Genomic DNA, 72,089 nt, shown 5'->3' on the forward strand with positions numbered 1-72,089 from the left:
AGCAATACCACCGGAAACCACGGGGGCAGTACTGAGCAGAGTAGCTGACATGCGACCAGCAAAAGAACCAAACCAGCGAAGAAGAGGATCAGGAAGGGAACAAAAAAGCAGACGAAGAATGAAGACAAGGACAAAAGCTGTAGAAAATTGAAGAAAGACGCAAGTGTTTAGGGCATGCTGGGTGGTTGGAAACAACTTTCTAGCAACGCATTCCTGCTGCTAAGCTGTCTGCAACCAAGGCTGTGGGAGTGAACACAGCACTGCCCTCTGGTGGAGGAACCGATTAAACAACCATGGCAACGTTGCCTTCTGTCTGTGATCTTTTTGTCTCATTTCTTCTTTCCCTTTTGCTCTTTTTGCCATTTTCCATCTTTTTCTGTCCCCTCCGGTCAGGTCCAGCAAGATTACATAGATTCTGTGATTCAAAGTAAATAAATAAATAAATAAATCAGATTATCAAGAGGAGCCTTACCCATAGGCCTCCCCTTGGCAGAGCAAATTTGTTCAGCACGATACAGCAACCAGATTATCATTTTGCTGCTGTGATGCTGGACAGGACAAGTAAAAAAAAAACAAAAAAAAAACAACCATGGCAACGTAAAACACGCATGGACGGCGCCGTATGACAACATTTGAAACGGACGCCGCTGTTTCGTACGTAAAGGAGCATAAACAGCCTTTACTGTAAAAGATTTTCTGTTGTACTCTGAAAACTCTGCTAATAACTCACTGGAACTTTTTTTTACTTTGCAAGCTAATTTACAACAAAACAAGAAAGAAAAATCATAGCTTAAATTTGGGCCAATCAGTTACAGTTTTAATAGTTTTTTTGTTTAAAGAATGTTTAATGGAGCAAATATATTGACTAAGTTCATCTTGGAACACCAAGGGTTTTCTACCAGCAAATTTACGTTTATGTACATGGAATTTCGCCATAATGATAATAAGATTAATTACGAATCTTTTAGAATTATCAAACTTTTTGTCATTCTCTAGAAGATCAAACAACACATTCCTCCAGTATAATTTGAAGTTGGAATTAATGTTAAAACAAATGGACAGTGGTTTCTGGGTAGCTAACACAAAAACTACAGTTTATCTCAGCGTCTTTCTTAAATCTAGACTTTATATCATTTTTAGCTGGGTAAAATCTGTGAATAGTTTGACTATTGATTGCATGAGGCCGATTTTAAAATATTTAAAAATTTTAAAATATTAATAGCCAGTAGTTCACAATTACTTCCATATAAAGAAAGACCCGAGGCCTTGGAGGAACATTTCACTACATCAGTAGCTATGGGGATTTGCTTTTCATCCTGTAAAAATAGTGTCGTATCATCTGCCAACTGAGCGATGATTACTTCTCTTCCCAACAAAGAGAAACCTTTAAAGTTACTTGTTTTAATGTGGCTTGACAAAAGTTGAGCTGCTAGTAAAGAGAGATCGGGTCAGGCTGGGCAGCCTTGTCTGATTCTCCTTTGAATAGAAAATCTTGGTGATGTAAACTTTGGGAGTTTGATGCAACTGTTGCCAAACTTATATAAAGTTTTTATTGCATTAGAGAAATAATCCTCCGGATGAGCTGGTGAATGTGGCCGGGGAGAGGGAAGTCTGGGTTTCCCTGCGTAGGCAGCTACCCCCACGACCCGACTCCGGATAAGCGGCAGAAAATGGATGGATGGATGGATGGATGTATGATGGATGGATGGATGGATGGATGGATGGATGGATGGATGGATGAATGGATGGATGGATGGTTGGATGTATGATGGATGGATGGATGGATGGATGGATGGATGGATGGATTGATGGATGGATGGATGGATGTATGATGGATGGATGGATGGATGGATGGTTGGATGTATGATGGATGGATGGATGGATGGATGGATGGATTGATGGATGGATGGATGGATGGATGTATGATGGATGGATGGATGGATGGATGGATGGATGGATGTATGATGGATGGATGGATGGATGGATGGATGGATGGATGGATGGATGGATGATGGATGGATGGATGGATGGATGGATGGATTGATGGATGGATGGATGGATGGATGGATGGATGTATGATGGATGGATGGATGGATGGATGGATGGATGGATGGATGGATGTATGATGGATGGATGGATGGATGGATGGATGGTTGGATGTATGATGGATGGATGGATGGATGGATGGATGGATGGATGGATGGATGGATGGATGGGTGGATGGATGGATGGATGGATGGATGGATGGATGGATGGATGGATGGATGGATGGTTGGATGTATGATGGATGGATGGATGGATGGATGGATGGATGGATGGATGGATGGATAGACAGACAAACAGACAGATAGATAGATGGATAGATAGATAGATAGATGGATAGATAGATGGATAGATGGATAGATGGATAGATGGATGGATAGATAGATAGATGGATAGATGGATAGATAGATAGATTTGGTGTAGACTTCTGACCACAGAGACTTGTTTTATTATTCCAGATAAAATCAAACTGACGAAGGTGTCGATGACCCTTTGTCAGGACAGATGTGGAGGACACCGGATGTTCAGAGGGAAGTAGAGAGCAAAAAGGACGGAGTAGATGGAGAAAAGAGACGGGACATGAGGGAGGGTTTGTGTGAGACATGATTAGCTTCCATTTTAAATAGATGTTGTGCTTCATTTTGGTCTCTGGAGATATGTGGGGCATTTTGGATGGTGGACTTCGGTAGTCTAAAACCATGGCTACGACCCTGATCTTGTGTGATTGGTTGGGAGAACTCTGAGTCGTATTAAGTATTAAGCAGGCGTATTAAGTACCAAAATCTGGTTCCTGACGGTGCTCACGGTTTGAGCTAATTGTGTAGAATTATCAGACGTCTCTAAATGATTTAATAAAGATTTTATCAGAGATATCACCTGAGTCAGGTAAAACTGATTCTCCTCTCTGGTATCCTCCTGTTTTATGAGAACTACTTGTTTTAGATTTCTGCCACATTTTTCTAGTTTACTGTTTTAATTTAAATTTTTATTAAGTCTGAAGGTGAAAAACAGAAGTCTTCCTCCAGGAAGTCCTTCATAAGTCTGTGTTTGTTTGAGTTGGTTTATTAGTTTAAAATTTTTGTTACTTGAATATCTTTTAATCATTTTAATTATATTGTAAAAGTTGCAGATTCATATATATATATATATATATATTATTATTTTTTTTATTTTACCTATTAAAATGAATGAAAGACAGACTATGAATGACATCAGTCTGCAGGTTTGTGGACAGAGGCATGAGGATGAGGTCAGCTGTGATGACGTCATCAGCGGTGGACGTGGGAACCAGGTGAAGCTGCAGCTCTGAGCGACGTTCAGCTGCAGAATGAGTGTATTTACAGGCTGTGAACGCAGCTCGGCTGAGAGCTGACGGGCTGCATGTGCTGCAGTCTGAGGGGAGCATTGTGCTCTGCAGACCAGCCCTGACATCATCTCCCCCCAACCGGACCACCAGCACCGAGGCCTGTACATCACCCCAACACTCGCACCGAAGGAGCTCTGGGAACTTTAACTGAGTTGATGTACGGAGCCACATTCCTGCCAAGAAGTCACCGTTTCTTTTTTAAAACAGTAAAAAAAATGAACAGGGATTATTCTCCAAAGTATTTGTTCTGTGGAAAAATGAATAAATACAAACTGATGTCTGTTTTCTCAAAATCTGACTTTGTTTTGTTGCAGATTTTAGTTTTAGATGATCTACAGAAGTTTTCCAGGCATTTCTATCCCGTCCAGGAGGTTTACAATCCAGCCACTAAATGTAGTTTTATTCAGAGACTCTATCTGGTAAATCCACAATGATCCATGATAATAACATTATTTATCACATTTCATCATAAAAACATCACCATCACTACCATGTTGCTAAGAGACCTCTATTTAGACCTGGACATGATGATGAAGCCACTTCCTGTCAGACTTTCCACCAATCAGAGAGCTTAGATTGACGGTAACGTCCAATCAGGAGCAGCCAAAGATCAACCAGTGAGCAGAAAGTTCTATGTGTGTGTGAAAAGAAGAAAAATAATGCTCCTCTATGGCTGGAATAAAGCCAAGAAGACGTTTCTGATGCACGGTGGCGCCACAAAGCAGCTGAGCTGGAGTTGGTTTAGTGAGGATAGCAGGTAAATAGTAGCAGGAATAACTGGAAATGAGGAAAAAGTGGAAACATGGAAATAGTTTCTGTTGTGTGTTTGTTTCAATAACAATATTTTTTCTCCTGTAAGCCAAGACTTGAGAGAACGATGAGATGAGAAAAGGTTTGGTCACTGTTGGTCTGTGTGTTATTTCTACAAAGTTCTGTTAGTAATAAATTCTGCTTTCTTCTTCTGGTCGACCTTTATGCTGCTAAATCTATTCATACATTCATTTTACATCATTTACCTCCCAGTCTGACAGCTTGGGAAGTGCAAAACTATATTACATAAAGTGAAACGATTTTACATGTTTGTGATACAAATTTACACCACAGAAACCATGTTTATATTTACTAAACAAAAGTACACAAAACAATTTTACCACTAAACAACTTTACATTTTAGAAAAAAAAACAACAAAAATATTTAAACTAATAATATCAGTTTACCTTTTTAAGTTGAATTACTGAAATAAATTAAGTTTTGTGCATATTCTAATTTTATTTTAGTTACACTTGTGAGTGTGTGTGTGTATTTATAGAAGTTGAAATAATGAGTGTTTGCATTTTCAAATCCAAAGATATGAAACGAATAATAACAATAATACTCTGGTTAATCCTCTATGTGTGTGCAGTCTGTTTAATCCGGATTTATTCCGGATTTGGCGCCTCAGGAGTTAACTGGGTTGATTCCTGTCTCCGCCGCACGGTGGGAGCAGACCGGAGCTTCTCCTCCTCCTCCTCCTCCTCCTCCTCCTCCTCCTCCTCCTCAGTCTCGCTGTTGCGTCGTCGTCGCTCCAACCAGGAGGTCAGTAAGTCCGAACCCGCAGCCGCACACAGACCCGCACTGAGGACCTTTTTCTCCGCAGATCCACGCAGAAACACGTGAGTAACTCGCAGACCCGCAGACCGTGGACCTCCACGGTGACCACGAGGCGCGCGCGGCTGCTACCGCGGTGCGGCTGCTCGAGTGTTTGGGCTCACATTGATCTTTGATTAGGTTTTCTGACTGTTCTGGGTGCAGTTTTCTGTTTCTGCTGAAGTTCTGGAAACTGATCAGAGCCGGATCTGATCCGGATCAAGTGCTGATCAAACAGAAACTGAACCTGGACTTTGTTCTGAACTTCAGTCTGACAGAAACATTTAAACCAGTTTCATGTTGGAAACCTGCAAATCACCTTTTCTAACATTTAAACCAAAACGACAGAATCTCAGAGCACCTGGAAGGTGATCTGGCTCTGGTTCCGGTTCTGGTTCTCCACGTTTGGATCAGATTTAGATGACTGAGGTCTTTCTGAAAGATCCAATGTGAAACTGAAATGATTTAAAAGTTGTTTATCAGTAACCAAAGTTCTGCTGACCGGAGGAGAACATGATGAATGTGTAAAAGCAGCAGAACCGGAGCAGCAGCTGGATCTGGTTCTGGTTCTGTCCCTCCGTTCTGCTGCAGATAATGGTTTCAAACTCCTGAAGTTCCCCCAGAGCAGAGGAAACTCTGGATCTGGGGGAAGAGTTCTGGATCAGAACCAAAGCTGGAAAACCATTTAGACTTTATGTTCACTCAGATGAAGCAGACGTGGATCACTCCGCCGCTGGAAGTAGTTCCCGCACATTCTGAAAGGTTTAGTTAGAACACTTCAGTAGGAAAGTCAGATGTTTGTTTGTTGGATCGAAGAACAGAAAAGTCTGAGGTTGTACTGGTTTGAGAGGAGCCGGGTCCGAGGTTGTACTGGTCTGAGGGAAGCCGTGTCCGAGGTTGTACTGGTCTGAGAGGAGCCGGGTCCGAGGTTGTACTGGTCTGAGAGGAGCCGGGTCCGAGGTTGTACTGGTCAGAGGGAAGCCGGGTCCGAGGTTGTACTGGTCTGAGAGGAGCCGTGTCCGAGGTTGTACTGGTCTGAGGGAAGCCGGGTCCGAGGTTGTACTGGTCTGAGAGGAGCCGGGTCCGAGGTTGTACTGGTCTGAGAGGAGCCGGGTCCGAGGTTGTACTGGTCTGAGAGGAGCCGGGTCCGAGGTTGTACTGGTCTAAGAGGAGCCGGGTCCGAGGTTGTACTGGTCTGAGAGAAGCCGGGTCCGAGGTTGTACTGGTCTGAGAGGAGCCGGGTCCGAGGTTGTACTGGTCTGAGAGGAGCCGGGTCCGAGGTTGTACTGGTCTGAGAGGAGCCGGGTCCGAGGTTGTACTGGTCTGAGAGGAGCCGGGTTCGAGGTTGTACTGGTCTGAGAGAAGCCGGGTCCGAGGTTGTACTGGTCTGAGAGGAGCCGGGTCCGAGGTTGTAATGGTCTGAGAGGAGCCGGGTTCGAGGTTGTACTGGTCTGAGAGGAGCCGGGTCCGAGGTTGTACTGGTCTGAGAGGAGCCGGGTCCGAGGTTGTACTGGTCTGAGAGGAGCCGGGTCCGAGGTTGTACTGGTCTGAGAGGAGCCGGGTCCGAGGTTGTACTGGTCTGAGAGGAGCCGGGTCTGAGGTTGTACTGGTCTGAGGGAAGCCGGGTCCGAGGTTGTACTGGTCTGAGAGAAGCCGGGTCCGAGGTTGTACTGGTCTGAGAGAAGCCGGGTCCGAGGTTGTACTGGTCTGAGAGGAGCCGGGTCCGAGGTTGTACTGGTCTGAGAGGAGCCGGGTCCGAGGTTGTACTGGTCTGAGAGGAGCCGGGTCCGAGGTTGTACTGGTCTGAGAGGAGCCGGGTCCGAGGTTGTACTGGTCTGAGAGGAGCCGGGTCCGAGGTTGTACTGGTCTGAGAGGAGCCGGTCCGAGGTTGTACTGGTCTGAGAGGAGCCGGGTCCGAGGTTGTACTGGTCTGAGAGGAGCCGGGTCCGAGGTTGTACTGGTCTGAGAGGAGCCGGGTCCGAGGTTGTACTGGTCTGAGGGAAGCCGGGTCCGAGGTTGTACTGGTCTGAGGGAAGCCGGGTCCGAGGTTGTACTGGTCTGAGGGAAGCCGGGTCCGAGGTTGTACTGGTCTGAGAGGAGCCGGGTCCGAGGTTGTACTGGTCTGAGAGGAGCCGGGTCCGAGGTTGTACTGGTCTGAGAGGAGCCGGGTCTGAGCTGTGGTGGCTACATCAACTGAGGTTCGATGGAGAAGCCGTGAAGCTAAAAGTTCACTTCAAACATGTCTGCTGGAAAAAGTGTGGTCGATCATCCGTGTGAGAGTTTGCTGATCAGCTGGAAGCAGAAAGTTTCTGATCTCAGTCTGAGCTGCTGATGGTGAACAAAAACACCTGGAAATGCTCAGAGATGTTGGACATCAGCAAAAAGAAAAATCTGAACATGAGCCTTTTATATTGAAAAATACTCAGATATACAATCACAATTCTAAAAGAAAAAGACAGAAAAAAACAGAATCTCATCAACTCATCTTTTATTCCCAGTAGATCAACAACATGTCAGATGATGGAACTGAGACATTGTGATGAAAAATATGAGCTGATAGTGAATCTGATGCAGTAACACGTCCACAAACTAGTTCACATCTTCATCCAAGTTTCCACTTTGCCTCAGACCATTTTAAATGAGCTTTGGTCCAGAGAAGACGGAAGAAGCTGGTTCTGGATCCTGTTCACATCTGGCTTCTTCTCTGCATGATGGAGCTTTAACCTGCATTAGTGGGTTTCAGGGTGAACTGTGTTCACAGACAGTGGTTTCTGGAAGTCTTCCTGAGTCCATGTAGTGGTTTCTAGTAGAGAATCATGTCTGTGTTAAATGCAGAAGATCACCAGCACCAGCCTGGTCCCATGCATACAGAGATTCCTCCTGATTCTCTAAATCTGTTGACTATTGTCGGCAAAAAAAAAAAAAAGCTACAACGTGAGACATGATGTTAGAGCTGCTGATGTCAGAGCCGTTAGCTACTGATGTCAGCGCCGTTAGCTGCTGATGTCGGAGCCGTTAGCTGCTGAAGTCGAAGCCGTTAGCTGCTGAAGTCGAAGCCGTTAGCTGCTGATGTCAGAGTCGTTAGCTGCTGATGTCGAAGCCGTTAGCTGCTGATGTCAGAGTCGTTAGCTGCTGATGTCGAAGCCGTTAGCTGCTGATGTCAGAGTCGTTAGCTGCTGATGTCGAAGCCGTTAGCTGCTGATGTCAGAGTCGTTAGCTGCTGAAGTCGAAGCCGTTAGCTGCTGATGTCGGAGTCGTTAGCTGCTGAAGTCGAAGCCGTTAGCTGCTGAAGTCGAAGCCGTTAGCTGCTGATGTCGAAGGCGTTAGCTGCTGATGTCGGAGCCGTTAGCTGCTGATGTCGGAGCCGTTAGCTGCTGATGTCGGAGCCGTTAGCTGCTGATGTCGGAGCCGTTAGCACAGGATGAACAAAAACTGAGCAAACTGCACTGAAACAATCAGAAAATAATTTTCTATTTTCAAGATTTATTTCAAATATCTACATTATCTTACCGGAAAATTTGTTTTAACTGAACTGTGATACGTTGGAATTTTACAGAACTTTTTAAGTTTTCCCCGCAAGATGCACCGAGACAACTTCTGTTGTGAACTGGTTCCATCTGGACTGAAGTGAATCTTCAATTTCAATTTGAGCAGTTCACATTATCATCCATAACAAAATGAACATCATTAAACAATAACTAATAAGAGAGTAGGCCAAAACAAGAAAGCTTATACACCTACCAAATCTTACAGTAAACAGATTTTCTGGACTGGTGATGACTCAGTACTCATTCAAAGTACCATGAAGTCTGGGCAGTAACGCCTGTTTCTGTGGCTGAAGAAAAGCTTCAAATCTTAAGAGAATCTGGGCCGAGAGTCGGCTGGAAAAATGATCAATCAGTTGATTGTAAGCTGAAGCCAGAGAGGCACCTCCATCGCTGACTAACCCACAACGGAGCAGTGAAACATACACAACAGCCTCCAGCCAGGTTTTAAAACCCAATGTGTTACAGATGGAAATGTGGGTCAGTGTGTGTGTGTGTGTGTGTGTGTATGTGTGTGTGCATGGTGGCATCGTTTGTCAGGATTTCAGCTGCTTCCCCAGAGTTCCTGATGATTTCCTCAACATGTGCAGAAGTTCAGCTGCAGTTCAGCTGCTCTGACCCTAATGAGGTTTGCAGATGTTTGTTAAAGGTCCCATATTATACACTTTATTCCCAATCTGAGACCATTCATTAATATCTAAATGAAATATTTCCGCCATGGTATGGACAAATCGACCCTCAGTTTGAGTGCAGCGGCTTCTCTTCACCTCCCTCTTTTTAGCAGCTTCAGAAATGTGCCGTTTATGGTGGGCGGAACCCTGGTGGAGCAGCTCAGCTGTTGGCTCCGCCCATCGCATCGCCCGTCATGAGGTGATTGACAGGTTAGGCCTTAGCGGTAACTAGACGCTGATTACAGCGTAGTGAAGGATAAACAAACGCCGGAACACCGGAACCCATTCCTGAAGCCCCCATTACCGACGCAAACCGCGACGCACGGAGAACACAGCTAGCTACGCTCATCAATCTGATGCACAATGGCACCGGATACAAACAGTAGAAACAGTGACTTGGCTACATTTACAACAGTGCTAATATATTTTCAAGCTATCAGACTAATAAGGCCGAAACGATAAAATAACTGCCAGCTCTTACCTCTCCAGCTGTGTCACGGACAGTTGGTATTGAAACTGGCTTTAGCTTCAAACGATCGGCGAAGCCTGCTTTCCATGCCCCCATGTTGTGGAAACAGTCCTCTTTGAAATGCTGGCCACAGACATGCAAAACCTTTGGAAGTTTTCCGGGTACATTTCCTCCAAAAATAAAATTAATCCACTCAGTCCTCGTGGGTTCAGTGGATGGAAGTAAAAAAACGTTTTCGTGTTCATTTATGCAGCCACAAACAGAACAGTGCTTCTGTCGCTTAGCCATGTCCGCTAACGAGGGTTGCCGAAGAGGGAAAAACACTGGGCGCTAGGTGATTTTTAGAGGGCGGGCTTTGAGAGCCGGTAGACGGGTCCATCGCTCTGTGGGGAGTGGTTATTGTCCCTTATGACGTCATAACGTACACGCTTTCAAACAAGCTCATTTCAGCGCTTACTTCCCTAGAGGTGGAGCAGGGGGGAGAGAGAGCGCCTGAAAGAGTTTCACACTTACGGGTCTCCTACACATGCGGGGGGACCAGTATGACTGTTCCAAAACCATTAAAAAGTGAATTTTGCATAATATGGGACCTTTAAAGCTTCACATCTGCATCTGTTGGAGGTGAACGTGTGGAAGGATGTCGGACACGAAGCCAGAATGTTTTCACCTGCAGGGGCTCGGCTCTGGTTTGGCTTCATTGCGACAACTCACCGTGGTTACGGCTGACGGTCCTGTTGGCTCATGTAGTGTCTGTGTGTGTGTGCGTGTGTGTGTGTGTGTGTGTGTGTCTGAGATACACCCACATGACTGATCCCACTAACAACTTGCTCGCCCAGTTGGTGGAATGTCCCTGAAGGCACCATGGCTGTAACAAGATTTAAACTTGTTTGTTTCAGGTTGATGGATCGGAACGTTTTATCTTATTGGTTCTTCGTTGTCCTGAAAAACTGAACCGGTTTTGTTCTGGAAGGTCTGCTTCAAATGTTCCTATTCTTAAAGCAGAACTCTGACTCTGATCAATCAGCAGAAGGATTGTCTCAGATTCAAACGGCCGCTGTTGAAACAATGGCAGGATTTCATGCTCTGAACAGCGGACCCCTTTTGGCCCATCAGATTGTTCTAGTTCTGTTTGCTAAAATAAAAGATTTCTGTGAAATGAAACCTGAAATGTTTTGATCCAATGCATCTTCTGTCTGTGTATCAATTATCAACAACAGTTCTGATTAGAGCTGCACAATAAATCGTTAGGGAATTGTCATCGCCATGTACATGTGTGCAGTAGTCACACTGCAGGTCCTGGGATGCAGGAGGCAAATGAACTCGAAACATCACAATTGTTCTTAATCAGTTTGCCGAAGCAGACCACGCCCCTGAGTCGCTGGTAGCAACATTGAAAAATGAGCAATGAACAAGACAAAATCACTGACAACGAAGACTTGGTGCCAAAAAGAAAAGCAACGCCAGTTATCTGGAATTATTTCGGCTACAAGAAGGGTGATATTGACCAAACGTGTGTTCTGTGTTGTCTGCTGTTCAAGGCCGTGCTAAAAGCCTTGTTACACCAAATGAGAAAGGCAGAAAGAAATAACGGATTCTATCACGTTTCACCTGTCTGGTACCCATTATGTTTCCAAAGATGGTTTTACAAAACTGATCAGCTCGCTTGACAAGCGGAGTTATTCCGTCACACAACGTTTTTTCTCCGGAGCTGCAGGAGAAATGCACGGCAGAAGTTCAAACGGACTCACACACAAACACTGTACATTCTCCAAAACAGGTAAGATCAGTGCAGGTGATCCTCACCGAGATGGCAGCTTAACTCAGAGGTCTGTTTAAAACTCCTGTATTTAGTCATATCGCAGTATCGATGCCAGGGTTAGAAAAATCTCTTTCTTCAGTATCGTTCAGCCTTAATAAACCGCCTCTGTTTCAGGTTCCAGTTCTGTCTAAAACCAGGTCCAAAATAGGTATAAAACCAGTTCTCAAAACAGTCCAATACCAGGTCCAAAACCAGTTCCCAGAACAGTCTAAGACTAGGTCCAGAATCAGTCCAAAACCAGCTTTTGGAACAGTCCAAAACCAGGTCCAAAATCAGTCCAAAACCAGCTTTTGGAACAGTCCAAAACCAGTTTTCAGAACAGTCCAAAACCAGGTCCAAAATCAGTCCAAAACCAGTTTTCAGAACAGTCCAAAACCAGGTCCAAAATCAGTCCAAAACCAGTTTTCGGAACAGTCCAAAACCAGGTCCAAAATCAGTCCAAAACTAGTTTTCAGAACAGTCCAAAACCAGATCCAACATCAGTCCAAAACCAGTTTTCGGAACAGTCCAAAACCAGGTCCAAAATCCGTCCAAAACCAGTTTTCAGAACAGTCCAAAACCAGTTTTCGGAACAGTCCAAAACCAGGTCCAAAATCAGTCCAAAACCAGTTTTCAGAACAGTCCAAAATCAGTCCAAAACCAGTTTTCAGAACAGTCCAAAACCAGGTCCAAAATCAGTCCAAAACCAGTTTTCAGAACAGTCCAAAATCAGTCCAAAACCAGTTTTCAGAACAGTCCAAAACCAGGTCCAAAATCAGGCCAAAACCAGTTTTCAGAACAGTCCAAAACCAGGTCCAAAATCAGGCCAAAACCAGTTTTCGGAACAGTCTAAAACCAGGTCCAAAATCAGTCCAAAACCAGTTTTCGGAACATTCCAAAACCAGGTCCAAAATCAGTCCAAAACCAGTTTTCGGAACAGTCCAAAACCAGGTCCAAAGTCAGTCCAAAACCAGTTTTCGGAACAGTCCAAAACCAGGTCCAAAATCAGTCCAAAACCAGTTTTTGGAACAGTCCAAAACCAGGTCCAAAATCAGTTCAAAACCAGTTTTTGGAACAGTCCAAAACCAGGTCCAAAATCAGCCCAAAACCAGTTCTCAGAACAGTCTAAAATCAGGTCAAGAACCTGTCCCAATTTAAAACCTGGTTCCAAGCCAGTTTGATCATAAGTTCTAAACCAGAACTGACCCAGTCTCCTAAAAGTGAATATGCTGAACTCACAGCTAGAACCGGAACCTGGTTTTTAAATGTTTGACGTCAGTTTTCAGTGAAGCCCTGATGATCAGCTGATCGGGTGTTTCAGCAGAAAGTGATGTCACCAGGTGACATCTGCACACCTGTGTTCCAGAAACAGTCGTGATGTGTTTGAGTGTCAGAGGAAGAAGCGCTGCTCGTGACTGCAGACATGCTGCTTGTCGTTGGTGGCGAGCATTTGAGCCTTGACACGCCTCCCAACTGCAACGTTGTCATGGAAACCTGCACAGCCCACTCCTTTCAGATCAAACTGGTGTAGGGTGGGATTTTCCCCCTCCTCCCCCTCTTCCTCCTCTTCCTCTCTACTGTGAAACACTGCAGAGCTGCAGCTGTTGATTTAATCATCAGCTGATCAATAAAAAAACTTGCAAAACTAATCAAGGTGAAGAGGTGACGATAAACCGCCAGAACAAACATTTATTCAGCTCATGTGACCTTCAGGATGAACCGGTCTGGTAGAGGAGCGTAATCTGAAGCCATCCAAGATGGCCGATCATGTCGGGACCAGATTTCTGGAGCTTTTGTCCTAAACACCAGAGGCACTGAGGCAGCCCAGTTGGAGGCTGAAGGCCACTGACCAATGATTTGAAGCTGAAGGGGACAATGTTTTCCCAAAACGAGGTGAAGACAGATTTAGAAACACACAGATGAAACCTCCACCTCCATTTCCAGCCTTTTGTTCATGCATACAGAGATTACTTTTTTGATGATATTATACATTATTTTATACAAAATCTTCCAAAATATTTAGACCCAGTTTTTCTTAGATTAGAGAATCTCTGTCCATCTTTCCATGGATGGATGGATGGATGGATGGATGGATGGATGGATTAAAGATGACTGATTAAAGATGGATGGGTGCTGATGTCCTCATCAGCAGCAGCTCGGTCCTCAGTGTTTGAACGCACCGGATGAGGTTGCTGTGGAGACGTAGATCTGTGGAGACGTGGATCTGTGGAGACGTGGAATGTGGAGACATAGATCTGTGGAGAAGTGGATCTGTGGAGACATAGATCTGTGGAGACGTGGATCTGTGGAGACGTGGATCTGTGGAGACGTGGATGTGTGGAGACGTAGGTCTGTGGAGACGTGGATCTGTGGAGACGTGGATGTGTGGAGACGTGGATCTGTGGAGACGTGGATGTGTGGAGACGTGGATCTGTGGAGACGTAGGTCTGTGGAGACGTGGATCTGTGGAGACGTGGATGTGTGGAGACGTAGGTCTGTGGAGACGTGGATCTGTGGAGACGTAGGTCTGTGGAGACGTGGATCTGTGGAGACGTGGATGTGTGGAGACGTAGGTATGTGGAGACGTGGATCTGTGGAGACGTGGATGTGTGGAGACGTAGATCTGTGGAGACGTGGATGTGTGGAGACGTGGATCTGTGGAGACGTGGGTCTGTGGAGATGTAGGTCTGTGGAGACGTGGATCTGTGGAGACGTGGATGTGTGGAGATGTAGGTCTGTGGAGACGTAGGTCTGTGGAGACGTGGATCTGTGGAGACGTGGATCTGTGGAGACGTGGGTCTGTGGAGATGTAGGTCTGTGGAGACGTGGATCTGTGGAGACGTGGATCTGTGGAGACGTGGATGTGTGGAGATGTAGGTCTGTGGAGACGTGGATCTGTGGAGACGGGGATGTGTGGAGACGTAGGTATGTGGAGACGTGGATCTGTGGAGACGTGGATGTGTGGAGATGTAGGTCTGTGGAGACGTGGATCTGTGGAGACGTGGGTCTGTGGAGACGTGGGTCTGTGGAGACGTAGGTCTGTGGAGACGTGGATCTGTGGAGACGTGGATGTGTGGAGACGTAGGTATGTGGAGACGTGGATCTGTGGAGACGTGGGTCTGTGGAGACGTGGGTCTGTGGAGACGTAGGTCTGTGGAGACGTGGATCTGTGGAGACGTGGATGTGTGGAGACGTGGATCTGTGGAGACGTGGATCTGTGGAGACGTGGGTCTGTGGAGATGTAGGTCTGTGGAGATGTAGGTCTGTGGAGACGTGGATCTGTGGAGACGTGGATCTGTGGAGACGTGGATGTGTGGAGATGTAGGTCTGTGGAGACGTGGATCTGTGGAGACGTGGATGTGTGGAGACGTGGGTCTGTGGAGATGTAGGTCTGTGGAGACGTGGATCTGTGGAGACGTGGATCTGTGGAGATGTAGGTCTGTGGAGACGTGGGTCTGTGGAGACGTGGATCTGTGGAGACGTAGATCTGTGGAGATGTAGGTCTGTGGAGACGTGGGTCTGTGGAGACGTGGATCTGTGGATCTCCTCAGACTTGACTTCCAGTCACCGTGTCAGGTGAGAAAAAGGTGTTTTCTCTGTGGGGAGGGGACGTGAAGCCACCGCAGGTCGAGTTTCCTCCTTTTGTTGCCGAGCAGAAAGTTGAGCCTGAAAACCACCGTTGAGTCACGCAGGGCAAGGGTGGGGTCCAGGTATTGTTCTCAGGTAGGAGGAGGTGGAGGAGCAGGGAAACTCCCTGTCTCTCTGTTTAAGATATGCAGACTCTACCGGTGAGAATGAATGAAGTAAAATGGTCAGATTTGGTCTTGAGGGCGTGAAGAAGCTGCTCGTCTGGACACTCGGCTCTTTGTTTTTCTGCATGTTGATATGAGATTTAAATTTCAGGCCACAAACAGACCGAGCTGTTGATGAAAACAACAGAGCTGATTGTTGCTGCAGCAGTCGGTGACGTGGTCGTCTGCTATGCTGCCAAAGGCTGATGAACCAATGGAAACTCAGGCACGCTTCACATTTACAGAGACACTTGAATGCAGCAGACACGCCTGAACGCAGCAGGTGGGAGGAAGCCATGAATCAACATGTTGAGCTCTGACAGGAGACTCTTTTACTCTTGAACACAAACTCATCCAGGCGTTCAGTGTTATCACATCACAGTGACGCCACAATGAGCTCACAGTGACATCACAGTGGTGCAAGCTCGGGCATCTATTTGTTTGTGGAGCTCTCAGCTGCAGGAATGATTGAAGATTCCTGAAACATCTCGACTGTATGCGGAGAATCACGCTGATTCCTGTAGCCCAGATACTTAGTGTTTGGTCTCCATTTTAAATTCAGTTCAATTATAAAAACTTTATTTGTCCATGAGGGGCAGTTTATGGCACACGGTGTGGAGTAAAAGCAAAGACAAAGGAAACTATAACAGGTCAGAAACGAGCGTGTAGGAGCCGTTCAATCGGCATTAGTGTAGTACAGAAAAAGTGAAAGTGTAAATGTAAACAGTAAATCAAATCAAAGAAAGTAAATGGTAAATGGTCCATATTTATAAAGCGCTTTACTGTACCTGGGATGATACCCAAAGCGCTTTACATTATACATCACATTCACCCATTCACACACACATTCACACGCCATGCAAGGCACTCGACCACGACCCATCAGGAGCAATTAGGGGTTCGGTGTCTTGCTCAGGGACACCTCGACATGAACTCGACTTGGCCGAGGATCGAACCGGCAACCCTTGGGTTACAAGACGAGCGCTCTATCTTGCTGAGCCACGCCGCCCGTAACGTGATAGTAGTACACGCAAAAATATAGTATAATGTAGTGGTATAAAGTAATAATAACTTTAATATCTTAAATAGTCATAGAGTATAATTTATTATTATATCATCTCACGTACTAATGCAGTTCTGTATGTTTAATGTAATAGTGTAACAAAAGTAATACTACTACTAAGACCAGTAATACTAATGCCAATAGTAATAATACTAATATTACTACTGTTGAGGCAGCAGTGGCTTAGTTGGTCTGTTGTGTCCTCAAGCAGGACACTTCACCTTCCTTAAATAATAATTGTTATTATTATTATTATTATTATTATTATTACTACTACTGAGTGTGTATAATAATGAACAGTGTATCCAGTACAGTACAGTAAGGTGTCATATATTATTATATGATTTATATTTAAATAAACTGTTGACTAAATGATGTATAATAAATTGAAATAAAGCAAAATTAGTCTCCATTCAGACTGCAACACATTCCAGTAAATGCAGTTAAGGGCTAGACGACACACAGGAGGCGACATCGCTCCTTCTCCAGATGGTCTGGGGTTGGATCGGGGTTCTGATGGTCTGGGGTGGGATCGGGGTTCTGATGGTCTGGGGTGGAATCGGGGTTCTGATGGTCTGGGGTGGGATCGGGGTTCTGATGGTCTGGGGTGGAATCGGGGTTCTGATGGTCTGGGGTGGGATCGGGGTTCTGATGGTCTGGGGTGGGATCGGGGTTCTGATGGTCTGGGGTTGGATCGGGGGTCTGATGGTCTGGGGTGGGATCGGGGTTCTGATGGTCTGGGGTTGGATCGGGGTTCTGATGGTCTGGGGTTGGATCGGGGTTCTGATGGTCTGGGGTTGGATCGGGGTTCTGATGGTCTGGGGTGGGATCGGGGTTCTGATGGTCTGGGGTGGGATCGGGGTTCTGATGGTCTGGGGTTGGATCGGGGTTCTGACGGTCTGGGGTGGGATCGGGGTTCTGACGGTCTGGGGTGGGATCGGGGTTCTGACGGTCTGGGGTTGGATCGGGGGTCTGATGGTCTGGGGTGGGATCGGGGTTCTGACGGTCTGGGGTGGGATCGGGGTTCTGACGGTCTGGGGTTGGATCGGGGTTCTGATGGTCTGGGGTTGGATTGGGGTTCTGATGGTCTGGGGTGGGATCGGGGTTCTGACGGTCTGGGGTTGGATCGGGGGTCTGATGGTCTGGGGTGGGATCGGGGTTCTGACGGTCTGGGGTGGGATCAGGGTTCTGATGGTCTGGGGTGGGATCGGGGTTCTGACGGTCTGGGGTGGGATCGGGGTTCTGACGGTCTGGGGTGGGATCGGGGGTCTGATGGTCTGGGGTGGGATCGGGGTTCTGACGGTCTGGGGTGGGATCAGGGTTCTGATGGTCTGGGGTTTTCAGCATGGTGAAGAACATTCTGCTGCGTTACAGCTGCACGGCTGAGGAAGAGGAGGGTTCTGGACTGGTTCTGGACTGCAGTCCTGACCTGAACCAACCAAGCCCCTGAAACTCTTCATCACCTTTCCCCTCACCGCCTCGGACGTGTTGGGAGAAGGAATGGGAACGTTCCAGACTGGGAAAAGAGTCACTGGAATATCATTTCTGGAATATTTCAGGTCTGAGATGGAAAAAAAGATGAATTTAAAATTGAGCCGATGAGACAAAACATGACATGTTTCATTCAAACTGCGGAGAAATAAGTCAGTTAATGTGCTGATCGCATCTTTTCTGTAAAACTGGCCCAACTTCTGACTTTTAAAGAAGTTTTTCCTGCTCCAGCTTTGAAAATCCTGCAACGACTGTTGGAGTTTTCTCTGTTGGATCGTTTTCTCCTCTGGAGGCTGAAATACAGCCAACAACATAAAGCTGCTCAGATGTGTGTTGTTGTGCCTGGTACAACCCGAGGAGGAGGCTGTGATGATGATGATGATGATGATGATGATGAGGGCTTCTCTGGTTAGAGCAGGAAACCCGCTGCAGACTCACTGATGCTGAAACTTTCGTTTCCTTGACTTGTTTGTGAAGAAGTCTCTGCTGGTTAAATTGTCTCAGCTCAGTCTGCAGTTCCACCTCAAACTGCTTCTAGCGTGTCATTAAGGAGTTTATTTAGTCTTCTGTTTGCTATAATTAGTGTGTTGGTTGGTACACAGGCACCCACACTGCCATGCTTACCTTTAACATAGCGTTCTGGTTTCAGGCCCCATCCTGGTTCAGAGAAACCACATTTATATCATGTTTCTGATGAAGACTGACTAGTTTTACAAGCCTGTTTTAATGTTTTTATATAAAATCCCAGTATAAACCAGTCTGTAGCAGCTTTTAATCCCAGTATAAACCAGTGTGTAGCAGCTTTTAATCCCAGTATAAACCAGTGTGTAGCAGCTTTTAATCCCAGTATAAACCAGTGTGTAGCAGCTTTTAATCCCAGTATAAACCAGTGTGTAGCAGCTTTTAATCCCAGTATAAACCAGTGTGTAGCAGCTTTTAATCCCAGTATAAACCAGTGTGTAGCAGCTTTTAATCCCAGTATAAACCAGTGTGTAGCAGCTTTTAATCCCAGTATAAACCAGTGTGTAGCAGCTTTTAATCCCAGTATAAACCAGTGTGTAGCAGCTTTTAATCCCAGTATAAACCAGTCTGTAGCAGCTTTTAATCCCAGTATAAACCAGTCTGTAGCAGCTTTTAATCCCAGTATAAACCAGTGTGTAGCAGCTTTTAATCCCAGTATAAACCAGTGTGTAGCAGCTTTTAATCCCAGTATAAACCAGTCTGTAGCAGCTTTTAATCCCAGTATAAACCAGTGTGTAGCAGCTTTTAATCCCAGTATAAACCAGTGTGTAGCAGCTTTTAATCCCAGTATAAACCAGTGTGTAGCAGCTTTTAATCCCAGTATAAACCAGTGTGTAGCAGCTTTTAATCCCAGTATAAACCAGTCTGTAGCAGCTTTTAATCCCAGTATAAACCAGTCTGTAGCGGCTTTTAACCCCAGTATAAACCAGTCTGTAGCGGCTTTTAATCCCAGTATAAACCAGTCTGTAGCAGCTTTTAACCCCAGTATAAACCAGTCTGTAGCGGCTTTTAATCCCAGTATAAACCAGTGTGTAGCGGCTTTTAATCCCAGTATAAACCAGTCTGTAGCAGCTTTTAATCCCAGTATAAACCAGTCTGTAGCAGCTTTTAATCCCAGTATAAACCAGTGTGTAGCAGCTTTTAATCCCAGTATAAACCAGTGTGTAGCAGCTTTTAATCCCAGTATAAACCAGTGTGTAGCAGCTTTTAATCCCAGTATAAACCAGTCTGTAGCAGCTTTTAACCCCAGTATAAACCAGTCTGTAGCAGCTTTTAATCCCAGTATAAACCAGTGTGTAGCAGCTTTTAATCCCAGTATAAACCAGTGTGTAGCAGCTTTTAATCCCAGTATAAACCAGTGTGTAGCAGCTTTTAATCCCAGTATAAACCAGTCTGTAGCGGCTTTTAATCCCAGTATAAACCAGTCTGTAGCATCTTTTAATCCCAGTATAAACCAGTCTGTAACAGCTTTTAATCCCAGTATAAACCAGTGTGTAGCAGCTTTTAATCCCAGTATAAACCAGTCTGTAGCAGCTGTCAGACTGGGAGGTAAAATGATGTAAAATGAATGTATGAATAGATTTAGCAGCATAAAGGTCGACCAGAAGAAGAAAGCAGAATTTATTACTAACAGAACTTTGTAGAAATAACACACAGACCAACAGTGACCAAACCTTTTCTCATCTCATCGTTCTCTCAAGTCTTGGCTTTCAGGAGAAAAAATATTGTTATTGAAACAAACACACAACAGAAACTATTTCCATGTTTCCACTTTTTCCTCATTTCCAGTTATTCCTGCTACTATTTACCTGCTATCCTCACTAAACCAACTCCAGCTCAGCTGCTTTGTGGCGCCACCGTGCATCAGAAACGTCTTCTTGGCTTTATTCCAGCCATAGAGGAGCATTATTTTCTTCTTTTCACACACACATAGAACTTTCTGCTCACTGGTTGATTTGGCTGCTCCTGATTGGACGTTACCGTCAATCTAAGCTCTCTGATTGGTGGAAAGTCTGACAGGAAGTGGCTTCATCATCATGTCCAGGTCTAAATAGAGGTCTCTTAGCAACAGAGTAGTGATGGTGATCATCATCTTCATGATAGTGAACACTACATTTAGTGGCTGGATTGTAAACCTGATCTGACTAATACTAACCATCACTACCTGTAACTTTATCTTTTGACTAAATATGGAACTTAACGGTGTGTTCCCTGACTGTTAACCCACTTACTTCAACTATAACGGATTAATTAATGCTAGCTACATTTAGCTGAAGTAAGTTGACCCAGTTAGGCTAGGTTCACACTGCAGGCTGAACTGATCTTTTCAGTCTGAAAAACTCAGATCTGATTTTTTCAAATGCGACCCAGGCCACTTGGATATGTGGTCCTACATCCGATACGTATCTGATCTTTTGCCATGCAACCTCAGTCTGAACGGCCAGGTCGCATTAATCCGACCTTCACGTCATACACGACATTGTTTATAAACTCTTATCTGTAAAGGACCACATCACTCTCCACCACCTGGCTGCGACTCCGTACCACGTTTCTCTGTACAGACGTTGCTGCCACGTTGCCATGGCCACAAATCTACCTCTCCTCTCCTATAATCTCCTCCTTAAAACGATGCCACTGAACATGTGCTGGCTTCGGTTGGACAATAACTTAAAACTGCAGCATACGCTCTGCTGTTATCGCAAGCACGTCGCACGCACACACGCTCGCTGTCACGTCATCAGGTCTTCTCCGCATGCAGGACACTTTCGGTGCTCATAAGGTTCGTACAGGAGATCGCATACAAGTCGCATTTAATTGCAAATCTGAACAGACTCAAAACATTTCACAAAATTTCACAAAAAAATCTGAATTGAACATCATGGCCTGCAGTGTGAACCTAGTCTTACTTAATCATTTATGAATCTGTGACTCATACCACTCTCTTTACTTTACTTTGTTTATTTGATGAGGACAATGCACATTAATGAACACTTTGTACATTTTCATGACATTTACGGCAGATTTAGCTAGAAGCTACTTTCCATCTGTAGTCCTCAGACATTAAAAACAACAACAAAACAAACAATAACCAATAGCCTTTACAATAAATACACAATAATAGACTTACAATACCCAATATAAATCCAACCTCACCTATGTTGACACATTTGGGTGGTTTTGAGCCATTTTTTAGTTCTTTTTTTAAAAGAAATAAAAGTGCTCGTTATTGGAAGATTATTCGACATCATGCAACCCGTAACGGAAATAGTGTTTTGTCCTGTAGCCGTTCGCCTAAATGGCACCTCACAGTCCCCTCTAGAAGCAGACCTGGTCCTACGATTACTATTCTTACGTCTTATAAATTCCTCCAGGGGAGAAGGGGCTCGGCCATGAAGAGATTTATAGATGAGGCAAGCGTATTTAAAACTTTTCAAATTGTCAAAACTTAAAAGACGGTATTTCTAAAAAATTTCACAATGGTGAGTTAAATTTGGCTTCTTTGCAAACACCTTGATGGCTTTTTTATACAACTGCCCTAAAGTACAGTGATGCCTGCAAAAGACCACGTTATAAAACAATATTCGGTATGAGACAGAATCAGAATGAAGGTCTGATTTTGCAGCATCATTGGAGACAAAAGACCTAATTTGTTTCAGGTTTTGAAGATTAAATTTTACAGTGTTGACAACTTTTATTACATGTTTTTTTTAAAGTAAGACTTGAGTCCAGAAAGATTCCAAGGTACTTAAATTGAATTATCTTTATCACTTAACTGGGATAAATAAACTAACTCTCACTAAAACCTAAGTTAACTGGTTAAATGGTCATAAACCAGCTAATTCTGACTACCAGTTATAGCTCCTGACTAATGAACCAACACTTGTTCATGACAAACCAACTAACTTCTAACCAGCTAATCGGCTCCAGAAAGTTTGTTTGTTATAGTCATTTGTTGACAGTTGATGTCATCTGTAACTATATCTTTTGACTACTTAATAGTTAACTCATTTACTTCAACCATTACTGATTAACTAACATAACTTAATTGAAGTAAGTGGGGTTAGAGTAAGTTTATCAGTTATGATTAATCTAAGACCACTAACTATATCTGTTAATTGTGACTAATAAACTAGCTCTGAATATAACTAAAACCAACTGTTATAATTAATTTTCAATAACCAGTTATTATTAACTAGCTAATTCTGATTATGACTAATGATTATACCTTCTAACATAAAACCCATGACTAACCAACTAACTTTAATTAAAAGTCTCACTAATCTGCTTGTTCTAAATCCAACTAGAACTAACTTGTTAGTAATAAAACACAGAGACAGTGATAAAACTCTGACTATAAATAACCTAGTGAGACTAGTTGTGGATGGGATGACCAACACTGTAGATCACAGTATTACTAAAAGTTAAAAGCGTGTTACTTGAGGATGAGAACGGAGCCGATTTTAGTTTTCAGGCATTTTCAGCTGTGGTGGTGCAGTTAACTTAATCTTGACATCAACTTCAGTAACTAGCCGTTTGGTCCATGTCCAGCCTTTTAAACCTAAAGGATCTACGTCATCAACGTCTGCTACAGCTTCACTTTCTGAACTTTCTCCGTCCACTTTTCTGTTTCCTGTTGCATGCATGTTTAGTGGTGCAGCAGTTAAAAGGATCCCCCTCAAACTGTTTCCTGTTGCATGCATGTTTAGTGGTGCAGCAGTTAAAAGATCCCCCTCAAACTGTTTCCTGTTGCATGCATGTTTGGGGGTGCAGCAGTTAAAAAGATCCCCCTCAAACTGTTTCCTGTTGCATGCATGTTTGGGGGTGCAGCAGTTAAAAAGATCCCCCTCAAACTTTTTCCTGTTGCATGCATGTTTAGTGGTGCAGCAGTTAAAAAGATCCCCCCTTTAATTGTCTCCTGTAACACTTTCCCAACATTGTTTAGGCTGTTTTAACTGTAAAATTCAACTCATAACAAAAATGAAACTGGTTTCCATTATGAATCTGTGTGAACTGGTGCCACCCAGGACTTACTGGAACAACTAGAATTACTTGTTCACTAGAACTGAAACTAAATTATAATTTATCAAGTAGCTGTGTTTTATGTGTGTGTGTTTGATGTTTGGTTCAGACTGAATGAAGGTTTTGTCTCAGTGTTCAAGTATTTTCTGTGTTTGTGTGTTTATGACCTTTGTTGGGTAACTGGGCTGATTGGGCAGGTCAGAGCGTACAGACCCAGTTTCTGTGTGAACTGGGTCAGAACTTGTGCTGGCTTTGGTGGCGGTCGGTGACGTGTGCTGCCTTCATGTTGCAGGGACTATGTGGGAATAAGCGCTCGTTTTACTGCAGCTGCAAAGCAGAGCTGCTGTTTGACTTCAGAGGTTTTTCCTACTGCAGATGTAACTAGAACCTTGTGTTCGTTCCAAACTTCTGCTCCTCATTCAGCTGCAGCTCATTGTGGCTCCGTGCTGCTTCTAAATTTAACACAGAACCTTCTTTCCAGCCATAAAAGCTTTGTCATGTTTATAACCACCAGTCCGGGATTTAGAGCTTCAGGAGCCTTGAAGGCACCATCATGACTGGAAACATTAGTTTTGTTTTTTTTTGTTGTTTTTTTTTACCAACGGTGAGATGATAAAAATATCTTACATTTCTTGCTGAGACCAGTTAAAGAAGTTTAACCCTTTTGTTCCTTAAACAGCTGAAAAACTCTGTAAATACTCTGGAACATTACATGTGTGTTAATCCAGCCCAGAAACCAGTCCCCATTAGATCTGCTGCGTTTCCTGTCTGAGTGGGTTTGATTAAAACATGCAGTGTGATGCGTCTTTTCTTAGAAATTAATACCACAGATTGACAAAAACTATTTTATTTTTTTTCCGTGACATGTTGAACGCTGGTTTTGTTTATGGCCCGTCTGGTTTGTAGTTTTCGGCTCTGTTGTTCAGGATCAGTCAGACCTGCTCTTTGTTTAAAGCCTCAAAACCTTCCATCCGCTGCTGCTTTTGATGGTTTGCCAAAATATCTGCCCCCTCCTCTCTGCACCATCCCTGCAGGTGCCCCCTCCCCTGCTCCGTGCTGTAACAGTAACCCATTTACAGTGATGGGAAAGTGGGTCGGCTGCAGGGCCTAACTGCCAGGAGGAAGCACTGAGCGGGACCTCCATATTTCACCCGGATTTTCATTGATTTATTGGACAGTAAAGAACAGTACTGTGTGGATGATGCTGCTTTCAGGTCGGGGTGGATTTTCCATAAATATGAACCATCACTGGGGTTATCTGGTTGGTTATTTTCTAAAAGAGACCATCTCTTCTAACACACGAAGGCTGAGTGCACACTCTACTTATGTTTGGTTTTTAAAAATGTGTTTGATGGCAAGTAAACGCACCATGACAACAACATCAACAAAGTGAGATCAGAGCGTAACAGATAAACATTGAGTTGTTAGAATGGATTATTTCAGGATGTCTTCATGTATGAATAATATTTCATATTTTTCAGCTTTTTGGAATGTTGATTTTTATTTTTATTGAGTTTGATAAAGATGATAATTAACTAACCTGTTTGTTAGGGGAGCTGTGGTGTCGCTTGAAAGTCTCCATTAAGCTAAAATCTGTTTATTTATCACACGTTAATTAAAATGCATCAACAGGAACTTTGACAGTGAAGCACAGCAGACATTTCTGATGGCGTCTGTGACAAATGAGACCACAAGTTTTAGTTTCAGTTGTCCTTGTTGAGGCTGAAGTCACGTGTCTGCATGTGTGACGGCCTGAATCTCTTGCTGCCTTTGTTTCCATGAATAAGAAACTTCTGATCTGCAAAAATCTTCCAGAAAAGAGAGATGAATGAAGCTCTGCAGAACTGCTGGCTGATACGTGTTCAGATTAGGATGTGGGGGTCACAGGGGGCAGGATGAAGACAGACCCCTCCTCCTTATACTCACAGATTGAGGCTGTGCTGGTTCTGTGGGTGTAATCCTGGAGATTTGAACCCCCCCAGACCAGATCATGCTCATCCAGGCCAGCTTAACTGCAGAGGTCTGTGCTTCTTAGAGCATCTGTCGCCACTTCCCTACAACAGATCTGATGGTTGCAGAAGCACCTCCATCAGCCCATGTTCTGACTGTATGTGTCTCATGTTTGCAGATAGAGCAGCACCATGGGGAAAGGCTGCATCACGGCGAGCAAGTACTTCCTGTTCCTCTTCAACCTCATCTTCTTTGTGAGTATCTCTAAAGATTTTATGACCCAGTTGTACAGAAACAGAGGTCATTGTTATAGTCTTGCAATAAACTTCCCACAGCATCAGTGTTAATGTTGTAAAACAGCACCGGGGTACGATGCAGTACCACAAAAAACATCAAATATCAGGAACACTGATGGATCTGTTTCACAGCGTATGGTACCACAGAGTCTGAAGGAGGGCCATGTGGTAAAAGTTCCAGAATACTCCACAAGTCTCAGAGTACCACAAGAATTTACCACAAGAGCATGTGGTGAAGCATGGCAGAGTGAAATATGGGCACGTTATAGGCTGAAGTAGCATCTGATGTGCAGCCCCGTAGGACGGCTGCTATCACCACCCATCCCCTACAGATCAGACCCAGCATCGGTTCAACAGTCACTCAGTAGATTTGTTTCCTTTATGCAACCGTGACCTAAACATGACCAAACAACAGAAAACCGATGGTCTGATCGCCTCTATAACAGCAGAAATAACAGTTTGAGTAAAAAAACAAACTGCAATGTGATCGTTTCTGAGTTATTTCAGTTTTTTTCTTAATTTTTTAAATACAGGAAAATGCCAGTAAGAACATGAAAATAGATGCAGATTTACAGGTCTGATCTAAAATAACATAAAACATCTGAAACAGAAAAATACAAAAAAGCTCCGGTTTTATTTTTTACCCAAGAACATTTTTATTGAGTTTTTTTGGGGATTCCAAAGAACTTCAAACAGAAAGCAAAAAAAAAAAAAAAATGAGATGGAGACCCGAATTCACAACCACTTAAGACGGTTTGTTTTACATTACGTCTTTCATTAAACATTAAAAAGTGGAAACATAACAAACTCTCATGTAAAAGTAAAGGTAAAAATATTATTTTCTTTTCGGAGTTTTACTGTGATTTTAAAGATTTGTTTGGTTTTTAAGCAGCGATTTGGGAGAAGCAGCTGTTGCTGTCCATCAGTCTGGGAGGGGTTAGAAGGTCTCTTCTATCTGGAGTCCATCGTTCTACAGAGAGAGAGATCATCACAGAGACAGCCGCCCGTTAGGCCTGAACCATATGGGAAACATTTTTCTGACCACAGTCAGTGTGATGTTATTGATCTGATTTCCACCGCAGCTCCACATTTCCTCCTACATGATTTCTGCAGCATGCATCCAGGTGAGCACACTCCAACCAGAAAACGCAAATCAGGTTGGCAAAGCTGCATCTGAACAAACCGCCAGATTTCTGGAACGATGTCAAGAACTAAACCAAAATCCATAGAACAGCGGTCAGCAACTGGCGGCCCGCGGGCCAAATCTGGACCAAGAGTTATGTCTCATTGTGCAAAGACATTAAAAGAACAGCGTGGCCCCTTTAAGAACGGGCGAGCTGAAGAGAGAGAGAGACACACAGTGCAGGAGTCAGAGCGGTAGGGAGGGGAGGGGGAGTCGGAGCAGAGGAAGTCGCTGTGAGGAACTTCCTGTTTAGCAGTGAATGTTTGTCAGCACGGTGGAGGAGGGATGATGATCTGGACACCTTGCTGTCACTGAGTGGACCATGAACTCCTCTGGATACCAAATTTTTCTAGAGTCTGGTGTGAGTCCATCTGTCCAACAGCTTGTCTGAAACTCTCATGCAGCAGGACAATGATCTCAAACACAGCAGCAGATCTAGACCAGAACCAGGTCCTGGAAACTCCTGTTCGCCCTTTAAAAGTCCGGAAACCGTTAAAAACATGTTCGTTCATTCATGTTGTGTGTGCATCTTAATCACAGTGAGGATGAAGTGTCTGTGGTCTAGTTACCACGGTGACAGTCCTCGTTTCCACCCCCCGTCTGTTTGAATGAAAGCTGTGATCTGAGGTTAAGAGCTTCTTAGCGGATGTGTGTGTGTGTGTGTGTGTGTGTGTGCGCGTTTCTGTACACACAAAGACGACTTGGTTCAGTGTGTTCGGTGTGGGTTGTAGATTTGAGACACGATTGTGGGAAGTTGGAGATCATTTGCATTAAATATTTTCATATGAACTGCTGTCTCAGTTTGTTGGACTGTTGTTTACTAGAAACTCATTTAGAAATTTAATGCCTGTTTTTTCTTTAGTATCGAAGCCTGAAGTTACATAAAATATTACAAATCACAGTGTAGATGACAAGATGTAGCTCTGTCCTGAAGTCCAGATCCAGTTCTCATTTCTTCGTGTTAGACTTTGTGATGAATAGTTCTCCAGCTTTCTGAAGGTCTTTCCCAGATTTTCTGCTTTTTCCCTCATTTCCAGTCCTCATACCAGACCAGTTGCAGAGGAATTAAACTCAGACCTGAACCATTCAGGCGGACAAAAGGCTCCTAACTCAAGGGGTGAACCAGTGTTGTATGCACACATAACAACTTAGCAAAGAATCAGTTTCCCCATTTCTTTAGTGTCATGTTTGAAAACCAGCAAAGATCAGACAGAAAACAGGATTCTAGCAGCAACAAGGTGATTCCCAAACAGCTGGTAGCTGGAAACTTGGCTTATCTCAGCATGGAGGCAGAAACTGGACACAAGGAGGACAAAAGAAGAAGAGTCAGGACTAAAAACTGTCTACAGCAGATGAACAGGATCTGAAAGTCCTGAAGAAACTGCAACAAATCCAGCAAAGACCTGAATCCAGGACCTGAGAGATGCATCTGGACCTTCAGTTGATCCATCTACTGTTGGCCGAAGCCTCATCAGAAATGGTCTCCGTGGAAACGTGGCTGTCAGGAAGCCGTTCTTAAGGAAGGGAAACAGAGAGAAAAGGCTGAGGTAGGTCACATGACCCAAGAACTGGACTGAAGATCAGTGGAAACAGGTCTGATGGAGGGATGGATCCTTTCTAGAACCCAGACCTCAACGGGTTCTGATGGAGGGATGGATCCTCCCCAGAACCCAGACCTTAACATTATTGAAGCAGTGTGGGATCATCTGGACCAAGAACTTAACGAAAGGTAGAAACATCATAAGAAGAACTTTGGAAAGTCCTTCAAGAAGTCTGGAGAACTAGTTTAGATATTAGTATGTAATTAGTAAATAATTACATATCCAAAGACCGTTAATACTCCATAAAATTATGAATGAAAAACATTATTTACAGGGCACCACTGGAGGAAACTGGAACTAATGACTAAACACTGGTATCAGTTTTAAGGGTTTGTTAGTCTGTTCAGTCAGTCGGGAAAAGATATCACTGCAGATGTTTCCTGTGATATACAGTAGTTTCATACAAGAATAATAGACACAGTTAAAGCATGTCACACATCACATATTAAATGGTTTAGTCTGTTTGTGGGTTCATCCAGTTGGTGTAGAAGTATTTCACTCAGGTACAGCTCAAACATTCATACATCTCACCTGCTGATTCAGACATTTTTTTATTTTAATTTCTGCCAGAGCGAAACATTTGAGTTCTCGTTTTCCACCACTTAACAGAACATGCCAGAAGCTAAAGCTTTATAAAGATAACCTATGAGAAATATTCTCTTTAGTTTTTCATTTTTCTGAATATTTCATAACTTTGGTATCAGGCGGATTTAGCTATCACAGAATATTTTCTAACAACGTTGGTCTGCAAATCCAGCATGGACCGAGTCTTAGCTCTGAGTTCTTGCTCCTCTTCCAGCTTTCTAAATACAAAGACCAGCCCAGTTGAAATGTCAGGGTGTTCTTTACTCTTGATCTCCTTATAAGACATTGTTTACATTTCCCTTTCTTGTTTAGCGTCATGCAACAACAGCCTCATATCTTATAAATCAAGTTTTGACCTAAGTGGTCTCCTAAAAACAGATGTTTTCAGATTCCGTGTTCTTAGGTTTTATTATTTGAGGATTTGAGGTCATTAAATTCAAAACTGGTGAAATTCTGGAATGAAAAGCATCTTTTTTTTCATCACATGTGATCAGTCAGAGTTTCCTGTTTCTCTCCGTGGACTTTAAACTGTCAGAGTTTAAATAAAATGTAAGTAAGATATTCAGAGTTTTGAGTCAAAACCAGAAAGACAGCTGTTGAGTTTCTGTAGTTTTGTGGTATAAATTTTTCTGTGGTTAGGAGTTTCAGTTTCACCATTTTGTTCCTGTTTGTATTGTCAAATCAGACCAATTTTACCCTTAATTTAACCCTTTATTTAAATACAAGAAATGAAAATAAAGAGCCATGAAAACAGATATGGCAAAATGTAAGGGTCATTTCACAGCATACAGTTTTAATCAAATTGTTTTTATTCAGAGCCAAAAGTTATGAAACCAGAAGCTTGCAAATTTATTACCAAGCAAAAGAAACTAATATTATCAGGCTTCGTGGTCTTAGCGTAGCCTAATCAAGCTAATGGTAACCAGAAAGTTTAAATCAAGTTTCTGCCATTGTGATTCTAATGTATACTTTGTATTTTACATGTCATGACATCCTGAAGTAAATGTTGTGCTCTTTGTCTGTTATAGCATCTCTCCACAAACACAAAAGCTAACGTTGGCTTGTTTGGGCTAGCATAGCGGTAGCTGCTAACCACGTTGGCTTGTTTGGGCTAGCATAGCGGTAGCTGCTAACCACGTTGGCTTGTTTGGGCTAGCATAGCGGTAGCTGCTAACCACGTTGGCTTGTTTGGGCTAGCATAGCGGTAGCTGCTAACCACGTTGGCTTGTTTGGGCTAGCATAGCGGTAACTGCTAACCTGAGTTAATGCTCTTCATATTTCTGCTGCTCAGCGTGTTTAATGTAATCTGTCTCAGTAAAATTGAAAATAAACATTGACATTTGATTAATGAATTCTTGACACATACATTAAATATTTTTTAGCATTAGCAGTTAGAGCTGGGTTAAAAAATCATTTAAAATTAAATTATTCCAATATCGATTCATATGACCAAAACTCGACACAGATTTTGTTTCATTTATTTATTTTTATATATGTACGTTTCCTTTGCCCAACTGAAAGGTTTTCTGTCGCTTCCGTCCGAAATCAGCTTCTCTCTCTGAGATGATGCCAAATTCAGATTTTTAAAGTAGCCCTCGTAATAACTTTGTTCCTGGACAACCAGACTTTGTCTAGAAAATTCTAAATTTAAGGCTGTAAAACTGTCAAACTTTATTAATATAGAGGATAATTCCATCCGTCCATCCATCCGTCTGTCACAGTGGCATGATGAATAACTTTGTCATTTATACATTAGTGCATTAAAAAAGAAAAATAACACATTAATTTCACATATTAATCTCTTTGCATTAGCGTGTTAATTTTGACTTATAAGGAGTGTTAATGTGATTTTGGGGAAATTAATGATTAATAATTGTGATAATCGTAAAACCACAATTATTTCAATAGCCAAACCAAGAAAATGTGTAATGGTGGCATCACCAATCTAAGAATGTCTGTAATATTTAGGGAAAATGGTGATGTTACATAAATATGGGCAGTTGAATTGAATCTAGTTTAAACTGACATCGAATCAGGCTGAATAAAATGGATTTAGGAAACCCAGCAGGCTGTTAGCAGTAGTTAACAAAGCTGCGCTACCGCAACCTTTCTACAAACATTTCTTAGCAGCTGTCACGTGTTTAGAGTTGTTGATGTGTTTGTCTTCATCTTCCAGCTGTTCGGAGTCGTCATCATGGGCTTTGGACTGTGGCTCCTCCTGGACAGTCAGAGCTTCATCGTGGTTCTCAGTAAGTGATCTGGTTTAAAACTTTCTGTTCATAGACGAGTTTCAGCATCAGAGCTGCTTTGTGTTTCCTCCCTCGTGTGCTTGGCTGCAGCTAGCGGCCTCACAAAGGACTTTTCTGTTAGTTTCCATAGAAGAAGAGATGAAACCTTTGTTTTCTTGGCAGGAGTTTGTTTTGACAACTACCACCAAACCACAATCTAAATAAACAGCCAATTTTTCTTTTCTTTTCTTTTCTTTTCTTTTCTTTTCTTTTCTTTTCTTTTCTTTTCTTTTCTTTTCTTTCTTTTAGCAGAGGGCACGGAGGCCAGAACAAATGAAGCCAGGCTGCAGTTTTTGTGTGAGAGGCAGAAAACAAGAAGAAATAAGCTGCTCGTGTCGGTTCCTCTCAGACTTTATTTGATATTTGAAACTATTAAAGCTTGATCAACTGTGGACGTTATTGCCAAGGCACATTGTAAAACTAAACCATCATATAAAACTGGCGTGTTTGTAAAGTTAGAACTTCTTTCTCTGTGAATCTGTCCAGTTGATCCTGTAGAAAAGCAAGGCAGTGGCATGTGCAGGACAATTCAGTGTGCTTTCCATAAAACATTAAAAGCATTACAGATATTACGAAGTAGTAAAAGGCAGCAACAAATAGCAAAAATCAGAATAAAATCATAAATGACATTAAAATGATTAAAAGCAGATCAGTTAAAAGTCAGCGTGCAGATTTCATGCAGAGACGATGAGAACAGAAATGTTTAACTTGGATTTAAAGTCTCTACGTTTGGTGAAGGTTTCATCTCCACTCGCAGCAGAACAGCTAAATGCTGCTGCTCCGTGTTTCCTTTCAGGAAAAAGAGACACTTCACATTTTAATAATCAGTTTTTTTGCATCAGAGTGTAGAAGACGTCACCTAGATCTCAGCTATCACTCGTCTTCATCAGCAGGTTCTCGTGTAACGACCGCGTGTAACTGGAGGGTAAATTAATGGGTTTAAAGCTAAAAATGCACAATAGATGCCCTCATTTTATTTAGCTCCAAATAAAAACATGTTAAATATGAATAACTTAATGAAAAATACACAAAATCATAAATCAGGGGCAGATCAACAAGTGAGTTGAAAGTTCTAGTTAACAGTTATTCCTGCTACTATTTACCTGCTATCCTCACTAAACCAACTCCAGCTCAGCTGCTTTGTGGCGCCACCGTGCATCAGAAACGTCTTCTTGGCTTTATTCCAGCCATAGAGGAGCATTATTTTTCTTCTTTTCACACACACATAGAACTTTCTGCTCACTGGTTGATCTTTGGCTGCTCCTGATTGGACGTTACCATCAATCTAAGCTCTCTGATTGGTGGAAAGTCTGACAGGAAGTGGCTTCATCATCATGTCCAGGTCTAAATAGAGGTCTCTTAGCAACATAGTAGTGATGGTGATCTTCATCGTCTCTGAATAAATACTACATTTAGTGGCTGGATTGTACGTCTGTGTTCAGCTAACATCCAAACCTGTTGTCATGGGGAAAAAGTTGAGTTTAAAGGTGGGACCACCTGCTGGCTGCTGCTTGCTATGAAGAGTTTAAAATGCTGTGTGGCAGGAAAGGATGAGGACAAAGAGACGAGCGTGTCAGAGAGACGACTGAAGGCAGAAATGAAGAGACGGACACTGAGCGAGTGTAATGGAGGGCGAGGAGCGTCACTGAGGACGTTTGTCTGCTCAGCAGGTGTCCTCCCTCAGACACTGGCCTCTTTCTGCTCTGTCCAGCATCAACATGCATCACATCACCGCCTTACTCATCACTACCCACTCAGCCCACTCTGCATCACCAGCCTGCCTGGGCGGGGGGGTGTGAGTCGGAGGGTTTCATCGAGCTCGGGAGTGCGGTCATACGATGTGAAGCACACAAAGTCAAGCACAGCGCACAGTTTATCTTTGTGTCTGCACATAAATGACACATATCAATGTTCAATGGAACATTTTATAAGGCGAAGCAGTGGCCCGTTATGAGCGCGCTCAGTGATGATCACAGCGGCTTTCAGGCGGAATCAATGAGCTGCCTGATGCATCATGTGAGGGATGAAATCAGCCTGCTGGTACAAGCTGAGCGCTGAGGCAGAACCAGAGCAAAACAAGACCTGATTTCAGTTTTTATGTCATGGCTCAGATGAAAGTTGCTCCTTTCACCTCCTGCTGCTGCTGGGTTGTTTCAGTCAGAATCAAATGAAGACAACACTTTATGTTTTTAAAGTTTAACTGTGTAACGTAAAGGATCTCAAGTTTTTCTCACGTTTTCAGATGACTTTTGTATTCAGACTGCGAGAAAAGCAGGTGAAGGAGTCGCCTTCCTCCGTCCGCAGAACAGACGCTGCCTCTGGAGGAGGCCCCCACATTGTTCACATTTATTTCTACACTTAAAGGCAGGATGAGATGAGGCTGTTCAGTTGGCTGCAGTCTGCAGATTCACCACTAGAGGTCCCTAAATCCACATGGTCTGCAGTGTTGTTTTGTAAAGCACTTTGGATCACCTCGTCGCCGAATGTGCTGTACAAATAAACTTACCTTGCCTCGTCCATATCTACATGTTGCTTGTTAAAACAGACCTTGAGAGGCCCGTCTGCTGTGATTGGTCAGTTTGGTGGGCTGAAAAGACGACGTCCACCATTCTGCATCAGAAATGTAGCACAAGCAATAGATTGTTAAATAATGAGCCATTACATCTTAACAGAGAAAGTAGACAAATATTTCTAGAATATTTTAAACCTTTAAATTAATTTAAAAAGACGGTTAGTATTTGAGGAAATGTGGATGGTGGTGGTCTTTGAACAAAAGACAGACAGGAATGAAACTTTCAGGCTTTCAGGTAAAAACCTGGTGTTTTAGTTGCAGGGTGGGTTCATGCTTCTGTTCTGACATCTGTTGCTGGTCTTCAGATAACTCCACGTCCGTGAAGGTGGCCTGCTACGTCCTCATCGGGGTCGGAGGCTTCTCCATGCTGCTGGGCTTCGTCGGCTGCATCGGGGCCATTTACGAGGTCCGCTGCCTGCTGGGCCTGGTGAGTCCACCTCTTCACTCTGATTAAACTGGAAGTTAGTGAGTAACCTCTTTATTTATCACCTGTCAAGCAAGTGAAAGTTAATAAATACAATAAAATGCTTTAGTAAACACAGTAAAACAATATGATGACATTTAAAAGGTAAAAGAGTAGATTGATTGTTTTTATTTAATACTTGCTTCAGATTCAGACGTCACCTGAACTGAAGGCATGGGGCCACGTTTTGCTCCACTGATCTTTGGACATCCGGTTGGTTTTGATATTGATAAGAATCGGAGCAACGTGGCAGCAGCTGGTTAGCCTGGTTCTTCTGAGCCCTGAAGCTCCTCAGAAAATATGATTTGTAAATTTTGCTGGATCTGTCCGGGTTTCTGGCTCACGTGGAACAGATAACCATCTCTCTGCTCACAACCAGCAGACCAGAAGCCCATGGATATTAACGCATCAACTTACTACACAGTCATTTTTACACTAAACCAGAAGCAGAACGTGGACACCTGAGGCCCACGGCTTAGGTTAGCAAAGCTGCATCTGAACAAACTACAGGACTACTGGAACAATGTCCTTTGGACAGACCAGACCAAAGTGGACCTTATGCCGCCTGTCAGCACGGTGGTAGAGGGATGATGATCTGGGCTTGTTCTGCAATGATGGAAAGAAGAGTGGAGCAAAATTCCTCCACAGCCACAGGAGAGACTGAAAACATGGTCTGGAGAAGCTTTGCTGATCCTTCCTGCTGCTGGAGGAGCTTCTAGGCGCTGCTGGGTCCTGGAGAGGAAGCAGTTTTTCACACTGATTCTGACGTCTGGTTTCATTTTTGTTCAGTAAACTTGAATTTAGAAAATTTCATGTGTGTTTGGTTCTTCAGATGTTCAGCAGATGTTTGGTTGCAGCTGCAGCTGCTCTAACACATTTTATGGAAGTGTTTTCGGCTTTATGTCTCACTCCTTCCTCTCTCTCCTCCTCCTCATCGTCAGTACTTCACCTGCCTCCTGCTGATCCTCATTGCTCAGATTGCAGCCGGCGCACTCGTCTACTTCCAGAAGGATGTGGTGAGTGATGTCACTTCCTCTTCATTCACGTTAGCACCATCCCTTTCGCTCTAACACTTCCAGCTGTTTCAGCCTTCTGATTGGTCGATGGGACTGTGGATCAGCAACAAATATAAAGATTGGCATCATTTTTCTTCCTCTGGTGCCCTCTGGTGTTCAGACTGAGAAACTGGATCAGATATTGAGACATACTTAATTCACCAGTAAGGTGAAATTCACAAGCTCCAGCAATATCTACAAAGGTTAACATAAAAAACATGAATCCTAATAAAAAAAATAAAATAAAAAGGATTAAAAACTCACTATGTGTCAGTAATATTGTTAATTACAATTTACTATAATTACTATTACTACATATATTTATATATTTTTTATATATATATATATAATATATATATTATATATATATTATATTATATAATATATAATATATATATATATATATATATATTATATATTATATATTTTTTTTTTGGAAGCTGTGAGTCCTGAGTGCTGTCGAATCTGTTGTGCATCATCACTCCAGTTTATTTTTTTAATCAACCTGCTGTCTTTCAGCTGAACATGGAAATGTCCAAGATCATCAGGGAAGTGCTGAATGAATACTCCGGAAACAACACCACCACGGAGCAGGCCTGGGACTTCATCCAGAGGAATGTGAGTTCATCTGGAAACCCAGAGATCAGGTTCTGATCAGGCCACAACTCCAGCTGCTCTTATTTTATACACATGAATCAATGAAACTTCAATTTTTTTTCTACAATCAAAGAGCTGAAAATATGTTGAAATCCAGAAACTACCATTCAGAAATCCCTTACCATCATTTTTCCAACATACATCAACCAGACAACTCTGACCACAGTTTAATTTCATTTTTAGATATTTTTATTAAAAAAAAGAAAAAATAAGCATGTCTGCTTTAAAATGGCTGTTAGAGTTTAGCTCAGAGGACAAATTGACACCAAGATTTCTGGTTTTACGTTGCTGACTGAAGCTGGACACTCATCATGGTTCGAAATACAATCATTTCAGATTTATCTTTATTTAACTGAAGAAAACTCAGTTCTTACTCTCAAATGTAAGTCGCTTTGGATAAAAGCATCTGCTAAATGACAATAGAATAGAATAGAAAATTGTGGAACAGCCATGTATTAATTTGATTGAGACATGAACTGAAGCTTTGTCTAGGACCAGCGTCTCCTGGTGAGACAGTAATAAAGAGCTGAGTGTCGTCTGCATATGATGTTATGATAAAGGTGAATGCTGTCACCTTTACCAGCAGAATGACTGGGATGAGGTTGGGTTTGAACCAACAACCGTCCTGCTTTAGATCCTGAGCCATTGCTGCAGCAGAACTCTAATCCAGGAATTCCTGCTGAGAAAGAAGAAGAGAAACACAAATTAAACATCAGATGTTTCTACATGGAGAGTAAAGAGAGCAGAGAGGAGCCCAGTGCATCATGGGATGTCTCCCAATAGAGAGGAGCCCAGTGCATCATGGGACGTCCCCCAGCAGAGAGGAGCCCAGTGCATCATGGGACATCCCCCAGCAGCCTCGCCCCTTAGCAGCAGGACTAAAGGATGCATCAGGGTCACCAAGCCAGACCTGCTATAAGATTTATCAGGAAGGAAAGTTTGAAGATGATCTGAAGGTAGAGAGGGTCTGCTACCTGAAGCCAGACTGGGAGCTGGTTCCACAGGGAGGGTCTGATAACTGGAGGTTCTGCCTCCCACTCTACTTCTAGAACCTCTAGGATCCACCAGGAAACCTGCAGTCTGAGAGTGAAGCTCTGATGGGAAAACCTGGAACTCTGAGATCTTTAAGATCCAGTGGATCTTGGTCACTAAGAGTTTTATATGTGAGAAGACTTTTAGACTCTATTCTAGATTTAACAGGAAGCCGATGAAGTGAAGATAAAACTGGAGAAATGTGATGATAGTTCTCATCAGAACCCTCGCTGGACATTTCAGATTACCTGGAGACAATTTTATCCAATAATCAGGAATAACAGTATTTTGATCTGGAAGTAACGCATCCAGAATCACTCTGACGTTCCTCATATTAAAAAGTTGAAGATGAGTCTTTGATAATAAACAGAACAGAATCTGGTCTCAGCTGTTTTCTGAGTTTAATGAAATATTACTCCATCTTATGGTAAAGATGTAATGAAGGTATTAATTTACATCAGCAGGGGGCGCAGTTTTACCGTTTGGTGGGATTAAACAATAATAATCTGAACCCGTGTTGGCCTGCAGATGGCGTGCTGTGGCTGGACCGGCCATCAGGACTGGTTCAGTAACATGATCGTCACCAACAGCTCCCAGATGCTGTTTCCCTGCTCCTGCTGGAACGTCACCCTTGCCTCCCGAAACTTCTCCGACAGCGGGTTCTGTGAGTCTCAGACCATCGACTGGGCCGTATACAACACGGTAACCGCCTGCTCCCCTCACCTCTTTCTGCAGCTCGGCTGTCCTTCACCGATTAATCTACTTGTGTTTTGATCAGGGATGTTCTGCCAGTGTGGAGACGTGGCTCGTCACCAACATCTGGGTTGTCCTGGGAATCTGCCTCGGAGTGGCCATCGTTGAGGTGTGTAAAACATCTGTTCATCCAAACAGAGAAGGTTAAACAGCTTTTGGCACAAACGTGGTGTAGAAAGCTAATCTTCGGTTTGATGGAAATACAGTGATCCCAGTCAGAGCTCAATCTGTTTTTAACAAAATGACAATCTGCTTCATATGTAGCAGAACTGACTCAAACAGATGTTTCAGCAGCTGTTTGGTTCATTCTGTTATTCGTGTTGCACTAACCTGTCGACACAGGATGAGTTTCATGTTTAACTGATGTGATTAATATGGACTAATGAATATTTGATAGAATTAAACTTAAAATATGTTTGGATTTGGACGTATTGACAATAAAACGTGACTGCTGCTGTAAAATGTCACAACTCACCTGCTTTTAGCCACATTAATATTTCATTTAAGAGTCAAAAAAAAGTTTTTATAGTAATTTGTTCTGGCGTCATTCTTGGTGATAACTTTAAATATATCTGAGTTTATTAAGTGTTCCAGAGTTTCCATCAAGGAAATCTGACTCCATGAAAACATGGAGTCAGATGTTCATCAGCGTATTTATGAACATCAGAGAAACGTGATGGAGGAATTACGACGTGGGTTTGACTCCAGGGTTCCCATCCGTGTTTAATAACCTGAACCATCAACCCGTTGACCACCTACATGCTGACTATTGTAAAAAAAATACTCATTACCTGAAACTATCAGGTACCAGGTACCAAGGGGGATCGGTTTGAGACCTCCATCGTCTGTGGTCCTGTGAGGACGGCGTAACCGTACCACTAAAGGATATGACGTCAGTGTGATGAAAACGCACCAAACACAACAACAATAATGGCGTCGGTGACCAGCTGGGTTGTGGTGCTGCTCCAGACAGTCCTGGCTTGTGCACAGCTTTAGCACCAAAATGCTCTGCTGGTACACCACAGTGCTGCTGTACCATCACCAGCAGGAGCAGATACGTCATTATCTGCATGCACTACGACTTGTTCTAGCTCTAGAGTGTTACTCTTTAATCATCATAGCGCCCCCCGCAGCCTGGTAGTATGTACTACAGCAGTTTCATGGGGATGGTGAAGCCTTTCTCTAGTTGTCACCACAGTTTTCACACCTGAACCGGCTTCAGTGCTGTGTGGACATAGCCTAAGATAGGGACAAATGTTTTTAGAAAATACAAGTCAGTCTTAAAAGTCAATTCAATATTACAAGTCAGAAAATACAAGTCAATTTTACAAGTCAGAAAATACAAGTCAGTTTTACAAGTCAGAAAATACAAGTCAGTTTTACAAGTCAGAAAATACAAGTCAGTTTTACAAGTCAGAAAATACAAGTCAGATAAAGCAAGTAAATTTTATGAGTCAGTTTGACAAGTTGGTGGTAAACTGTGGGGCAAATGTTTAGTACTTGTAAAATTGATTTTTATTTTTGGACTTGCTTAATCTGTAGTTCACACATTAAATTTTTCCCCGAAAAACATCAGATCTTGAGACTTTGAGCCAGCTTAAGAGAAAATAGGCCAAAATATTTTCATTTCAGATACACTGGGCTGACTATATGAATGAGAAGAGGACTCAGATGGGTTCCTTGAAGATCACCGTCCCAATGTCCTATCCAGATGGGAGTTTAAATAAAGATGGCGGATGTCTGTGGGGAATGATGACGTTCCAGTGAAACGCAGTAACTCATGCCGGCTTTGTTGTGTGTTTGACAGCTGCTGGGGATGATTCTGTCCATCTGCATGTGCAGGAACGTCCACGCGGAGGATTACACCAAAGTGCCAAAGTACTGAGGCTCGGCTCGGCTGGTCATCTTTTAAACTGAGGAAACATGGAAAGAAAAAGTTGAAACATAATTATATCGGCCTGTATTTGGTGAAATGATGACAAAATGTAAGATAATGTTTTTTTTCTTAATGTTTTATTGGATTTTTATTCTTTTGTTGGTCCAGTTTCCTTTAAGCACTTTAGACATTTTAGTTTTAATCTTTGGATCATCTGAAAATGAATTTGGATCGGAGCGTCGCTGGTGTCCATGATGTCAAATTACTGCTGCAAGCTTTTAGTTCCCCTTCAAAATCTGAAATTAAGTGGAATTTGTAAAGAAGAGTTGGGGAGAGTTGGCGTTATGGCTAAAAATCCACCTGACGGTTGATTTTGCTTCTTCATTTTTATACACCGGTGTTGTTGTGAAATGTTTTTAGTACTTTGTACATAATTTTAGTGATTATTTGTATGAATTTAATTCCCACGAATATTTCTGCCAGTGTTTTCTGATTTCTGTTTTTCTCTTCAGACTGTAGGGATCTGCTTCAGGAAATATAGATAAAAAATAATGCGGTACTAAAGGCATCTTTCAGCTTTCCCACCTGGTTTAACCCATACGTGTTTGAGGGAAAGGTTTCTCTTAACCATGTTTGAATTCCTTGAAATGGAAAAACTGATGCAACAGATTATTTTAAAGTGAGAAAAAAATAGATATTTTTGGGAGAGGTACATCCTAGGAAAACTGTACAATTTTTAGCTTTGAGTGCAGATGTTTTTTATAGCGTCCTGTTTTCATGTACAGTCTGAGTGAGAAATGTTGCATTAACCCTATAACAGCTTCTAAGATTAGACGGGTTTGTTTGCTTGGATCTAGGTGGACTTTGGTGTCGTAGCTATAGAGTCATAAATGTACTCACAGCAGTTATTTTATTTCATTTTGTCAATAAACTGATTAAAGTCGACTGTTTTTATTTTTTCTTGTTGCTCTGATTCTTCTGAGGAACATCTTTTGGTTCCTGTTCACAAAGATTGTAACCCAACTCTAAAAGAGTTAGGACTGTGTAAAATGTCAATAACAGAATCTCATCGATCATATTTTATTCCCAGTAGAAGATAAAGACCATATCAGATGAAGAAACTGAGATATTTTACCGTGTGATGGAAAACATCAGCTGCTGCAGCAACACGTCTGACAAAAGTAGTTCCAGGGTGATGTTCAGCGTGGTGTAAAAAGTAGTTCCAGGGTGATGTTCAGCGTGGTGTAAAAAGTAGTTCCAGGGTGATGTTCAGCGTGGTGTAAAAAGTAGTTCCAGGGTGATGTTCAGCGTGGTGTAAAAAGTAGTTCCAGGGGGATGTTCAGCACGGTGGAAAAAGTAGTTCCAGGGTGATGTTCAGCACAGTGTAAAAAGTAGTTCCAGGGTGATGTTCGGCACGGTGGAAAAAGTAGTTCCAGGGTGATGTTCGGCACGGTGTAAAAAGTAGTTCCAGGGTGATGTTCGGCACGGTGGAAAAAGTAGTTCCAGGGTGATGTTCGGCACGGTAGAAAAAGTAGTTCCAGGGTGATGTTCAGCATGGTGTAAAAAGTAGTTCCAGGGTGATGTTCAGCGTGGTGTAAAAAATAGTTCCAGGGTGATGTTCAGCGTGGTGTAAAAAGTAGTTCCAGGGCGATGTTCAGCACGGTGTAAAAAGTAGTTCCAGGGTGATGTTCGGCATGGTGTAAAAAGTAGTTCCAGGGTGATGTTCGGCACGGTGTAAAAAGTAGTTCCAGGGTGATGTTCGGCACGGTGTAAAAAGTAGTTCCAGGGTGATGTTCGGCATGGTGTAAAAAGTAGTTCCAGGGTGATGTTCGGCAAGGTGTAAAAAGTAGTTCCAGGGTGATGTTCCGCACGGTGGAAAAAGTAGTTCCAGGGTGATGTTCAGCACGGTGTAAAAAGTAGTTCCAGGGCGATGTTCAGCATGGTGTAAAAAGTAGTTCCAGGGTGATGTTCAGCACGGTGTAAAAAGTAGTTCCAGGGTGATGTTCAGCATGGTGTAAAAAGTAGTTCCAGGGTGATGTTCAGCACGGTGTAAAAAGTAGTTCCAGGGTGATGTTCTGCATGGTGTAAAAAGTAGTTCCAGGGTGGCGTTCTGTACGGTGTAAAAAATAGTTCCAGGGTGATGTTCAGCATGGTGTAAAAAGTAGTTCCAGGGTGATGTTCAGCACGGTGTAAAAAGTAGTTCCAGGGTGATGTTCAGCACGGTGTAAAAAGTAGTTCCAGGGTGATGTTCAGCACGGTGTAAAAAGTAGTTCCAGGGTGATGTTCGGCACGGTGTAAAAAGTAGTTCCAGGGTGATGTTCAGCACGGTGTAAAAAGTAGTTCCAGGGTGATGTTCAGCATGGTGTAAAAAGTAGTTCCAGGGTGATGTTCAGCACGGTGTAAAAAGTAGTTCCAGGGTGATGTTCAACACGGTGTAAAAAGTAGTTCCAGGGTGATGTTCTGCACGGTGTAAAAAGTAGTTCCAGGGTGATGTTCAGCACGGTGTAAAAAGTAGTTCCAGGGTGATGTTCAGCACGGTGTAAAAAGTAGTTCCAGGGTGATGTTCGGCACGGTGTAAAAAGTAGTTCCAGGGTGATGTTCGGCACGGTGTAAAAAGTAGTTCCAGGGTGATGTTCAGCACGGTGTAAAAAGTAGTTCCAGGGTGATGTTCAGCATGGTGTAAAAAGTAGTTCCAGGGTGATGTTCAGCACGGTGTAAAAAGTAGTTCCAGGGTGATGTTCAGCACGGTGTAAAAAGTAGTTCCAGGGTGATGTTCTGCATGGTGTAAAAAGTAGTTCCAGGGTGGCGTTCTGTACGGTGTAAAAAATAGTTCCAGGGTGGTGTTCAGCATGGTGTATCATCTCTTCTTCTAACATGTCTGGAAACGTCTGGCAAGTGAGGAGACCAGTTGCTGGAGTTTTAGGAGAGGAATGTTGTCCCATTCTGGTCTGATGCAGGATTCTACATCAGACCAGGATACACCGACTTCTTCTATGGTCCTTTTAAGGTGTAAATGACCCAAAACGGTTTTCTAGCTTCTATCAAACAAAACGGTCCTGCAGTTTTAAGCTTCAGACACAGAGTTGTTTGTCCATTTAAAGACGCTGTAGTAAAAATGATGCCAGCTGACGTGTATGTGGACCCACAGCATCCACCAGAGGGTGCTGTTACTGCACCATCATGTTTACTTTTTCTCCTCCAGGAGGTTTAAATTCACATTATGCTTCAGGTCTACCACAGAGGACATGATCAGCTTCAGGAACGCAGCTGCAAACATCTGGAGGTGTCCTGGTCTTGAAGCTCAGGGTCGCACGTAATGTTTGAATAAAAGATGAAATGAATCTCCTTCCTGTTTCCTCATGGGCAGCTGCGGTTGTTCTTTTCATGATCTGACCTTTAAAATCCGTCAGCGCTGTTTGTGTGATCTGTTTGTGACGACAGCTCATTCATACTGAGCACATGCTGCTTTCACGCTCTTTCACACACTTGTGTTATGTGACATTTAGTTTCTTTTATCCCGTTTTCAGAGAAATGAAGATGATTCACACCCGGCTCACTGCAGCATCACCTGTCTACAGGTTCAGAGCATCAAACTCAACTGATGAAGAAGAAAAACAGAATAAACAGTCTTCATCTCTTCCTTTCTCTTTCTTCTTAATATTTGAACTGAAGATAAATCCATCAAAAGGTTTAATAAAGCTCTGTTCCACCAACAGGTCTGGCTCAGTACGGGCGGTTTGGTCTGGTTAATCCTGATGTCTTGCTTTTCCACAGTCAGCCGAACCCTTACCTGGTAGGGCCGTCTCGGCCGGATAGCAATAGATGCATCAGCTACATAAAATGGTGATGTCATAGCGGTGCGATGCCTTCCTTGACTTCTAATGAAGAAGAAGAATTGTGGACATCCAGCAGGTTGTCTTCTTTCTTCTTGATACGTGGCTTTAAACAACAAAAATCCACTGTTTATTTAAACAAGGAACTGTTCCTGGGGTCACTCAGTGTTAAGCTCCAACCTTTGGGGTTGGATCTATTGGGACCCCAACAGAAGAGTCCCAAAAGTAGGACAGGACTGATAGTCTAAAAACCTTTCACAGTTAGGCTGCCTGTACGTTTTAGAATTGATTTTAAGATTTTATTGTTTGTATTTAAAGCTTTAAATGGACTGGTCCCCCAAAACATTACCGACTGCCTCCAAATCTACACTCCAGCGCCGCCCTGAGGTCCGAGGGCCAGTCCCAGCTTGTGGTGCCTAAGATGAGACTTAAAACTAGAGGGGACAGGGCCTTCTCTGTAGCCGGCCCCAGACTCTGGAACTGTCCCTCCAGGTCCGACCTGCCCCCACAGTGGCAGCTTTACATCTTGTCTAAAGACCCATTTTTATTCTCGGGCTTTTAACACCACGTGAGGTGTGTGGTCCTCTGTTATGAAGGACCTCACGGAGACAGGACTGGGTTAACAGGTTTTATTGCTCACAGGGTATTTGCTTCAGAAAGAATCTTACGATCTCGGAGTTCATTCAAAGTCCATGTTGTCAGCTTGGCCGACCGGGACGGGGAAGAGGAAGAGTTCAGCAAGCACGAACGAGGTCCGACGGAGACTGGCAGGAGAACTGGAGCTTATAAGACCTGGACCTGGGATTACTTGCAGGTGTGTTTCATTAGTGTTCTGGAGAGGGAGCGCGGCGGTGATTGACAGGAGCAGGTGTGTTCGTAGCAGAGTCTGGCGCAACAGTGACATCCTCTGTCTTTTTATTTATTTTATCTTTTCACTTTTATTCATTTAATTTATTTGATCTTTTTACTTGTTTTCATTGTTTTAATGAATTTATTTATTTATGTTATCATTTTATCTTTTAAGTTTTTATTGATTTCTTTATTGTTTTTTTTATTAATATTGTTTATTATTGGTGATTGTTGATGTGCTGCACTTTGGAGACTTGTCTTTGTTTTAAAATGTGCTTTATAAATAAAATGGATTGGACAGTTTGGTGGAAACGGGGCTTAAAGGTCCAAATAAACTCAGCATCAGCTCCAGCTCTTCTACTTCCTGTTAGCACAAATATCCAACCAGCCAATCACAGGGCAGCATGTAGTCATGTAGACATGCTGAAGACGACTTGCTGAAGTTCAAACTGAGCATCAGAATGAGGAAGAAAGGAGATTTAAAGGCTGAATAATTAGGATTTTTTCCTTAAAAATAATTTAAAATGTTCTCATTTGCTGCGAGGGATAAAAGGAAGCTTCTCTATAAACAATCTGTCTCCGACATCAGCAGTCAAGTTTTTCTCCTTCAAAATAAGAGTTCCGTGCCGGAAAAACTTGGGTGCACTGTGTTGCTCTTTCCTACTTCCTGGTTCCTTATCCAATCTTATGCGACTCCCCACGGTTGCCTAACAACAAGGCAGCGTTTGGTATTTAAACTGGTGGCCTGTTAGTTTACAACAACAAATGTAATGATGTGAATACTGTGTTTGTCCTTATAAACTTATAAAATTACTATCAATTAATTTATTAAGTGAGACTAAGGGAAAACTGCCGCTGCGTGGTATTTGTTGATTAATGTAGCTTTTGTTTACACTCTATGCTAATGTAAATTAGCACAGTTACCTATGTGAAACTCTCCAAGGGGGAGAACACTCCGTGTTTTTCTCTTTCGACTGCAGTTCTGATTTGAAACACTAGGTGTCAATGCTTCTTATTTTGCCTTGAAGTGACTTTGAACGTGGCCTGGTTGTTGGTCTGAGTATTTACTGGGATTTTCACACATCATGTCTAGGGTTTCCAGAGCGTGGTCTGAAGAATGACTAGACATCACGTTACAAATAATCCAGGGTTCTGGCATTCAGGTGAATCCAGCTTTTACTCACTGGTGACATCATGGTTAATGAAGAAGAACCACTATTATTGGTTCCAGTTGAGAACCAATTTTTCAGGTTCCAAGCCTGAACCTTACAAACTTTTTTCAGCCTGAACAAACAGCCGATTAAAATTTTGGTTCAGGACCCAACATTAACCCTGCCGGTGCGAAACAGTGATGTGTTGTTGGCAAACAAGCCAGATCTAAGAGCTGATTCTGTATAATGAACGAGAAGAGTCGACAGAGGAGAGGAGAGGCTGCATGCACACCATGCAGCCAATCATATGCAAGGATAGACTGGATCATACCATTATGAGAAAGACGGACGGGGGCAGACTCTCTGAGGACAGGGAGTGTCCAGGGGGACAGAAAGACAGAGAGATGGATTTAAGTACAAGTGCTTTCGGGGGGGGGGATGAGTGAATCTCCAGAGTCACAATGTTCAGACTTTGTCCTTATATGATTTGAAAACATGGTTACTAGCATATAAAACCAGTTGTAAACACTAAATTAGGCTAAAATAGAAGCTCTGAGTGATGCCAAATTAAGAGCTGTTGGGAGAAAAATAAGACCCAAATGTTTGAAAAGATGTGAACTTCCTAACACTAGTAGTGGTGGGCAGATCATTCCTAATGTTGATATATTGATTCTATCGGTATTGATCAATACTAGTGTAATAACTAGTTTTAGACTCAATTAAAAGATTAATTAATTAGAGGCTTTGTAATTAATTCATCTTGATTAAATGCATTTTAATCACATAACAATATATGCCCAAAAAGCAACATTTTTTTATTTAAATGGATTTTAGTGGATGATTGAATCAAATAACAGACACAGACATTAATTTTGTAAACTCAGCTCTAATAATGTGTGGAAAATGTATTTTATTGCATTTCAGTTCCAAACAGTAGAAACAGAAATAGAAAACATCCCTGGCCCAAAATAAACAGACCTAAAGTTAAAGTGTCATTTTAAGTCCTTTAACCAGCAGCTCCAGCTGTTCTCTGCTTAAGAGTCTACAACATGTTACGGAACTTTCTACATGTTTCCTCCACACGCTTCATTGACAGGCATTAATATGTGGCGGTAAGCCAGGTCATGATCAGCAGCAGCATCTTCCAGTCTGGTCCTGGAGCAGAGGGAACATCTCCGGATCTGGAGCTGAAAGGTAATGGACGGGGGAGGTGCTTGCGGACGGGGGAGGAGCCTGTGGACGGGGGAGGGGCGGAAGCTGTTCATTAAGAAGTAGTAAACCTGCTTTCACATCAGTTTCCAAAAGTCTCCAATAACACCAGAAAAAGTCTCTAGGTTTGTCATTAGTCGCTTCTTTGAAATAGAGTCACTAGATGGGTCTGAAAACTCGCTAAAGCTGGCGCCAAAGTAGCTAAATTAGCAACACTGATGGAGCCGATTACTGACGTGTCTCAATTTAAGCGATGCACCAGAAACCGTGCACTGACAAATGTTCTGCGTTGTTTGAAATGCAAACTGCAAATAAATGCGTTAATTATTTTAACGAGTAATCTTTTTTTTGTAATTAATTAATCAATTGTAATTAATGTGTTAGTCCCATCCCTGGTAATAACATGGATACTTCCTGATGCAGGGAGGCGGGGCCTCGCCTTGCAGACATAGAAAACCACGCCCACCAACGCATATGAAGGGATGTGAACTTATCTGGTTTAGATCTGCTAGTTTCAGATTTCTATTCTTTCACAGTGTTTCAGTTGTGGGAATTATTTCTACGGGCTGTACTTTGGACCTGGAGCACCTCACGATCAGATGCCGGCCTTATTATGTTCCGCATGAGTTCACATCGGTTGTCATGACAGCAGTGTATGTTCTTCCATGGAAGAACTGTTTGAAGTTATCGACAGGGCAGAGACTTCATGGCCGGAGGCTGCGTTTATTGATAACTGGGGCCAAGTTTGATTTTTCTCGCTCATGAAAAAAATAATAAATCCAATCGATCATTAGAGTTTTCTCTCATCAGGACCAGCATAGAATTAATAAAATCTTTATCCAGATAAGGACGAATTTTTATTTTCACGTCTATTTAATCAAAATGGTAAATTATGACACAAATAATAGTCAAAGAACAAGAACTGAGTCTTCAATGCCTTCATCTGCTGGCGTCACTAGAGCTACATCTGTCATCGTCAGTCATGGTGACACCAGATAGATTTTTCTGAAGTGTCTCACTGCAAACCTTTGAAAAACGACCTTGTTTGTGTTTCTGTGGCAGATTTCAGAGCTGCAGAGAGGACGAGCTTGACCGCCTGTCAATTCATTCATCGTTATCAGCTCCACAAACCACACTTCTTTTTTTCTGATGCGCTGACAAAAGCAGCAAATAAAAATGCAAATAAAAACAGATGGAAGGTCTGTTCATCCAGCCAGTGTCTTTCTTTCTCTGGAATATTAAATTAACAGCCTGAGAAGCTGCAGCATCTGTCAGGAGTTGGAACAGTGACTCATTCAGAGGTTTTTTATATATTCTTCTTTACTTTCAACAATGCAGAGGAAATACTGAAGACATTAAAGCAGCTTAACATCTTTACAACTGTGCTTTCAACAGAAATCTGGTCTATAATTTGCATAAGTTTTGCTACATCTTCTGTATTGGAGTCATATTCTTGGTTAAGTTTTAACAGCCACTTTAAAGCAGGAGCCAGATCAGCCTTTTCCCACCTGAAGAGTAGATCTAGAACAAGAGGAGTGATGACTCAGCATAATTTAGAAAAACATACTCATCGTCACGTTTTCATCATCTTGACTACAGTAATGGAGTATCCACAGGTCTCTCTAAAGCAACATTAAGAGATCTGCAACTAATCCAGAAGCTGCTGATCACGTGTTCACAAAGACCAGAAAACATGTTCACATCTTTATACTGGTTCTGGTCCAAAATAAAGGGTCCAGTTTGCTTTCCATCCTGAAAATTCAGACTAAACATTTAGTTTTTCTGCTCCTGATATCTGAAAAAACTACCAGAAAACCTGAAGTCTGATCCAGACCTGGAGAGTCCTGGAAGACCTACAATCAATCAAGTAATGATGATGATGATGGTAATGATGATGTGATGATGATGATGATGATGATGATGGTAATGATGACGATGATGATGTAATGATGATGATGATGGTAATGATGATGTGATGATGATGATGGTAATGATGATGATGATGATGTAATGATGATGATGATGGTAATGAGGATGATGGTAATGATGACGATGATGATGTGATGATGATGATGGTAATAATGATGATGATGATGGTAATGACGACGATGATGTACTGATGATGATGATGTAATGATGATGATGATGGTAATGATGATGATGATGATGATGATATAATGATGGTCGTGATTATGATGTAATGATGATGGTGATGGTAATGATGATGATGATGGTGGTAATGACGACGATGATGATGTAATGATGATGATGATGATGGTAATGATGATGATGGTAATGATCACGATGATGTAATGATGATGATGATGGTAATGATGATGATGATGATGATGATGATGGTAATGACGACGATGATGTAATGATGATAATGATGGTAATGATGATGATGGTAATGATGACGATGATGTAATGATGATGATGATGGTAATGATGATGATGATGATGGTAATGACGACGATGATGTAATGATGATGATGATGATGATGATGATGGTAATGACGACGATGATGTAATGATGATGATGATGGTAATGATGATGATGGTAATGATGACGATGATGTAATGATGATGATGATGGTAATGATGATGATGATGATGATGGTAATGACGACGATGATGTAATGATGATGATGATGATGATGATGATGGTAATGACGACGATGATGTAATGATGATGATGATGGTAATGATGATGATGGTAATGATGACGATGATGTAATGATGATGATGATGGTAATGATGATGATGATGATGATGGTAATGACGACGATGATGTAATGATGATGATGATGCTAATGAGGATGATGGTAATGATGACGATGATGATGTAATGATGATGTGATGATGATGATGGTAATAATGATGATGATGATGTAATGATGATGATGATGGTAATGATGATGATGGTAATGATGATGATGATGATGATATAATGATGGTCGTGATTATGATGTAATGATGATGGTGATGGTAATGATGATGATGATGGTCGTAATGACGACGATGATGATGTAATGATGATGATGATGATGGTAATGATGATGATGGTAATGATCACGATGATGTAATGATGATGATGATGGTAATGATGATGATGATGATGATGATGATGGTAATGACGACGATGATGTAATGATGATGATGATGGTAATGATGATGATGGTAATGATGACGATGATGTAATGATGATGATGATGGTAATGATGATGATGATGATGATGGTAATGACGACGATGATGTAATGATGATGATGATGATGATGATGATGGTAATGACGACGATGATGTAATGATGATGATGATGGTAATGATGATGATGGTAATGATGACGATGATGTAATGATGATGATGATGGTAATCATGATGATGATGATGATGGTAATGACGACGATGATGTAATGATGATGATGATGCTAATGAGGATGATGGTAATGATGACGATGATGATGTAATGATGATGTGATGATGATGATGGTAATAATGATGATGATGATGTAATGATGATGATGATGGTAATGATGATGATGGTAATGATAATGATGATGATATAATGATGGTCGTGATTATGATGTAATGATGATGTGATGATGATGATGATGATGGTAATGATGATGGTGATGATGATGGTAATGATAATGATGGTAATGATGATGATGGTAATGATGATGTAATGATGATATGATGATGATGATGGTAATAATGCTGATGATGATGGTAATGATGACGATGATGATGTAATGATGATGTGATGATGATGGTAATAATGATGATGATGATGGTAATGATGATGATGGTAATGATGACGATGATGATGTAATGATGATGTGATGATGATGGTAATGATGATGATGATGATGGTAATGATGACAATGGTAATGATAATGGTAATATTACAAGATATTACAAACACATGACAGCGAGTCAGCAGTCGGACCTGCAGACTAATGGCTGCCATAAATAAACCTGAATTATCTCTGAAAGAAAACTCACATTCTGTGGATAAAGCCTGAGGAGTTCAGTCTGTTTTCACATCAAATCAAAGGTGACATTTCCAATAACAACAGTCAGAGACATGAATCTACCCCCTGAGTGGGCTCGCTGCTCCTCTGGAGACCCGTCAGGGCTCATACATCAGGCACCTGCAGGTACGACCCCTGTGCCCATTACATGTGACAGCAGACAAGCCGAGGTAATGGACAGAGACAGAGCGCACTCAGACGTCACTGACTGCTGCAGTTTAACCAGCCAACATGGCCTCATTCAGACGATTGGAGGACAGATGGTGTGACAGGCCGTCATGCTACGTGGCAGGTGATGTTTTCTGCAGGATGTTAAAAGGCTGAGCCTTGTGGTCGGATGGAGCTCTGGGTTTTTGTATAAAATGTTTCACATTCCCAATACACATTTATATTTCAGTGAGGGAAAAACTAAGTTAATCGAGGTAACTTCAGGGTTCGTTGTGCTTTTCAGATTCTGGATCCAACATGTACAGTTGATTTGAGATGATTTCATTCTCAAAATTAATATGTTAGTCAAACTTTTTCCTAATATAAGAGGTGCAGTAGTGTAATGCTCATCTAAAGGTACCAAGAATTAGAATTAAAATGACTAAGTTCACTTTAAACCTTAAAACTCTGTTAAATCCCAAGCGCCCCCGAGCACCATCACTTCTATCATCATCGGTGTCTCAGGAGCAGTAGCTCTGTGGGGTAAATGTGATGGATATTTTACCCTTTAGCTGATCTACGGAGGTTTTCCAGCATTTCTATCCTGTCCAGGAGGTTTACAATCCAGCCACTAAATGTAGTTTTATCCAGAGACTCTATCTGGTAAATCCACAATGATCCATGAAAACAGCATTATTCATCACATTTCATCATAAAAACATCACCATCACTACTATGCTGCTAAGAGACCTCTATTTAGACCTGGACATGATGATGAAGCCACTTCCTGTCAGACTTTCCACCAATCAGAGAGCTTAGATTGACGGTAACGTCCAATCAGGAGCAGCCAAAGATCAACCAGTGAGCAGAAAGTTCTATGTGTGTGTGAAAAGAAGAAAAATAATGCTCCTCTATGGCTGGAATAAAGCCAAGAAGACGTTTCTGATGCACGGTGGCGCCACAAAGCAGCTGAGCTGGAGTTGGTTTAGTGAGGATAGCAACTGACCAGCAACAAATCATGGTTGTGCCCTCTAACCTGACATCAGCTGGGATAGGTGCTAGTTGCATTCAAACTTACATTAGCATGATAGCACAGGGCTGTACAACGAATCTTGAAGATGGTGTGAGGTGAATTACTCCACCTGTAAAACCAGCTGCCATGAACAAAGCTGTACAGACAGGGATGAGGAGGGTGCTATCTTACTGTAATCCTGTGATATTTTGATTTAAACCACAGTTAAAAATGACAGAATACGTCTCCCAAATGTGAACATGGCTGCAGTCTTTGTACTTGTCCACAGCTGTTAAAATCTGAGAATGATCTCAGGGATGTTTTATTTCTGCTGTGACAGGTTTTCTCACCCACAATGAGGGCGGAAAGCATGCTGCATCATTTAAAAACCAGCCTCTGCACAGCTGACAGCCCTGTGCTGATCATCTGTGCTTGCAGGGAGGGCTGCAAAGAAACACAAACATGGATGTGCACAGGGCCACCCACGGACAAGGCTGCAAGCAGAGGTTTTACTGTTTTTCATCAGCCTTCATGACTGATTCAAGCTCCCTGGTTTCCTCGAGGGACTCTGCCAGATGGAGCTCTGCTCTCAGCACAGGGAAACAGAGGTGTAATGTTCACAGTTCAGTAGGCGGAGGATGACAATGCTGCTCTGCAGTTACATTCAGCTGTGGGTTGAGCTGCGAGTTCTTCACAAAAACACCAGTTTGAGGTGATAAATGTCAACATTTGGGCACATAGTTGTTTAATAACATTGCACTGCTCTTCATTTAAGCATCAGAGACCAACAATGAAAATGGTGGTGCAGAATATAAACCTTCTTAAAGTGACATGAGTAAATGACACTGAGGGACTAATAAAGCTTTTCTTATTCTTATTCTTAAGAAGAAGTATCTCGATCAGGACTATTCAGCTCTGTCCCATCTGGGCTGCAGCCCTGCAGGTTTTCAGCCTATCCCTGCTCCAACACACCTGACTCAGGGACACACTGAAAACCTGCAGCCCTCGAGGATTGACTAGAGTAGCCCTGGTCTATATTAGGAAATAATAAGTTGTTTTCACATTTATTTTATTTGGAATTTTATTTTCTACCTAAAAAAATAAAATTTTGATCCTGATCAGGAGATGTTTTAAAGCTGAAATACCAGCTGCTGCAGGAAGGAGCCAGAGGGATCCGGTCATAATGAACTGAGTGGAGCAGCTTCATCAAAAGCATCTTATCATCAAACAAGCCACCTACATGTGCAGCAGTCAATTAAAGTAAAGCCAGAGTCAGAAAAAAACACAAAGCTGCCCCAGTGTTTCACTTTTAATCTCTGACCTCATTGTCTTTGGTGTGTCATAATTTTGTGATAGGTGAACAAATTCTGAATTAGAAGGAAAACTAACATATGGCTCTGTTATATGCTGACACCTGGTCAGATACCTGGTCAGATCTGCAGACAGACACTTGATCAGACTCCTAGTCAAACACCTGATCAAACATGCAGTCAGACACCTTGTCAGACACCTGATCAGACTTCTAGTCAGACACCTGGTAAGACACCTTGTCAGACACCTGATCAGACTTCTAGTCAGACACCTGGTAAGACACCTTGTCAGACACCTGATCAGACTTCTAGTCAGACACCTGGTAAGACTCCTAGTCAAACACCTGATCAAACATGCAGTCAGACACCTTGTCAGACACCTGATCAGACTTCTAGTCAGACACCTGGTAAGACACCTGTTCTGACACCTGGTCAGAAACCCTGTCAGACACCTGTTCTGACACCCGGTCAGACACCTGGTCAGACACACCCAGTCAGACACCTGGTCAGACACCTAGTCAGACACCCGTTCAGACACCTGGTCTGACACCCGGTCAGACACCTGGAAAGACACCTGGTCAGACACCTGGTAAGACACACCTAGTCAGACACCTGGTCAGACACCTAGTCAGACACCCGTTCAGACACCTGGTCTGACACCCGGTCAGACACCTGGTCAGACACTCGGTCAGACACCTAGTCAGACACCCGTTCAGACACCTGGTCAGACACCTAGTCAGACACCTGTTCAGACACCTGGTCTGACACCCGGTCAGACACCTGGTCAGACACTCGGTCAGACACCTAGTCAGACACCCGTTCAGACAACTGGTCTGACACCCGGTCAGACACCTGGAAAGACACCTGGTCAGACACCTGGTCAGACACCTGGTAAGACACACCTAGTCAGACACCTGGTCAGACACCTAGTCAGACACCCGTTCAGACACCTGGTCTGACACCCAGTCAGACACCTAGTCAGACACTCGGTCAGACACCTGGTCAGACTTCTAGTCAGGCACCTGATTAGATACCTCATGAAACATGCTGTCAGATGCCTGGCCTGACACCTGATCAGACACACGGTCAGACTCCTAGTCAGACACCCAGTCAGACACCTAGTCAGACACCTGGTCTAACACCCAGTCAGACACCTGGTAAGACATCTGGTTAGACACCTAGTCAGACACCAGGTCAGAAACCAAGTCAGACACCTGCTCAGACACCTGCTCAGACATGTGGACAGACACCTGGTCAGACACCTGGTCTGACACCCGGTTAGACACCTGGAAAGACACCTGGTAAGACACACCTTGTCAGGCACCTGGTCAGACACCTAGTCAGACACCCGTTCAGACACCTGGTCTGACACCCGGTCAGACACCTGGAAAGACACCTGGTCAGACACCTGGTAAGACACACCTAGTCAGACACCTGGTCAGACACCTAGTCAGACACCCGTTCAGACACCTGGTCTTACACCCGGTCAGACACCTGGTCAGACACTCGGTCAGACACCTAGTCAGACACCCGTTCAGACACCTGGTCAGACACCTAGTCAGACACCCGTTCAGACACCTGGTCTGACACCCGGTCAGACACCTGGTCAGACACTCGGTCAGACACCTAGTCAGACACCCGTTCAGACAACTGGTCTGACACCCGGTCAGACACCTGGAAAGACACCTGGTCAGACACCCGGTCAGACACCTGGTAAGACACACCTAGTCAGACACCTGGTCAGACACCTAGTCAGACACCCGTTCAGACACCTGGTCTGACACCCAGTCAGACACCTAGTCAGACACTCGGTCAGACACCTGGTCAGACTTCTAGTCAGGCACCTGATTAGATACCTCATGAAACATGCTGTCAGATGCCTGGCCTGACACCTGATCAGACACACGGTCAGACTCCTAGTCAGACACCCAGTCAGACACCTAGTCAGACACCTGGTCTAACACCCAGTCAGACACCTGGTAAGACATCTGGTTAGACACCTAGTCAGACACCAGGTCAGAAACCAAGTCAGACACCTGCTCAGACACCTGCTCAGACATGTGGACAGACACCTGGTCAGACACCTGGTCAGACTTCTAGTCTGACACCCGGTCAGACTCCTCGTTAGACACCACGTCAGACTTCTAGTATGACACCTGGTCAGACGCCCAGTCAGATATCTAGTTAGTCACCCGGTCAGACACCTGGTAAGACACCTGGTCAGACAACCTGTCAGACACCTGATCAGACACCTAATCAGACACCCTGTCATACATGGAGGGTAATGAAACCAGGAGGCTGTAACCACAGACTGCTTGTCAACATGATGTCCAAAAAAGTAATTGACAAGAAATAAGACAGAAAAGATTGTAGAGCAGATCTATCAGAGGGCCACATCTGTACATCATTCACTAGAGAAGGGAGGACTCGGCTCCCTTAAGGCAGATGTATACTCGCGTGGCATCTGCGTCCTTGTATGGTCGTGTACGGCGTAGCTGACGCTAGAGAGTTTGCTCTAACACTCGAGCATAGGGGGTGCACGTCGTTTTGGTGTGGTGTTGCAGTTTCTCCTCCTAACCTGAAGGTGGCAGCAGGGGTGGTATCGGCCGGTAAACTCACCAGGTCGAAGTTGTTTTGATGGTTCACTTTAGATTGGAAGGTATTTTCTGTTTTAAAACAAAAATGGAGTCCAAAATGGTTCAGTGTCTTTATTAGCTTGTGGAATAAAATGAAGAAATCATTTGATCAGCCTCTCATCAACTTAATCCATTTGTTAATGTTTTTAAAAACAGTGGTTACCACACAAATTCAGCGAGAAGATCCAGCTATCCGGCAACACGTGATCCTAAACTGACCAATCACGAGTTAGTATCTCAGCGCAACCGTCTGCGAAACAGGGGTGCACATCAGGTCTAGAAGAGGTTTGCGTCAAACCTCTGCGGAGCTACGCGATGCCTACAGCGGTGACACAGACGCAGCGCAACCATAAATCCGTCTGAAGAAGAGTCGGCTCTTTCAGCTTTAAAATGGCTCCTTATTTAGTTCCACTCTGAGCTTATGTTTTGGTCTAATTTAACAATTACAAGTGGTTTGTTTGTTGGTAAGCAATTTCTTTTATTTATTTTTTATCATAAGAACCTATTTCTGGGTAACTTTTTCATTATAAAATCTAGTTATGTTTATTACTTCAATCAACCCTTTAAACAAAAATACTGAACACAGAACTACATCAAGCAAATCAAGTAAATAAAGGCCAAGTCTGACACTATAAATTTGCTAATTTCTCTGATTTTTCCTGACACACTCGTAATTTAAATCTGGCTTCTAGCTCTCTGTGTGTACCTGTTCTGCACTAGACTCCCTTGCTTCTTTACATGGTTGTATGATCCTCGTCTTTCCTCGTGTGGAACTTATCACATGGTGTACCCATCAAAAAAAGTCCCACCCCTTCGAAATATTAGTCTCTCTTAGGCAGGAATTGTCTTTTCCCGTTCATTACAAAGAATCGACTCTCAGAGCTGACGTGTTCACGAGCAACACATCACAACTAAGTTCTGTGAGAGTGAAGCAGCGAAAGGAAAAAACTGGGCGCTGACTCTTCTGATTCACTAAAGGCAAAAGGCAAATTTATTTGTATAGCACATTTCATGTACAAGACAATTCAAAGTGCTTTACATAAAACATTAAACATTACAACAAGATGCAGAAAAAGAAAATAAAAAGCTATGGTAACTAATTTTACCATCGCTACGCACTGTGCACCACAAAGCATTGCTACCCAAAGATGCACTTTTTGCATATGATACATCCCCATCCACCATGCCAGGATGCCCACTCAGCCAGTTCACCTACCTAAGTCTTTATTAAATTATCTATTTCACCGTCTTTCAGTTTTCTTCTGGGAAATTATGTCACACACAAAGTTGTCCATGTACCAAAACCAGGATTCAGCTGGTTCCAGCCGAACTTTCCCACTAGGAACTCAGAAACTTCCAACACAGGTTAAGTGGAATTTACCACCCAAACCCAAACAATTATTCTTCCATACAGCTAGTAGTAGCAGTTTTGTTGCCGAAACTTAAAACTGAATGCACAAGTAGATAAGCTGTACAAAGTAAAGGAGAAAACATGGCAATCTATTTTAATTTATATACTTTAAACTAGCAGTTTAATTTATAAGGATTTAACAACTATTTCTGATTGATTTACATTTTCCCAAAAAATCGAATTTTTTACTAAATATTCTATTGTCATCCAATCCAATCTAACTTTATTTATAAAGCACTTTAAAGCAACCAGTGGACCAAAGTGCTGTACAGACGGACACGCTGAATAAAATGAATCCAGGCATTAGGAGACAATAAAATAAAATAAATCAAAAGTTGAAATGAATAAAAACAAAAACTAAATGTCAACATTTCAATAGTGTCAAAAAGCCAAAGAGAACAGGTGGGCTTTAACAATCGATTGATCTTGGTATCATTTTGTGATCCAAATATTACAGAAGTGTCAGGCAGTGGAGAAAATACAAGGTTCTTCAGCCGTAGCAGCTCCGTCCAGAAATGATGGAATGGTTCACACGAAAAATAAGTGTTTCAAACACTCAGTGTTTCTCCAACAAAATTCACAACTTTAAGTTTACTTTATTCCTCAAAAAATCATTAGTGGGATATGTCTGTTAATAATTGTAAATTACATCTCTTTTGCTTTTGGGTGAGGGAATAAGTTCTAAAATTATTTTGTTTTTTAAGCGTTTAGTCTCTTTTAAAGTCTTTAAAATATATATTTTTTCTAACTGCTCTGCAAAAATGAGCTATCTTAAAAAGTGAAAACACACACACACACACTTAAATTGCAAAGGTTCAGACTATATTCAAGAAAAATGTCCATGCAGTAAGATAATTACACTAGGTAGGATTTCCTGAAATAAGACAAAATATCTCACCTTCAGATTTTAGATTAAACACCCAGCACCGATGGAGTGATTAAAAATTTACTGCACTGTACAAGTCCTGCTGTATATAAGATTGTGTATATTTATTTTATATATTATTGCTCATTATGTACTCTTGCATTCCTGTGAACAAGCTGTATGTACAAATGTATTTTTCTACTCAATTTACTCATATTTAACACCACCTGTACATTTGTGTATAATTGCTTTATGTCTTGTGATGTTTGTCTATGTGAGTAGGGTGCAACTGACAACCTGAAACTAATTCCTTGGGTGTGTGAACATACTTGGCCAATAAAGCCAGTTCTGAAACATTTTAAAACAAGTTGTGAAACACACATTTCAGTCCTTTAAGTGAAAAAAAACCAACAACAACAACAAAAAAAACAAACTGTAAAAGCTTCTTTTCAGTGTTTTCTTTTTCACTGAGAGAAAAGATCTTAAAAAATTATTCTTAATTCAAGTATAATCATTAATAACCTTTTTTATTTATTATTATAATTTATTTTTACAAAGCTACACTTCAACTGTGATTCCTGTCATTTTCTGAAATTTAGATTTGGTGACCATTACTAACTAATAATCAGCTAGCTACACGCGTGGACAAAAACTCACAATGGCCACAGAAATAACTTGAATCTGACAAAAGTAATAAATAAAAATTCTATGAAATTTAACCAATGAAAGTCAGACGTTGCTTTTCAACCATGCTTCAACAGAATTATTTAAAAAAATAAACTCATGAAACAGGCCTGGACAAAAATGATGGTACCCTTAACTCAAAATTTTGTTGAACAACCTTTTGAGGCAACCACTGCAACCCAACGATTCCTGTAACTGTCAGTGAGACTTCTGCACCTCTCAGCAGGTATTTTGGTCCACTCCTCATAAGCAAACTGCTCCAGTTGTCTCAGGTTTGAAGGAAGCCTTTTCCAGAGGTCATGTTTCAGCTCCTTCCAAAGATGCTCAATAGGATTTAGTTTAGGGCTCATAGAAGGCCACTTTAGAATAGTCCATGTTTTCCTCTTAGCCATTCTTGGTGTTTTTAGCTGTGTTTTGGGTCTTTGTCCTGTTGTAAGACCCATGACCTGCGACTGAGACCAAGCTTTCTGACACTGGCAGCACATTTCTCTCTAGAAACCCTTCATAGTCTTGAGATTTCATTGTACCTGCACAGATTCAAGACACCCTGTACCAGATGCAGCAAAGCAGCCCAGAACATAACAGAACCTCCTCCATGTTCCACAGTAGGGACGGTGTTCTTTTCTTCATATGCTTCATTTTTCCGTCTGGAAACATAGAGCTGATGTGCCTCAGCAAAAAGTTCATTTTTGTCTCATCTGTCCATAGGACATTCTCCCATAAGCTTTGTGGCTTGTCAACATGTAGTTTGGCTTTTTTATGGTTTGTTTTTAACAATGGTGTCCTCCTTGGTCGTCTCCCATTAAGTCCACTTTGGCTCAAACAAGGACGGATGCTGTGATCTGACACTGATGTTCCTTGCGCTTTACCGTTCGTATTATCCATCTCTTTGATTTGCCATCAATTTTCCCCCTGCGGCCACGTCCAGGGAGGTTGGCTACAGTCCCATGGATCTTAAATTTCTGAATAATATGTGCAACTGTAGCCAGAGGAACACCAAGCTGCTTGGAGATGGTCTTATAGCCTTTACCTTTAACATGCTTGTCTATAATTTTCTTTCTAACCTCCTGAGACAACTCTTTTCTTTGCTTCTTCTGGTCCATGTTGAGTGTGGTACACATCATGTCACCAAACAGCACAGTGACCACCTGTAGCCTATATATAGGCCCACTGACTGGTTACAAGGTTGTACACACCTGTGATGCTAATTAGTGGACACAACTTGGATTAACACGTCCCTTTGGTCACATTATTTTCAGTTTTTTCTAGGGGTACCATCATTTTTGTCCAGGCCTGTTTCATGAGTTTGTTTGTTTTTTTTTTGTTTTTTTTTTTAATAATTCTGTTGAAGTATGGTTGAAAAGCAATGTCTGACTTTCACTGGTTAGATTTCATAAAATTTTTATTTATTATTAATTTTGTCAGATTCAAGTTATTTCTGTGACCATTGTGAGTTTTTCTTTTATTAACCGAATTTTTGTCCACGTGTGTAGATAGACCGACAGTTATCGGACGACTCGAACCAACTCCTTTTCCGGTTGTGCTTTTATTATGAAAGGCCAAGCGGAAGTAGGTGCGTGACACCTGTATATAAATAAATGTGATGTTTTCAGCGGCTCGTTGTCGTCGGTGAGACCGAGAGAGGAGCGCCGGGTTCCCGCTGACTGAGCTGCTGGTCGTCAGACGTTTCAGGTTGTGTTTTCAATGCAGAAACGACGCGTTTAGACCGGAAACCCGGTGAGTTTTTAACGGTTCAAATCCGCGTTTATTACCTGAGGAGGAGTGTTGGTCAGAGGCGAAGAAGTAAATAATTAATTTAACTGACATGTGGCCGCCAGTACTTCACAGGTTTCCTGAAACATGTAAAATGTATTGTACTGGAGATTTGATGTTTTACAGAAACTCCCGCAGCTGCAGACATTTCATTCTCCCTGTTGGTGTAAAGATTTTTTTTTGTGTGTGTATGAAGTCATTAAATTTATAGTAGAATTAATATTTTTCTCAATAGTTTGCTGTTAAACATGAACGGGCAGAGATAGAATATGGTTTTATTGATTATATTTAACTTGATGTTAAACAGATTTAACTGATTAAATATAAAAAATCTATTCTATCTTTGTTTAACATGTGTTGAATGCATTTATTGACTCAGAGACACATTTCAGGTGTAGAGATTACAGGGAAAACGCAGATTTGACTGTAAACTAACCTGTAAACATGTTACTGTTGTTATCAGTGAGTTTGCTCAGTTTCATGATGCTCCATGTCAGCCTCCTGTGTTTTTTGTAAACAGATGTTGCACTCTGTGTGTGTTCAGACAGGAGGTGAGTCATTTATCCAATAATATGATTATTAGTGTTAGATATTTCTTATTGATCCAGGTTTTTCTGCTCGGCTGAAAGACGAGTCGAGCTCGTTCCTCTCAGAGAGGCTGTTTTTCTTTAAACTCATTTAAAACAACAAATGGATAAAAGATGAGGCCAGACCGCTCCGTGCAGACCAGAACCGAGATGATTACCAGTCGGGTGGTGGTGATGATGAGGAGGAGAAGAAGTAGAGCTCAGAGGATGTGCTGCATCACACAGTGATGTCATTTAGCTGGTACTGAACATGTTGACACGCCGACCCGGGTCTGCAGCACCACAGAGTTCCCACCTGGTCTAATGACAGGATTCTGAGCCGGTTCTGGTTCCGGTTTATTGGACGTTAAAGAAAGTTCTGAATGTAGAAACCCAGCTGTAGATGCTGTTCTGCAGACCTTGGTAGGAACCAGTGCTTAGCTGACCTCTTGTTGCCTTTCCATCATCTCCTCTGACCTCTGACACCAACCAGGCATCCTGGTCCAGACAACTGCTGCTCGCTGGATATTTTCTCCTCTTCAGAAACATTCTCTGGAAACACTGGAGATGGCTGTGTGTGGAACTGCAGCAGCTTTTGATCACAGAGGAACTAAATAAATTAAAGAAAATGGTTTGGAGATAAATTGTCTTTGAATTTGAATAAAACTAAATTTCAGTTTGGGAATAATTGGAGAAATTTAGAAGTAAAATGAATCATGGAGCGTTGCTATTATGGGGAAACCAGACATAATTAATAAGAAAAAAACTTCATATTGAACAATAATCTCACAATACATGAGTCACTGTGGGGTGTGGGGAAATGCATGCAGAAGTAATACACAAGCAATAAAAACATGCAGAAAAAGGGCTGCGGGTTGATCAGTTATGCAGGACATAGAGATACACAGACATCAACTCTTAGAAATCCAAGCTCTGAAATCTATTAGTTTAAAAGAGGGTACAAAATGCAAATTTTAAATAAATAAAAGCTTGAAGAACATCAGTTTATGTAAATATTTTTTAAAGTATTTATTTAATTCAGTCAATACAAGATGCATTTAAAACACTTGAATATAAAAGAGCAGAAAGAAAGAAATCTTATGTAATCTGCTCTCACACAGATAAATAAATTTGATTACAAGTTTATTAGTTTATTTAACTAAAAACAGCAGCAGGTCTGCATGTTGCTGATTTCCAACAGTTACTTCGTATACTCATACTGCCCTTGTTCTTGACTTGTTCCTGAGTCTGTTTAGCTCCACCAGGGTTGATCTGAGATAAAGGGTTTAATAATAACGCTCACACATGGCAGAGCTGCAGAACCAGGAATTCATGGAACCACAACTACTCATTCGGTCATGGTGAGGAATTAACCCTGAGCCTCTAAAGACCTGGATGGAAACTAGAAGCACTGAGAACGCAGACCTCCACCAGGACATTTTAACTTTCTCTTCTTTTTTTTCCCCACGTTACTAGTGGCCAGTGATTGTGGCCATTAGTATTTTTGAGTTAGAAGCTCTAATGGCAAAATCCATTGGTGTGAGTTTGAGGGAAAGAGACCAAATCTGAGCACAGAGTTTTGAAAGGAAGAACAATATATTTGAAAGTAAGAGGGGACTTTCTGAGTGTGAGAGAAGAGTTTTGAGAGAGATTTTTGAGCATGAAAACCAGAAATCTTGTTCTCAAAGCAAACAATTATGCTCTTGATTAAAGATAGGAAAATACCCCCATACACATTTTATATCAAAATCAGCAGGTGCACGTCGGGATGCTTCTCCGCAGCTGAGAATCTAAAGCAGTTTAGTTTTTAAAGGCTGAATTAATTAAAAATCCTACTTTAAACTCAGCATAAATGTAAATGTGATGAAATTCAGTGTTTGTTTTAAGGAAGAGGAGAAGCAGGGAAAGTCTCTCGCTGGGGGGGATCAGCCTTCAGGGCCGGGGACTCACCATCTGCTCTTTAACTCAGTTTCCCTGAATCTAATCTGGTTAAAACCGGAGAACCTCTGAAGGGCCAGCAGGTCATCAGAGTTATTAGTCTGGGGGGAGAGGGGGTGTGAAAGTGAGGTAATTTAATCAACACAGAAACTATTACGACCCTTTCTTCCTTCCGTCTGTCAAACCAAGTCTTTAACTCCCGACCTACAGAGGCTTCGTTAACACAGAAACTTCATTCAGATCCTGAGATGTTGAAACACAAACAGATAGTATACTTCCAGAGAAGTCAGCTCAGTGGAGAGAACGAGATCAGGCGATTAACAGCTACGCCCTGCCAGTGATCAGACACCCAGCTGGGATAATAAGCTGGCCAAAGGAGGAAGTTCAGACCACAGATGTTAAAACACAGAAGCTGTTCACCATGCATGGAGGTTCCACCCCAGATCCAGGGTCCAGAGGCTCTACGCTAAGCACAACGAGGGAGGCCGAGGACTAGGGAGCATCAGGGCCACGATCCAGGATGAAACATCAAAACTCCATGAACACATCAGGAAGATGCTCCAAGGGATGAAGCACTGAGTGTCTCAGGCAATGGAACCTGGAGGAGAATGAAATGGAGGAACCATCATGGAGGACAAGCCCTGCATGGGATGTACCACCAATAGAGAGCTGAAGTGGTGGAGATGAACAAGTCCTACCGATGGCTAGAGAGGGCTGGACTGAAGGACAGCACAGAGGTGGTAACCATGGCAGCATAGGAGCAAGCCTTGGGTACCAGGGCAATGGAGGTCCAGATCCACCACACCAGGCAGGTTCCCAGATCCACCACACCAGATAGGACCACAGATGCAGGCTGTGCAAAGAGGCACTTGGAACCAAGGTGGTGGCTGTAGCTCAGGAGGAAGAGCAGTCGTCTTTCGACTGGAAGGTAGGCGGATCGAATCCAGGCTTCCACTGACTACATGCCGAAGTGTCCTTGGGCAAGACGCTTAACCCCACGTTGCCTCCCGATGTGCCTATGTGTGAATGTGTGTGTGTGAATGGGTGAATGTGATAAGTAGTGTAAAGCGCTTTGAGTGATCAAACTGGCTGGAAAAGCGCTGTATAAGTACAAGTCCATTTACCATCCAGCACCTCACAGAGGGTGAGAGATACTGGCAGGCATAGAATACATGGATACTGGAGACCCCTAGGTCACAATGAGAAACATCTCCCATGGTGGTGGAGAATGAGAGGACCAAGATCCTGTTGGACTTCCAGATACAGACCCACAACATGGTGGAGGCCAACCAACCGGACATTGTGATCATGGACAAGCAGCAAAGGAAAGCCGTAGTGATGGATGTAGCCATCACCCACGATGGAAATATCAAGAAAAAGGAACACGAGAACCTGGAGAAAGCCTGGAAGGTGAAGGCAACAGTGTTACCAGTGGTCATTAGAGCACTGGGGGCCGCGTTCCCCACCCTGGAGAAGTGGCTCCACCAGATACCTGGAGAACCATCAGACATCTCCATCCAGAAGAGATCAGCCCTAGGAACAGCTAAGATACTTGAGGACCCTCAAGCTCCCAGGACTCTGGTAGGGGACCTGAGCTGGAGATGAACAACCACCCAGCCTACGCAGCCAGGGGAGATGGGAGGTTGTTTTTTTTACGCAGAATAATCTTAAATAATAAAAATGAATAAATTTAATCACAATTAACCAAATTAAAGAAGAGAACATTTGTGCTGATGAGATAAAACTAACAGTATGTATGTAAAATGATAACAAATGAACAATATTCTTTTATACAATAAGAATATAAAATAAATTAAAGAAGCAAATATTTGTGCTGATGGGAAAATAAATGCTATTGATCCTGATTGGGAAATTTGCCTCTGCGCTTTACCCATTTGTGGATTACTAGCAGCTGGGGGTTAAAGGCCCTACTCAGGGGCCCACACTATAGATGGCATTTATGGCTGTGTGAAGGGAGCTGGATTTTGAGGAGTCGTTCCTTTCAAAGAGCCATTCAAAAGACTGGCTCGTTCTTATAATATCTTACAATTTCACAATATATACAAACAATCAAAATATGTACCTATATGAAATCTACTATATAAGAGTAAAGAAATTATAGAAAAAAATATAGATTTAAATTTAAACCTGAGCAGTCAGTGCAAATTGTAGTAAATGTTTTGGACAGAACTCACAGAATTTGTTTCCGAACAACTCTCTGCCCATCGATGCTTCACATGAATGGAGCGTGTTGGACATCAGACTTCTATGATGTCACATGTGATGAAGGCAGTGTGGAAAATTTGTATATAAAAAGGATGGATCATAAATGAACGGCTCACAGCTGTGACTCTGTTCCCATCATTAATTTAAAAGAGCCATTCAAAAGAATTGATTCGTTCATGAACGTCACATTTCTAGCCCACAGAGATCCATCTTTGTTGGGGAGGCTGAGGAATTTAACCTGGGTCCTCCAGACCGAAACCCACATCTGTAACCACTAGACTGGAATGCTGTTGGTAGAGTGAACTGGTTGGTGGAGGAATCACAGGGATTTGAACAATAGATTCAGTCACTTTCTGTCACCGGTGACGTCGTTGGATTAAAGTTATGACGTGTAATCAGTTTACACGTCAGTACGTTCATGACTTTATGCTGTTGTAAGCAGAAGGTTGAGTCTGTGGTAAATCCACAATGATCCATGATAACAGCATTATTTATCACATTTCACCATAAAAACATCACCATCACTACTATGTTGCTAAGACACCTCTATTTAGACCTGGACATGATGATGAAGCCACTTCCTGTCAGACTTTCCACCAATCAGAGAGCTTAGATTGACGGTAACGTCCAATCAGGAGCAGCCAAAGATCAACCAGTGAGCAGAAAGTTCTATGTGTGTGTGAAAAGAAGAAAATAATGCTCCTCTATGGCTGGAATAAAGCCAAGAAGACGTTTCTGATGCACGGTGGCGCCACAAAGCAGCTGAGCTGGAGTTGGTTTAGTGAGGATAGCAGGTAAATAGTAGCAGGAATAACTGGAAATGAGGAAAAAGTGGAAACATGGAAATAGTTTCTGTTTTGTGTTTGTTTCAATAACAATATTTTTTCTCCTGAAAGCCAAAACTTGAGAGAACGATGAGATGAGAAAAGGTTTGGTCACTGTTGGTCTGTGTGTTATTTCTACAAAGTTCTGTTAGTAATAAATTCTGCTTTCTTCTTCTGGTCGACCTTTATGCTGCTTTATCTATTCATTCATTCATTTTACATCATTTTACCTCCTAATCTGACAGCTGAGAAACATCATGTCTGATGCTGACTGGGATGAAAAGATTTACATTTAAACAGTAAAACCAGGTGGAGCAAAAATAGCAAAAAGTAAAAAAAAGACAAAAATGTTATTTTTGTAAGGGCAAATCGGTGTAACAGGCTGGTTCTGGTCCAGATGTCTCAGGCCTTTTATCAGAGCTTTGACCCCCACGGCTCCTCCGGTCCTTTTGTCGGGCTGCAGCGATCCACAAATAGAGCTGCACATGAAAGGAAGCGACAGATGGACCGGCGGTTCCCCCGTCATGGCTCCTGTGGACGTCCCCCAGAGATGACCCGAGCCCTCAGGATGTGGAGGTGTTGAAAAATGAGAGCAGACAGCGAGAATCAAACAGAAGCATGAGACAGGTTCCTCCCAACATTCCCATTAATATCTCATGTTCCTGTAGGAGGACGTAGAGGAAGAAGCGCTGAAGCAGAAAATTCATTTTACATCCTGGTTTTTACACCAAGAAGAACCAACAGATTACCCTGATTTGGAGCCCTGGCTCTGCCAGAGAAACAAGGAATATGTGTGAAGTGATGAGGAAACAGCCAAATTTCATTCAGATGTTTTTATGTTTCTGTTAATTTATGAAGGAGAGAAGTTCAAAATATCCCATGAAAAGTTTTTGTTTCAGGTGAAATGAAAAACATGTTCAAGCCAGATTTTGACTAAATGATGTACAACCTTTAAAAATGTAAAAGCAGCAGATGGAACCTCCACGTTTTAGATAGAAAATTTGTCAGTTTGTTGCTGATTCTAAAATAATAGTTTGATTCTAAAAGACAGGAGTTGGAATTTAGAAATCACCAGGTACCATCACATGCAGCATTATTATATAAAAAGTACAGTCCTTTTTCCCCCAAAGTAAAGAAGTTTTTCTGGGAACTTTTCTTTGTGGATAAAATTCTACAATCCCAACTCCAAAAAAGTCAAGTCTGTGTAAAATGTAAAAAATAAAACAGAATCTCATCAACTCATATTTTATTCCCAGTAGAAGATAAACAACATGTCAGAGGATGAAACTGAGACGTTCCAGGGTGATGTTCAGCACGGTGTAAAAAGTAGTTCCAGGGTGATGTTCAGCATGGTGTAAAAAGTAGTTCCAGGGTGATGTTCAGCACGGTGTAAAAGGTAGTTCCAGGGTGATGTTCGGCACGGTGTAAAAAGTAGTTCCAGGGTGATGTTCAGCTTGGTGTAAAAAGTAGTTCCAGGGTGGTGTTCAGCATGGTGTAAAAAGTAGTTCCAGGGTGATGTTCAGCATGGTGTAAAAAGTAGTTCCAGGGTGGTGTTCAGCGTGGTGTAAAAAGTAGTTCCAGGGTGATGTTCAGCACGGTGTAAAAAGTAGTTCCAGGGTGATGTTCAGCATGGTGTAAAAAGTAGTTCCAGGGTGATGTTCAGCATGGTGTAAAAAGTAGTTCCAGGGTGGTGTTCAGCTTGGTGTAAAAAGTAGTTCCAGGGTGATGTTCAGCATGGTGTAAAAAGTAGTTCCAGGGTGGTGTTCAGCATGGTTTAAAAAGTAGTTCCAGGGTGATGTTCAGCTTGGTGTAAAAAGTAGTTCCAGGGTGATGTACAGCATGGTGTAAAAAGTAGTTCCATGGTGATGTACAGCATGGTGTAAAAAGTAGTTCCAGGGTGGTGCTCAGCATGGTGGAAAAAGTAGTTCCAGGGTGATGCTCAGCACGGTGTAAAAAGTAGTTCCAGGGTGATGTTCAGCATGGTGTAAAAAGTAGTTCCAGGGTGGTGTTCAGCGTGGTGTAAAAAGTAGTTCCAGGGTGATGTTCAGCACGGTGTAAAAAGTAGTTCCAGGGTGATGTTCAGCTTGGTGTAAAAAGTAGTTCCAGGGTGATGTTCAGCATGGTGTAAAAAGTAGTTCCAGGGTGGTGTTCAGCATGGTTTAAAAAGTAGTTCCAGGGTGATGTTCAGCATGGTGTAAAAAGTAGTTCCAGGGTGGTGCTCAGCATGGTGTAAAAAGTAGTTCCAGGGTGATGCTCAGCACGGTGTAAAAAGTAGTTCCAGGGTGGTGTTCAGCATGGTGTAAAAAGTAGTTCCAGGGTGGTGTTCAGCATGGTGTAGCATCTCTTCTTCTAACATGTCTGGAAACGTCTGGGAAGTGAGGAGACCAGTTGCTGGAGTTTTAGGAGAGGGATGTTGTCCCAATCTGGTCTGATGCAGGATTCTAGCTGGTCAACAGTCCTGGACCTTGGTTGCTGGATTTCTGCTTCCATGATGCTCCAGATGTTGTGTACTGGTGAAAGGTCTGGACTGCAGGCAGGCCAGTTCAGCAGCCGGACTCTTCTCCTGTGAAGCCATGCTGCTGTGATGGATGCAGGATGTGGTTCAGCATCGTCTTGCTGAAATCAGCAACCGATGCAGGTTGCTGTTTTGTTTTGGTTTTTGTTTTCTTCTCATTAAAACAAAGAAGAAGATTGTGTATTTCTGGGGGAACAGGAGGAAACTACTACCTCCATCCTGGGTGAAGAGGGGTGTGTTCAGGTCCTGTTTATAACAGAAGGCGAATCTTACCAAGATCTTGGCAATGTTACGGAGAGCAGGACAAAGTTTTATTGGATGATTATTGGTTAAATGAGGGAGAGAAAGTGAAATGTGAATCTCTGATGAGGGTTTTCAGATGTGTGTTCGGCCTCTCAGCCAGGAGCTGAGCCCGCCACCTGCCCATGTGTCAAACTGAAAACTCAACGAAAGCTTCGTCTGAACAGACGTGTCAGTCCAGTTTGTTCACTTTAATTGTGCTGCAGGCCCGTCAGTGTGATGGTGTGTCATCAGCAGATTTTCACGCTGCTCTCATCTGTCACGACTTTCTTTTTTTCTCTGTTTTCCTTCTTTTTTAAACAAATAGTTTCAAACCACGTTGTAGAAAAACAACAGAAGCGTGAGTCAGGATGAATCACGGCCGAGCGTCCTGCAGTAACTCCACGGCATCAACTTCCATCAGGACTTCATCCCTGTTTGAATGTGGTGGTTGCCATGGAAACAGTCACACATTAAGTAGTGGCAGCATGAACTCATCTGCGCTTCGGTCCTCAAAGAGCTGTCAAATGTTTCTTCTCCTGTCCTAAGAGCTGGAAAAATCCAGTAGAGAGCCATCAGGACCCGCCTCATCAGGCCCGGATCCATCAGGACCTGTCTCATCAGGACCCGTCTCATCAGGACCGGCTCCATCAGGACCAGCTTCTTCAGGACCGTCTCCATCCGGACCTGTCTCATCAAGACCCATCGTATTAGGACCAGTTCCACCAGGACTCATTCATTAGAACCGGTTCCATCAGGACCCATCTTATCAGGACCCATCTTATCAGGACCAGCTCCATCAGGATCCATTTTATCAGGACATTTCCGTCCTGGTTCTGGTTCTGGTTCTGTCGTTCCTTAGTTCTGCTCTGAAACGGCGGAATGTTTAGATCTCAGGAAAAGTCTTTATTGTGGATGAACGTTAGCTTCTGTGTGAAGAGGAAACCTGCTGACATAAATAATTATTTACACACTCCGATCCTGATCAGTCCAAGACCAACACGATCGTCTGGGGGTCCTTGGGAGCCAGACCTACGGGGTCGTTGCCATGGTGATCGAAGAATCTAAACTTAATAAGAAAAACTTTGCGTTTGTCTGAACAAGTGTCACAAAGTGTTTAAATTAGCAGCAGAAAGTCAGAAAAATTAAGTTTAACTTGTTTTAGAGGGAAAAAAGATCCTGAGGGTTCATCCTGTAAGAAGCAGAAATGTCGGTACCGGATTTCCAGGTTTTCCAGGTTTATGGGATGAGTGTGAAATTTAATCTGTTGATGTGGAATCTGGTGATTCAGGATTTTACAGAATCGTTAGTGGACCCTGTCGCAGGCTGTTTCTTCATGTCCAGCTTCTCCGTCTGTCCTCTGCAGCTGGTGTGAAACATCTGGAGGGAGGAGGCGTGAAACATCTGGAGGGAGGAGACGGGAAACATCTGGAGGGAGGAGGCGTGAAACATCTGGAGGGAGGAGACGGGAAACATCTGGAGGGAGGAGGCGTGAAACATCTGGAGGGAGGAGGCGTGAAACATCTGGAGGGAGGAGGCGTGAAACATCTGGAGGGGGAGGCTTCAGGCTGCCGCTGTCCCTTCCGGAGCAACACGGGAGCCATTAACAGGTACAGATGGTATGAAGCCTCCTGCTGCTCCTCACTGACGTTTGCTTCAGTTTGCAGCCGTAGTTTGGTCAGAACATCTTTGTTTAGTTTTTATCTTTTTTAGTAATATAATTATTTTTTTTTTTTTTTTTTTAAGTTAAAATTCATTATGAATTAAATAAAAAAAGGAACATCAGCATAACTGAAATGAACTCTCGAGGTCTTCTGTTTCAGATTAGCTGCAAACTCCTTTTTTTCTTAAATTTATTTTATTTCTTTTCATCAGACTGATTCTTTTTTCTTATTCATTTGCTTTTACAAGAAAATGTTTCCTTGTTTTGTTTTATCTCCTTTAGGAAAGACTTTGGGGGGAATAGGAGAAAATAATCTTTATTATTTCTATTATTATTCAAGTGCTGCTCGTCATTCTTATCTAGATAAAAATGAGCTCAGGAGGATGCTCAGGAGCAGCCGGGGATACGGTTCTGTCACAGTTCAGACATGCAGACAATTATCTAAACGTTAATAATGAATGAAAACATGCAAGTTTTATGAAGAGGAGCGTCTGTTTGTCGGCAATAATTCCTGCAACATAAACCAACGTGTCTGAGTGGTTCTGAGCTACGAATGAAGCCTCCGAGGTTCAGCTTTAATATTTGGATGTGATGTGTTTACTGCGAGCAGACGGAGGCCAAACAGATACAAACAGTGGTCACAGAACTGGTTCTGATCCAATTAGAAGGTTGAGTCCAGCTCGCTGACTGTGGGGGAACCTTCTGGAGTTTTTCTGATCGGACCTGCTGAAGCATGCAGCTCACACTGTGGCAGATGGTGAGCTCGACTGTTCGTTCTCATCACTCTGCTCCCCAACTTCCATCTTTAATGCTGGCTTCAAAGCAAACGTCTCTCCTCTGACTTCTAGCTAACAGCCTGGAAAACCAGAAACAGCAGCGCCAACGAAACTCCGACATGTTTGCAGGTCCAACTCTTGTAGTGGTTTTAGTGCGCCTTGAATAATTCACTTCTCTGAATGTTACGCTCTATTTTAGGGTTGGGCTTGTCCCTATGCGCTCACACGATTACATCACTTTCACCTCGGCTCAACCGTCTCCGAGTTCCCGAACGTTTGGAGGATTAATTCCCGTTAACCTCCTTCTGTCCTCTCTGACTTCACTGTGAACGGGACCTTCGGTCTGAAGAATGATGAGATCCCAGAGAGAGAAACTACCAACTAACAGCTCAGAGGGAATGAGAGAAAAGGGATGGAGATGAATCTTTGCTCTCATTGGACAGTCATGCTACTGGAGAACTCTGCATCATTAAAATATGCATTAATAATAACATTTAGTTAGTAATAACATAACAGCTAAGCAGGTCAGGTAGGTCACCCTGAACCTCCTCTTTTAATGCTCCTCCATGGAGGACCAACCATTTTTCATCTCCCTCTCCTCCTGCTCTCATCCTCCGTCTCCTCCTCCTCCCTCTCCTCCTGCTCTCCTCCTCCGTCTCCTCCTCCTCCC

The 72,089-nt window shown here is 42.6% G+C and overlaps 2 protein-coding genes and 1 long non-coding RNA gene across 7 annotated transcripts in view; 2 read left to right on the plus strand and 1 right to left on the minus strand.

The window, feature by feature from the left end:
- Window positions 1-4,893: 4,893 nt before the first annotated feature.
- Window positions 4,894-40,661, plus strand: LOC121643694 (CD82 antigen-like). Of its 2 annotated transcripts, none has more exons than XM_041991253.1 (9): window positions 4,894-5,062; window positions 25,534-25,609; window positions 31,197-31,269; window positions 34,186-34,307; window positions 35,285-35,359; window positions 35,918-36,016; window positions 37,616-37,789; window positions 37,866-37,949; window positions 39,648-40,661. In XM_041991253.1, the coding sequence occupies exons 2-9, from the start codon at window positions 25,547-25,549 to the stop codon at window positions 39,723-39,725; spliced, it is 768 nt and encodes a 255-aa protein (XP_041847187.1). In that variant the 5' UTR covers window positions 4,894-5,062; window positions 25,534-25,546; the 3' UTR covers window positions 39,726-40,661. The 2 variants fall into 2 exon arrangements, with proteins under 2 accessions (XP_041847187.1, XP_041847191.1); XM_041991257.1 differs by lacking the exon at window positions 4,894-5,062 and adding an exon at window positions 25,391-25,425.
- A 2,571-nt stretch (window positions 40,662-43,232) lies between these two features.
- On the minus strand, window positions 43,233-44,299 carry LOC121643708. The gene is made up of 3 exons (XR_006011158.1): window positions 44,218-44,299; window positions 43,507-43,655; window positions 43,233-43,314 (listed from the first exon to the last, which is right to left on the minus strand). It is a non-coding gene; the product is annotated as an uncharacterized LOC121643708 (long non-coding RNA).
- A 16,171-nt stretch (window positions 44,300-60,470) lies between these two features.
- The window catches only part of LOC121644505 (tetraspanin-18-like), a 25,091-nt gene continuing 13,472 nt past the window's right edge, over window positions 60,471-72,089 (plus strand). The window contains exons 1-2 of one of the 4 annotated variants that reach the window (XM_041992493.1): window positions 60,471-60,596; window positions 70,325-70,599. In XM_041992493.1, the coding sequence (XP_041848427.1) occupies window positions 70,597-70,599 (3 nt within the window). In that variant the 5' untranslated portion in view covers window positions 60,471-60,596; window positions 70,325-70,596. The remainder of the gene's footprint in view (window positions 60,597-70,324; window positions 70,600-72,089) is intronic. The other 3 variants (XM_041992484.1, XM_041992503.1, XM_041992513.1) reach the window with 3 other exon arrangements.

The sequence above is a fragment of the Melanotaenia boesemani genome, chromosome 1 (assembly GCF_017639745.1).
Source record: "Melanotaenia boesemani isolate fMelBoe1 chromosome 1, fMelBoe1.pri, whole genome shotgun sequence".
NCBI classification, from domain to species: Eukaryota; Metazoa; Chordata; class Actinopteri; order Atheriniformes; family Melanotaeniidae; genus Melanotaenia; species Melanotaenia boesemani.

What these genes read in the sequence shown, in the direction of transcription:
- LOC121643694 (XM_041991253.1), top strand. Translation starts at nt 25,547, where the DNA reads ATGGGGAAAGGCTGCATCACGGCGAGCAAGTACTTCCTGTTCCTCTTC. An exon ending in TCTTCAACCTCATCTTCTTT is followed by an intron (nt 25,610 to 31,196) that starts GTGAGTATCTCT and finishes TTCATCTTCCAG; the next exon opens with CTGTTCGGAGTCGTCATCAT. An exon ending in TCGGAGTGGCCATCGTTGAG is followed by an intron (nt 37,950 to 39,647) that starts GTGTGTAAAACA and finishes TGTGTTTGACAG; the next exon opens with CTGCTGGGGATGATTCTGTC.